At 38.4% G+C, this 72,089-nt stretch overlaps 1 protein-coding gene across 3 annotated transcripts in view; it reads left to right on the top strand.

Annotated features, from left to right (window-relative positions):
- Positions 1-276, top strand: part of GRIA2 (glutamate ionotropic receptor AMPA type subunit 2) — a 117,260-nt gene extending 116,984 nt beyond the window's left edge. For all 3 annotated transcript variants that reach the window (XM_050946310.1, XM_050946305.1, XM_050946304.1), the window contains one exon: positions 1-276. This exon is cut by the window's left edge and continues 565 nt beyond it. The gene's annotated coding sequence lies outside the window, so the exon portion shown is untranslated.
- Positions 277-72,089: the final 71,813 nt, after the last annotated feature.

Here is a 72,089-nt window from a genome sequence, read left to right on the forward strand (position 1 = left end):
ATAAATTTGCTTCCATAATGGTTGAATAAGACAAAAAAATTAAACTGTGGGGAAGTGGAAAAATCAAAAAAAGGCTTTAGGGCATCAGTTCCATATTTTTGAAAGCCAAATATGTAAATGAAGAGGTGAGGAAAATAAATAAATAAAAGGTTCAAATCTTGTAATTTTAATTGTTATTAAAACTTTACTGTATAGCCTATTCTTTAACATTTGGTATTAATATCCAATTACTTGGTAATGCTTGACATTTGAAATAAACTTTTTTCTATGGTTTTATTTGCAACTGGTCCAATTAATTTTGCAAGCTACAGTTGGGTTATAAGAATCTAAAATGTAAAAGGACATTGTCTAGGTTGGGCCAAAGTTTTATGTCCTCCCAATCTCCTTACCCTCAGCTCATTTTGAGCTGTTTAATTCCACATTTTATTTAGAGATGGGCCCGAGCCATAACATTCAGATCTGCATTTCGGATCCCCAGAGGAGTTCAAGGGTGCCCTATACTGGAGTTTCTCTAGAGATAGGAACCTGATGCCAAATTTGGATACAGGTTTGGATTCTAGTCCCCCTTACCTCTGAAGTGCAGGGACACTAAGATCTGAGGTTTTGGTTCATACCCATCTATGGTTTTACAGAGTGTGTGCATGTGTGTGTGTGTCTGTGTATTTTATATAAAGCATATCAACAGAAGGCAAGCATTCAAAATAATCCTACAATAATAAAGCAATTTATAGAATAAACCCAGATCTCAAAATAAATTCCCTTAAGGAAGCAGATTTCAAGTGTCCAGGAAGTGGTTCTACAGCATGTAATGTTTTTCCTGAGAAAAATACCTTGACAATGTCTTTTTAATCTAATATCCATAATATTGCAATCCCTGAAATTTGATTTGTTTGTATTTTTGAAAATATAAGAACTTTCATAAATCTTATACATTATGAGTGTTAGCAGAATTTTAAGTTATCCTAGGTTCTCCTCATAAGGACCCCACAGACGTAGACCCTGTTTACAACACAAAAATGAATCCTCAAAGGGGCACAGTAACATTCATTTAAATGCTAATGCAACCCAAACCAATGTAATACTTCCCTAGCCTTCACCTATGGATAAGATATCAGATGTTAGGTTAAAGAGCTTACGTTTCTCTGTGTTGTGAATACAAAAAGATACAATATCCCTCCTGCAGTACTACTAGTTCTCTATTTTATTTCTCACTGAAATAAAATTTGAAACATAATGTACAGTGTTAGCTGGAATTCTTTCCTTAATCTTCAATGACACTTTGTTTAACACTCAAGGATTGTAGCTTCATTGGAAACATTATATCCCTTTTCTTGGTACAAGCTATGGGCCTGATTCTGAAAGCACATGCATATAGTACTTTCATTACTGTCAGCCAGAGATATATATGCAGAGTGCTTGCAGTATTGGGCCCTCTGCTAGTAACCTGCCCATCACTAAAGCTTAACCATTCCTCAGCTGCATATGCTGAAGTAATCCAGGGGTGTTCTGTGCATTATGCCTCATCAGGAATATGGGGATGCAGTCTGAATTTTAATATTCAATGCTAGAATGACCAAACTGAAATCTAATAATATTCATATGGTTCTTAAAACATTTGTAAAAGTAACATTACAATACTGTATACAATGCAAAACTATTTATTGCACCTCTGGGCCAACTCTTCTAAAAACTGTAGTGTTTAAATCTTCCTTTGTCAAGCCTGAAATAATGTATATAATTGAAATAATGTAAAGTTATATTTTCATGTTTTTATACTTGCAACATGATTGGAATACATAATGTATGAGTATTTCAATTACAGATAATGTTGATTGGATAATACACATCTCGGTTAAAAAGCAGTAATCATAGTTTAATATCAGTGTTACGGTACATCAGTATATTGCTATATAAAGTATGTTTGTGTGCATTTAAGTGAAAAAATAGTCAAGAATGATGACAACTGTCTAAGAGTTTTCTATTCATTTTGTATGAAACCTGTTCTGGAACAACCAAAATGTTTATGAACTATTCTTGTGTAAAATTTCAAAATGTCCTTTACTGTAGGTTTTTGTTTACAGTACAGTATCTTACTTCTGCTTTGTTAAATGGGTATCAGTACAAAGCTGGACATACACTTTCTAAGACTTCTGAAGACATTAACGCTCCCAGTTTTTCAAGTGTACCTATATGGCAGAAGATGTTTTTGATTTTATTTTTAAATCTAACACATGATGGCTTTTCTGGAGTGTTGTACAAACTTCAATCATACATAAAACATATTCTTAAAAAAAGGCAAAAGACCCTTAATTTGTTTGTTTAGTATTATTGAAATCTGATTTCTTACTCATAAAAAGTATTTTAATAAACTTCTGCATAGAGCAGACCTATTGGTCCCTACAGAAGTGGAGTCCTTGAAGAGTTTCTGCAAGAGGATGCAAACCTTTCATGCATGAAAGAAATTATTTCACATAAGGGTAAATTTACTGTGGTTTGCCTTACCTCTGAACAAAATCATTTAATTTTCTTGTCAATAATACAGTTGTACTTTCTGTATATAGCCCTCTTGATGATGCCTGTAAGGAAGTGCTGTAAATTGGTGCAATCAAATATTTATTTGTGTCTGACTGTACCTAAAAACTCAAATATTTCCTGGATCAGTAATTTTTATTTCAACAGATCAGCCCTATTATTTGATTTCAACCCTATTATCAGCACAGGAAATGAGACTTGGCAAGTATTTAAATTAAATGTTAAAGGTCCTGCTATTATAAATCAATTCTAGAGCTGTAAAAACCAGTCTGTAATAGCATTGAATAAATATAAAGTCAAGGTTGAAGAGATTTGTCAGATAAAGGTTACAAGGTATAGATCATAGTGTGGAACACATCTTAACAGAGAGTTTGTCTTGTAGACCTTCTCCCATCCTACTGACATTACACATGGCATCTATATCAATGATATAGAAAAAGAATATATTACAAGCATTAGTATGTTTTTACCTGTCTTTTGATACAACTTATCACTTACAACAGCACTAGCCCTAGGTGACGGTCCACCACCAAGAGACCAGCAAGTGCTTTCTGGATCTGTGGTGTCTATAGGCTACCCAGCTTTGTTTTGCACTATCTCAGTAGTCATTTTACATTCTCTTTTTTTATCCAGGCAAGAGTGCCTAAAGCTTTCTGAGGGAGAGGGAGAGAGAGGTCAGGCCCTAATTAATATAAAGTTTGATACTGGAGTTAATACTCTGGCCACAATTTAGCAAAACGTTTAAGCATGTACTTAACTCTCAGCACTTGTGTAGTCTCATTGGAATCGCTATTTTATATATAACATTGAATATTAAATGTAATGTATATTATATGATATATGTAACATACTACAAATTCCTATGCAGTGGTGATATCCATGTGATTAATTGTGTTTATTATGCACCTTTGACTTCCTCTCTTGTACTCTGATCACTAGTTCATTTCTGCTCAGGCCACTTCTGATAGTCCAAACTTCTGAGCTTCTTCAGACAGCCTCATTTTTAAATACCACTGGACAGAAAACTGTTTCTCTTTTCCCCCTAGAGAGTTACCCTTCATCCAGAGCATAGGACAAACAATACTTATAGCTACAGCTAATGCACTTCTACTCTGATATAACACTGTCCTCAGGAGCCAAAAAATCTTATAGCGTTATTGGTGAAACTGCATTATATCGAACTTGCTTTGATCCACTGGAGTGCGCAGCCCCACCCCCTGGAGCGCTGCTTTACCGCGTTATATCCAAATTCGTGTTATATTGGGTCGCATTATATCGGGGTAGAGGTATACCTTGAGACCTATGAGAACTAGAAATAAGCACTTTGTAACACAGGAAAGCAAACATTCCCCACTTGATTCCAGTCCCGGAAGGTCCCAGTGCATCAGACCTTAAAACTGATGTATTACATACCGCAAAGCTACTTGAGATATCTAAAATGTATTAATGACAGCTGTATTCCTCCTCCAAGGCTTTGGCAGTTCAATTCATTATTAATAAATAGGTCAGAATGTAGAGCTTGCATTTGGCTGTATATGTGTAGGCCACTGGTTCCCAAACTTTAACAACCCGTGAACTCCTTTCACTAAAATGTCAAGTCTCACAATCTCCCTCCTAAAAATGAATATTTCCAGGGATTTTCTTCTTTACCTGAGTATAAATTATAAAAGCAGTGATCTTGGAAATATAAAATTTGTTTTGATGACATGCTTTTTACACACTATTTATTATTAATTATTCTTTATCATTACAGTATTTTTATTACGTTATGAAAATGGAAACACTCTTCCAAGATCTCACTTTCATAGCTTGTATCACTTTCAATAAGCCTGTTATAAGACAAGGCTCCTATGTTTCATCAAGGAGTATGAGATGTGAAACTGCATGAAGGTATTTAAGAACCCAACTCAAAGAGTTCCTCCTACAGAAGCATTCAGGTCTTGAGCAGTCCAGGCAAACAACACACGTTACAACAAAGCTTAAACTTGTTCTTCATAATCATTTTAAAAACAATAATAGATGCCTATTTAATATGAAAAACAGCAAAAAATATCCACCTCCCTTTCCATTTCTTATAAGGAGTCTTGAAGTTTAAATCTCCTCAGTGTGAGAGATATGCTTGCTTTGATCTGCTTAGCTCTTGAAAGTCCAGGGGCTCCGGACTGCAGGCCCCATGCTGCCCAGGTTTCCTAGGGACAGCTCTATCTACCATTAGGGAATTTTTTCCCAAGAACCCCCTGTAACATTCCAGTTTGGGAACCACTGGTGTAGGGGTGTGAAAATTAATTTTAATAATTAAAAAAAATCTTTAAAATAGTATTTTTGTAAAAATGTGGCAGAAACAAAATATATAATGGTACACTGCAGTCTGAAGGTTTCACTGACACTCACTGAGGGTGACCTATCTAGCTCCCTTGTGGCTTTGGCACTTGTGAGTAATGAGGCCTTCTCACCCTTCACTAGTACGTCATATCATTTTACACATCACAAGGTACAGTCTTTCTCTCCCTCTTGCACACCTCTCATAATCCTTCCTCACACACTTATTTGTACTATATACTTTCTATCTGGGTGTATGTTTAAAGTGTATAATTAGTTGACATAATGCTGAAATTAAAAAGAGAGAGATTAATCTGGCAATCATTTGCCTCATAGCATCTGGTTGTGGCATTAAAGTGACAGAATTAAATATGATAGATTTGGGAAAGGTTCTTGGGTCATCTAGATTCTAGGCCAGACTCTCAATTCAAGTTGCATCATCTTCTAGAACAATCTCATTAGGACTTTATCTAATCTGTTTTGAACATCTCTAATTAATAATGAGAGTGACTTAGCTACCTCACTAGACAGGTCATTTCAATGCGTAATTTACTTAATTGTTAAGAAAATATTGTTATTTATATTTAATGGAATGGTGTCCATATTTAGCTTTAGACAATTACTCCTCATTGTATTCCTCTTCACTACAGGAATAAGATTCTTCTCAGTCTTATTAATAACAATAAAACATTTGTACAGGTCACCCATTTCTGCACTCACTATTCCATCACAATTCCCCCCTGATTAACATGGGAACCTCCCAAGTATATCTTGGAGTAGAACTGGGTCACTGACTAAACTTGCACTCCCTTTATATTGTAGGTTAACATCATCTCTTTTTATAAGCCGCCTCCTAATGCCCAGTGACCTCAATGGGGGTCTTTCTATTGACCTCAGTAAATTTTGAATCCTGTTATTCTAGTTACATTTTCAAACGTTTTCTGAATTTAGGCCACATGTCTGCAATATGATATGCAGCAGATATGTAACTAGATACTCTTATTATCACATAATAACAGTCATAATACAACTATCACCATTAAAAGTTAGGATTAAAATTACCATGCGACAATATCTGAAGTACTACATTTGGGTCCAGTCCTGCTCAGAGTGACATCAATGGCAAAACTCCCACTGACTTCACTGATACAGACTTAAGCTCTTATTGTTGCCTATTCCAAGCATAGAGAAATAAGTGCGGTATCTCACATGTGGGACACATGTGGTAACTGTTAGCAAATGCTGACTTTTCAATACCGACCACTGTATAGTACAAGCACCAGAGCTGCTCTTTGTGAAGGCTATATTTTAAATATCAAAAATATTAAAATAACATTAAATTAAATTTAAAACCCCAAGATAAAAACAAAAACCTTAAGGTGTGATCATAAAAATGTATCTCATATAGAGGGCAAAGAGCTGAGAATAATTAAAACAGAAAACATCTCTGAAAATTGTGCCTTCCATCCTTTCTTATGTGGGGAGAGATCTGATGTAGATGTTCTGGATGAATTAGTTTCAAACTTTAGGGACCAAGAAGGAATATGAGTTCAGAAGTTATGTCTCATATTGTAAACATCTTATGGCTTGGTCATCCACCCTGCTGCCGCTAGCAAAGGTAATGCAGATCTGGGACAGGTGTGGGAATCCCAGTTCGATGGCATGCTCCCTTCTTCTCAAAGGGGGAGGAGCATCGAAATGAGACAGTGAAGGAGCAGGTTTATAGGAAATAAAAGACTTGGAGAGCACTGTGTCTGAGGTCAAAGGAAGAGAAAGTGGTCTATCATATCAAAGGTGGTAGATGGGTTGGATGAAAGCATGAGGATGAAAAAGATGTCTTACAGCTTGGCCAGAAAGATCATAGAAGAATGCAGTCAGGAGGCGCTTTAATGGAGCAGAGAGTGCAGACATGACTGCAGGTCAACGATGAGCAAGCTAGTAGGGTGGAAGTTGAGGCAGTGGATAGAGACAGGTGTACTTTTCAGCACTGTAGAGATTACACTTAGAATTCAGTTATTTTCAATAATAAGAGTGCATTGCCTATGCATTTTTGAAATGTTTGTGCTTTTTTTTATGTTAAATATGCCAAGAAAATGTGAAAATGAAATTTGTTTTCATAGTCTAATTTTGTACCCATTGTACATAAGCATATTGGTTTCTTATAGTAGGATTGCTCATGAGGGACCTTCTGGCATTAACTTCATTGAAGAAAGTGGAGAATATTGTTTAAAATAGATTTGAAGGACTATGCATCCCAGAGTTTTCTATCTAACTTCCAAGTTTTATACTCCACTAATCACCATGTTAGCTAAGTGACAAAAATAGGTATAAAAATAGGTCAAATTTTGGACCTGGCAGTCCTGACAATTTTCTTTACAAATAAGATAATTTTCAATATTTTTCAATATTTTAGTGATTTATTTACTCATTTCAGTTCAATTCACAGCTGTCAAAGTACATTTTGGGCTACTTTAGTGTCTTCAAATGGTGGAGGAAAAGTCCATCAAATTTCATTTTTCCATTTCCAAAAAAGTAGACTCTTGTCACATTGTCACACTTACTAAACAATATAAAATACCTTTGAGTTTTACTTGAATTTTTTTGCACATGTTGCTGATTTTTGAGTTTGTTTGAAAACACACAACCAAGTAATTAATTTTGTTCAAAAGTATTAGAAGATAAATCTAGATTTTTTTTGCCATCTCCTACACATTTCTTATATTGGTCATTTATCATTCTGTTCACTTTACTTATTTAACCTCTTCATCAATTAATCAGCAGAATCTTTGCTGCACTAAAATGTGGTATATGAAGAATTTGGAAGCCACTTAATAAAAACAGTAAGAAATGACAAGAAAATGTGAGGATCTGTGGTAAAATCCAGGCCCACTGAAGTCGCTGGGAAAACTTCTGTTAACTCAGATAGTCCAGAATTTCACCCTAGATGTTTACTAAATAATAAGCTAAATAATCTTCCTCAAAAGGGACAATTCAAGCTAAGGCAATAATTGATATTGCCAGATGCAAAAGATGGTTTCTTGGGTCTAATCATTCACCACTCATTTGGGTAAAGATAGCACCTTACTTTCCACTAGGGAAGTCTTACAATCTCAGCCAACAATGAATCCAACTAACCTGCCAGTTTAATTTAACTAGATATAACAAGGTCCTACAGAATCTCTGTGGCTGAAACTGGCCAAGATATGACATACACATGTTCTTAGCTGTGATAAGGGCTATTCCGCACCTCTTGCTGGCATGGTATGATACAAGTTAAGAGTTTAACTGACCTACATGGACAACAGTGAGGCAAACATATCTCTTTGTTCATTAATTGATTGTTGAAATCAAAATCTTCAATGGAAATTCATATATAAACAAAATTTCCCCACAGTGCACGTATGACAGTAGCATCACTCCCAAATAATTGCTAGTCACGAATTAATTTTGTGATGTTAAATTTGTTCAGCTCCCTTCCAGAATGTAGAAAATAAAGCAGATGATGCTCTTTTCAGAAGAAGTGGGAGAAATCCTGGCCTCACTGAAGTCAATGGAAGAACTCCCATTGATTTCAATTAGAATGATTTAACTTAAAAATTTTTATTCATCATGGTGGCTGTACTTAATGGATATACTTGTTTGACTCAGAACTGATTGGTCTCAAAAACACTTGTGATTCAGTTTTGCCCTTTGTTGTTCTCCTCTCTTATTCTAGAAGACTTGATGATGTGTGATTATTTTATTTTTCTATAATATTATTAAATAAGATATAGATCCCAAATTAGATCTGTCCCAGGCCATTCTCATAGATGCTCACGTCATAAATTGGAAAGTAAACTACTTTCTACCCAAGCCCTTTGCAGATTCTTGCTGGCTGCAAATGAGGTACTAAACTTCTAGTTCATCTATCACTCAAGAGATTTTAGCCTATCAAGAAAAAAAAACAGCTTTTCCATAAAATGATCAATGGTTTGAGATGTTTCCCGAGTCATAAACAGTATCTTAGCTGCTCATGCATGTCCTCTGATTAATGCATTTTAAAAAATGTTTCTCAAACAATGACAATGGTGGTGGGCCAAGGCAGACACTTCGGAGACTAGTAAATAGCATTCACTGGTAATCTGTTGCCCCTGAATGTTGCACCACTGAAGTCAAGGTGAGTTATTAATGGTAGCAAGAGCAAGTTCTATCTTCTCAGTGGCAGGCATGCACTTTTACACTCCATGGACAAAATTCACAACTGGAATATGTAGACATAGCTCTGCTGCAGGGCTGGCTCCAGGCCACAGCGCGCCAAGCGCATGCTTGGGGCGGCATGCCGCCGGAGCGCTCTGCCGGTTGCCGGGAGGGTGGCAGGTGGCTCTGGTGGACTTCCCTGCGGGAGGTCCACCGAAGCCGCAGGACCAGCGAGCGGCAGAGCGCCCCCCACGGCGTGCCGCTGTGCTTGGAGCGGCGAAATTGCTAGAGCCGGCCCTGCTCTGCTGAATTCAAGAGAATTGTGCCTGCTAATTCTAGCAATGAATTTGCTCCCATGTTTTGGTGGCCAAAATAGAAAAAAATCTACTCTTCATCTTTACCATAAGGACAATAATGGGGAAAAAATAAAATAAAAAATATTAATGACAATCTATTTACACATGAAAACAAAAAGTGCTTACAGGCACTGAGGACCAGAAAATCCCATTGGCTTCAGTGCAGCTCTTCACAGGTTCTGGGATCTGCCTGCAAGAAGCAAATTGCAAGAGTGGGGGTCTTACACACCAAGGATGTGATTTTGCAAAAGTACATTAATAGGAGTCAGTTGTACCTCCCATGACATAGTAAGAGAATAAGCCCTATGTTTCTTGCTACTATGGGAAACAAAGCAGAACATCTGGATTATACAAATTTATATTTTTCCCCAGAAAAAATAATTACAATTATTTTATGAACATGCATTATGTAATCACATATATTTATTGTAAGAAATTTCATTTTAAACTTCCCATAGAAGGAATCTTTCTAATTTGTACTTTTAAGCATTGTATAAGCAAGATAATGCTGTTTGTGGAGAGAGCTCTATTCCTGAGATATTTTGAGGACTGTCTTTTTTTTTTTTTTTTAATATGGTGGTTTTCTATATAACTGGAAGGTTATGTTTTGCTAAATTTTTTTCTGTAGTATTGCTTTGGTATTTTATGCAGTGTATACACAAATAACATCTTGTTATTTATCAATTTTTTTAAACTTACTTTTGTCTCATTTACACCAATGTAAATCAGAAGTAATGATGAACAGGAAAGTTATATTAGTGTACAACTGATGTAAGTGAAGGAAGAATCTGGCCTACAATAATTTATTTTCTCTTTTTTCTTTATAATAACTTATATTTAAATGATTTCTTGTTCGAAATAATAGGGTAACCAAAATAGGTGAATGAATGCAAAACTAACATAATTGTGAATCCACATAGGTTTGGAGTGAATTATTATAAATGATGGCATCAATTACAGAATAACACTGGATCTTGAGTACTTGCAATATATTAGAAACCATGAGGTGAGCCAATAGATTTTCAGGATACACATTACAGTGAACATACTTTGAGCTATAGAAGTGTTGTAGTGGACTTATAGACTAGTTCTTGTGTCATTTAACATTTAGGAGACTGGCTAAATTCCAGGAGTTAACTACTGCAGTCTGTTTTGTAGAACTTTTATAGGTGAGGCATAGGGCACAAGTGCATTAGCTAAATGTAGGTTTCCTTCAACACATCTGGTTGTAACTCATGCTTCCGGGCTGCCTGAATCAATATAATTACAAATTGGAAGTAGAAAAGCCTTGGTAGCTCTTAACACCATCTCCTTGCCAATTTTCTCCTGAAAATTTCAACTTTTCATCAAAAAAAAAGAGGAAGATTTTAGTTTTCAGCTGAAAACAAATAAAAACATGTATTTGGAAATGCCATCAAGAGGGACTTGTAGTTTAGCTGACTCATGCCCCTAGTCTCTATGAGCAAGGTCCTCCAACCACCCAGGCTCCCCATGATGTATCACAGTGGCTCAGTTTGATGAGAGACCATGTTGCATCATGGGTGTGTTAGTCTGGCAAGGGATCCCACGCCATCAAAGAGAATGAGGACCTTCGGCACCATGGCACCCTTTCTAAACTGAAATTTTTGCTTTTCAGCTACAAGTTTTTGGTTTTGGAATTTTTACAGTTCTTTTTGTTTGTTTTCATTGAAATTTTCTGTGTCTGGGCATGTGTGGGCTAAGGTGAGGGGACATTTTCCAGCTAGCTCTAACCCACAGGTTTTATTGCATACTTTGTTTGCATAGTAATATTCTTTTTTGTGTGGTTGCCTTTGCATGTGTTTCTGTGTGTGTGTGCTTGTTTATTTATTTATTGATGTGGGGGTAAGATTGGAGATGGAAGAGTCTGTGCTTCTTTTACTTTATGTGATGATTGTTTTCTGACTGTAGTAAGCCTATTACCTATATTTGGATGTGATTCTTCACTTGTTTTGCACAATTCTATATCCATTGCTGGTGTTAAAAGGACTCTGCTGACTAATTGACTAATTTTAAAAGGTTCAGTGTCTGACAGTATACCTTTATGATAGTTTGTCTGGAAATTTCTTTGAAAAATGCTTTTAAAAAGTGAAGTTTATTTTTTATTCCCTTGTTGCTGCTTATAAGCATCCTTTCAGCAAGGGAGAAACTGACTACAGGCTCTGATCCTGTCTTTGGATTTTGAACCCCTGTACCAGAGCTCCACATAGGGGAAAGGGTCTGCACATGTCGACTCATTTACAGAATCAAGACCTGACTGACTGTGCAGAGAAATAAATGTTGATATAAATGTGCTGTCAAATTCACAAAATAATCAAACTTCAAAAATAGAAGAAAATATTTTTTCTTTCCTGCACTGAGTTTAGCAATCTCAGTTGTTACTTCTATAGTTAATATAAAATGTTCAGATGTAAATATGAAAATCACATTCTTAATGTCCTTTTAATGTGGGTTCTCTAAGCAAATTCCTTTGACTGCCCAGTCTTCAGTTATTAACTGATCATGGATTAGCCCTGTGCATAAAGCACTGTACTCATGTGTGCCTCAGATTGTGGAGCTTGACCGTATATTGGTTTATTGTTACTCCAGGTTCCTGTCTCCATCACAGACAGTCATGTTGCAGCCAGTATTCCATTTTTTCCTTTTGATCTAATCCTGGTATAATTTCAGAAAACTCTCAAGAATGTTGATTTGTGACAACATCTACAAGCTCATCCGTTCAAGGTCTAAAATCTAGCTGCTTGTTCTAAATTATTATTTTAATATGTGCATTTTTGTTCATTGTATTGTTTTTGTGTTTGCAACATCTCACCTATTTTTTTCCTTATTAAGAACTGAAAGAGAGTTGGAGCATGGAAACTCCACATATATATTCCTGAAACTCTGTGTGAAACTGCTATCAGGTGTGCATAGATTTGATTAGCAATTTACTCTTTGAATTCCTCTAAAGTCCCTAAAGCTGACACAGTGCAAGTCTCTCATGGTTTGCTATATCTCTCCCTGGTGCTTGGGAAGTTGTTTTGTAACACACATGCCTAGTTAACCATTAATTAAACATGAATAATGATGCCGTTCAGATATAATGTTTAATTTACGCATCACCATAGGAATGCATAGTATTTTACAGGCATTTTATAGATCCCTAAGCTGATGACTAAGCTAGATGTAACACTGGAGATTACAAACACATGGAAGGTATGCAAGGATGAAAATCATTACAAGGAAATATTGTGAGTTGTTTGCATTGTTGTGAACACATTTTTAGTTCCTCTGTTGTCATTTACATTTTTTTCATTTTGTTTTTGTTTTGTTCAGTAATTTTTCTTTATTAAGATGCTTAACCACAGAGTACACAGCTAGAAAATAATGATGTATAATCACTGCTCCCGTCCACTCATGTTAATTGTTTAAAATAATTAAAACTATTTATCCTATCATGGCACTACCCAACACAGAAACAACCATATCCTCCAGAGCGCTTTAGCAATAGTGACTTTACTCAGTGTAGAATTTCCACTTATTGAATCTTTTTCCCAGCATGCCTTTTTGGGAGCTTGCACTTTAAATTTGGCAGAGACATGCAACTACAACCCTAAAATTGCAACTGCCTGTAGCTTACAAAATCAGCCTCCCTTTTGTCTGATAAGTATCTATAACTCCTGTGCCCCTTAGTTTTCTTGTTCTCAATCTTGAGGGGATAACACATTTTCATCCAAATTAAGATCCTAAATCAGCATCAGAATCAAATGGCCAGCTTTAAAAATTAAAATTAGATAAGTTTGAAATCACATATGTTAAGATGAAGTCCTTCATTAATAACCTTTCAAGATCTGAGTTCAGGAACCTATTTCCTCAACAACGCATGATGCACTTGGCTCTGCTTGAGATGCTACATTATGAATGACTATAGGGGAAATACAAAATTAGATCTCTCCAGGTTAAAAAGGACCTTTTAAATTCACTTATAGAATCTTTTGTGTGTGTTCGTACTAGCTCAGCCATATCAAAGTGTCTGTTTCAACGTGCATTACAATATAATCAGGCCTGTGACTTCAGTGCTTTCTTCGAGACTGCATTAAATAAATCATTTAGTGAAATACACTAAACTAAATCTTTCTGTTGGTGTCGCTTCGTGAAACTCTTTGGGCCTGAATAGCTGGTTTAATTATGATTCTCTTTAGAGGAAGGCTGCTAGAAGAATAGAGACTGTTTTGCTGCCTGGTCTCTGTGTTGATGCTACCTTTGCACAAACCATTTTTTTTAACATATACCCAACTTTGGGGGTAAATCAGTTGAAATCATAAGAAAAAAGTTTACAAATTTGAACTGTTATATTTTTGTGAACCCAAATAAATCTTATGTTTCACGAAGTTGATAGAACTTCATACTGTTCTCCTCCAAGTTCATCTATCCCTATTTGTAAGGGTTAAAATTAATCTAAGGTAGTACTGCAAATGATGAGACTAATTATTTCTGGTGTAGAATTTTTAGAGCAATCCTGAAAGGGTTGACACTTTTGATTGAAGTTCTCTTAAAAGATGCTCATATTTGATGATGAAAAATATATATCAGCTGTAATAAAAACACAAATCTGCAAAGTAGGGGTGGATGACTAGTATTATTTTTTATTCTGGGGTTCTAAGTTCTACTATGATACAGACAGGTCAGGACCCCTTTGTAATGTAGCAAGAAACAAACTCTGCCCAAAAAAAGCTTTCAGTCTTATAGACAAGACCTAATATGTGAGTGAACAAAATAAAAACTAGTGTAAGCAGGGAGGAAGGGATGATCAGGACTAGCCCATTACTTGGAATCTGGTGATATTTGTATTCAGGACAGGGACTATTCGGAAGATATTTGAACACTGAGGCTCTCCTTTGTCAATCAATCTATCCTTCACTCCATGCTTCATGGGAAGGAATGGAAGAGGGAACTCACCCATTCCGATAATGGAAAAACTCCCTTCCGCTGTCTCACTTTGAGAGATGGAAGAAAGGGAACCCAGGCCTACCAGGCATAGTGAGTAGAAGCAGAGAGGGCAGGTAAGTGGCATCTGCATAACTGTTATTGTGAACTGTTTATCTAAATAGATTTCAGAAATTCACTGTTTCTGGTATCTAAATTGAATGGTACAAATCTCCTTTAAGCCATTTATCAGTTTCCTTCTCTAGACTCCCTTAGTCAAGTCATATTTCCTAAGAGATTTGTGAGTCCGTTGTCAGAGCATTTTTCTAAGAGGAAGAAAGATTGCCCCAAGGTGTTTAAGACTTCCTGCTCAGAGAAACCACTGTAACCGCATTGACTGACACTTTCCTGTTGCTGGATTCACGCTGAAATGGATGGTCCTTTGTGACTGCCTTCGAAGTTCATATCCAGCAAAATCATAATGAAAATATGAATTCAAGAGAAGGGAGGGAAAGGAGGTTTTTACCTGACCAAATCCACTGACATCAATGACCACAATTCCAGTGGTTTAAGAATGAGTACAAGTTCCCCTTCCTTTATAATGGCCTAAAGTTGGAATACCCTGGGTAGGGATTCACAGTGTAAAAAATCCAAAGTACTCAGTGTGTCCAGGAAAGGAAATATGTTCAAGAGGAACTATTTCACATAGAAAATTCCATGCCAAAGCATGGAGTCTGGCACTTGTAGGGAAATGACATATCTGAGATCTCTGACCTGCTTCATCTGATTTGTGTTTTGATTTTATGCTGCATTTTCTCACTTTTCCTAAGCTTCTCATTTCTGACTACCAGTGTTTTGTTCTTAGTAAGACTGTGCCCTGCCAAGAACATTAAGTTGGCAAAGAGCAGCTTGCATGTCTCATTATGCTGCTGCCAAAGATGTGATTTTCAAGGCCCCTTGTGCGGGGCCCGGAGGCTGTTATTGCCAATTTGCCCTAGTATTCAACATTGCAAGAATAAGCAGAATCAGGATTTCTCTTTTAAAAACTGCTTCAAGCTTCTCTAGAAGTGTACTGAGTAGATTTTTAACAACAATTTGTACATATAAAATGTCTCTCATTTGAGGATCACTTTTTGCCTTTTAGGACCATGGCTGTGCTAGATCCTATACTAAACAGACAGAATTCATAATGTGTGTTTGTCTTAAAAAGAATATGTAAAGTTATGCCTTTTAAAAGCTGAGTGAATAATGCAATAGGGGCTGAAATCCTACAGCACTTTAATATATAGACATATGTACAAACTTCTCATGGATCTCCTAAATGTATGAACAGGGAAATATAAACTACATTCATTCTCTAGAGCAGGGGTCGGCAACCTTTCAGAACTGATGTGCCAAGTCTTCATTTATTCACTTTAATTTAAGGTTTTGCGTACCAGTAATATGTTTTAATGTTTTTAGAAGGTGTCTTTCTAAAAGTCTATAACATATAACTAAACTGTTGTTGTTTGTAAAGTAAATAAGGATTTTTAAATGTTTAAGAAGCTTCATTAAAAATTAAATTAAAATGCAGAGCCTCCCGGACCGGTGACCAGGAGCTAGGCAGTGTGAGTGCCATTGAAAATCAGCTTGCATACTGCCCTTGGCATGCGTGCCATGGGTTGCCTACCCCTGTCCTAGAGAGATGAGGAGTTATTTTAGCCTCCTTACTCATTCTGTCCTGAGGACATTTTCAATGAACAACATAAAATTGTACTGAATGATTGGCAAAATTATACCTAATGCATGTGGTTTATTTAAGTCTGTGCATCTAATTGAGGTCTGAGCAGAATAGAAATAGGCATCAAAATTCTGTTGACCTCTGATTTTTGGGAAATGAAAATCAGTTACAATTGATTTCCATGGAGGAATATGAATCAGATAAGAATATGAGCCCCGCAAAAGGTAAGCCTCTGACCTAAAATGTACTCAACTTGTCCAGCTAAATAAAGGAATGTGAGAAGTCCAAGCCTGGACTGAGAAAATATAAAAATAATTGCAACATTTATGGGATAATAACAGATTCCCAACACAGTTTCTAGAGTGGCTCACAAAAATACATTGAAATACAAAATTTATTTGGCAATGGACTTGGGATATGATGGAATATGAAGCTAGCTGCCCTGTGCACATATCAGAGAACTGGAAGAAAGGTGTATGTCTGACTACCACATAATTCCTAGGCATTCCTAGAAATTCACAGATTTTAATGGAAGAAGGGAGCATTGTGATCATTTAATTTGACCTGCATAATAGATGCCATGGAATTCTACTCCTGAGTCCTGTATTGAGCCCAATAACTCTTTTCATCATTTAGAAAGACATCTGGTCTTGACCAAAAGCCTCCAAGTGATAAAGAATTTGCCAAATCCCTAGGTAATCTGTTCCAATGACTAATTATCTTCACCTTTAAAAATTTGCATCTTAATTCCCATTTGAACATTGTTAACTTCAACTTCCAGCCACTAGATTGTATTATGCCTGTCTCTGTGAGATTAAAGACCCAGCTGTGATGGGTTCTCCCCGGGGTGCCGCTTTGAACGGGTCCACTGAGCTCACCTGACCCACCAGCCTGCGTTCCCTTTGCACTGTACTGCTGTAACTCCATCCCAGCAAACAGGAAGGAACACAGCTATTTGCAATTTCACACAGCTGCTGAGATCAGCTTTGCATGGGAAAGCCCAGCTAAGGAACTGTTCAGATACTCAAGTGCACACCCCCCTCTGGAGTGCAAACCCAAAATCACACTATCCTGAGCTGCACAGAGAATGGTACAGCATAAGCTCATGAAATTTGCTCCCTCCTTCAACGTGGAAAGTGATATGCAACAGCTTTTTGCTCCCCAATTATGAATTCCACATACTGGTTAAGACAAAACAAAACAAGTTTATTAACTACAAAAGGTGGATTTTAAGTGATAAGGGATAGCAAAAAGATCAAAGCAGATTAGTAAATGAAGCAAACATGCAAGCTAAGCTTAATATACTAAAGAAAGTGGTTATAACTAGCAAATTCTCACCCTAAATGTTTTGGGCAGATTGCAGAGGTTCTTGAAGGCAAGCTACTCTTGCTTTCAGTTTAAATCTCCAGGTATTTCTTTCACAGGCCAAACACCCTCTAGCCTGAGTTCAGTCTTTTCTTCTCCAGTTCAGTCTTAGGTGTTTATAGCAGCCATCTTGGGTGGGGAGACAGTGAAGAACAAACCACAATTATGTCACTTCCCTGCCTTAAATAGGTTTTACAAATAGCGAGAATCCTTTGTCTTCTAGTGTGATTCTCCCCATCCCCCCCGCCAGAGGAAAAGTGCTTGTTTTTATCATGCAGTCCAGCATCAGGTGACATGATCACATGCCCCTGCATCAAAGTCAAACTTTTCAGGAAGGGGGGAGATTAGTATCTTCAAAGACCTATTGTTCTACCTAATGGCCCATTGACTTGTTCCCAGCTAGCCCACTAGACTGATTGCATTCTATCTAGTGGCCGTTCCCCATGTATAAACACAATTTGTAGTACACATACATAGCCAATATTTCTAACTTCAGATACAGAAATGATACATGCATAGAAATAGGATAATCATATTCAATAAAACATAACCTTTCCATTGATATATCGCATGATCCATCTCGCATAAAATACTTAATTATGCCATAATTACATTATAACAATATCTCTATGAAGAATATGGGAGCGTAGTGTCACACCAACTACTATAAGATTTCTTTTCCCTGTGTATATACTTTTAGGTTATGTTTAAATTGCCTCTTAGCCTTCTCTAAGATAACCTAAACAAACTGGGCATCTTTACTCTTTCACTAACATGTATTCTAGACCACAAATGATTTTTGCAGGTCTTATCAACCCTCTCCAGTTTTTCAGCATTCTTTTTAAAAGGTGGACATTAGAACTGGACATAGGTAATATCCACCTCCTTCTCCATATTCTCCAGTTAATATATTCAAGTATTGTGTTAGCTTTTTTTTGCCAGTACATCTCCGTAGGGATTCATGTTCAATTGGTTATTTACAATAACCGTACAGATGTTAGGATATCCATGGGAGCGATGACCTTCCCCTCTGAATGATTTGGGGGGAGATCTGCAACCTCAAGGCAACTGATTTTGCTTCCTTACTTTGGTCCTTTGGTGGCTTCTTATTCTTGAGGGCATGGTTTCAAAGAGCACTAGATACAGAAAACATGGAAAGTCCCTGATGACTGTTTCTTGGAGTGTTAATATTTGCCACCTCATTACCTCCCTAGAATTGAGATATTATAATAACCTTCATTTGTAACAGCAGCCCTGTTGGAAAAGGGAGTTACAGTCCCCCAAAATAAGTCACAGCCCCATCCAATTAACAAAAGGGGATATGAAACAGAAACCTTTTAAAATATCTTAATTTGGTGAGAAGAACAGATTTTGACTCTGCCCTTATTAAAAAACATAATCCAATTAGACTGTAAAAATTCTTATAACACAAAATACATCTTTCAAAAATTTGGATACTGTCTAGAGAAGGGAAACTTAAAGTTCTCTTTAATATTTATTTCATAGAATCATAGAATCATAGTATATTAGGGTTGGAAGGGACATCAGGTCATCTAGTCCAACTCCCTGCTCAAAGCAGGACCAATTCCCAACTAAATCATCCCAGCCAGGGCTTTGTCAAGCCTGACCTTAAAAACCTCTAAGGAAGGAGATTCCACCTCCTCCCTAGGTAATGCTTTACCACCCTCCTAGTGAAAAAGTTTTCCCTAATATCCAACCTAAACCTCCCCCACTGCAACTTGAGACCATATCTCCTTCTTCTGTCATCTGGTATCACTGAGAACAGTCTAGATCCACCCTTCTTGGAACCCCCTTTCAGTAGTTGAAAATAGCTATCAAATTCTCCCTCATTCTTCTCTTCTGCAGACTAAACAATCCCAGTTCCCTCAGCCTCTCCTCATAAGTTATGTGCTCCAGCTCCCTAATCATTCCCTCCGCTGGACTCTTTCCGATTTTCCCACATCCTTCTTATAGTGTGGGGCCCAAAACTGGACACAGTACTCCAAATGAGGCCTCACTAATGTCGAATAGAGGGGAATGATCATGTCCCTCGATCTATTGACAATGCCCGTACTTATGCAGCCCAAAATGCCATTATCCTTCTTGGCAACAAGGGCACACTGTCAACTCATATCCAGCTTCTCGTCCACTATAACCATTCGGTCCTTTTTTGCAGCACTGCTGCCTAGTCATTCAGTCCCTAGTCTGTAGTAGTGCATAGGATTCTTCTGTCCTAAGTGCAGGACTCTGCACTTGTCCTTGTTGACCCTCATCAGTTTTCTTTTGGCCCAATCCTTGAATTTGTCTAGATCCTTCTGTATCCTATCCTTACCCTCCAGCATATCTACCACTCCTCCCAGTTTAGTGTCATCTGCAAACTTGTTGAGAGTGCAGTCCACACCATCCTCCAGATCATTAATGAAGATATTGAACTAAACCCGCCGCAGGACCAACACTTGGGGTATTCCACTTGATACTGGCTGCCAACTAGACATGGAGCCATTGATCACTACCCATTGAGCCCGATAATCTAGCCAGCTTTCTATCCACCTTATTGTCCTTTCATCCAGCACATACTTCTTTAACTTGACAGCAAGAATACTGTGGGAGACCATACCAAAAGCTTTGCTAAAGTCAAGGAATAACACATCCACTGCTTTCCCCTCATCCACAGAGCCAGTTAGCTCCTCATAGAAGGAAATTAGGTTAGTCAGGCATGACTTGCCCTTGGTGAATCCATGCTGGTTGTTCCTGATCACTTTCCTCTCCTCTAAGTGCTTCAGAATTGATTCCTTGAGGACCTGCTCCATGATTTTTCCAGGGACTGAGGTGAGGCTGACTGGCCTGTAGTTCCCCAGATCCTCCTCCTTCCCTTTTTTAAAGATGGGCACTACAGTAGGCTTTTTCCAGTCATTTGGGACCTCCCACGATGATTTTTCAAAGATAATGGCCAATGGCTCTGCAATCACATCCGCCAACTCCTTTAGCACTCTCAGATGCAGCCCCATGGATCCAGCCCCATGGATTTGTGCTCATTCAGCTTTTCTAAGTAGTCCCAAACCATTTCTTTCTCCACAGAGGGCTGGCCACCTCCTCCCCATGCTGTGCTGCCCCGTGCAGCAATTTGGGATCTGACCTTGTTCATGAAGACAGCGGCAAAAAAATAATTGAGTACATTAGCTTTTTCATCATCCTCTGCCACTAGGTTGCCTCCCTCATTCAGTAAGGGACCCACACTTACCTTGACTTTCTTGACTTTCTTCTTGTTCTAATATAACTGAAGAAACCCTTCTTGTTACTCTTAATATCTCTTGCTAGCTTTAACTCCAAGTATGATTTGGCCTTCCTGATTTCACTCCTGCATGCCTGAGGAATATTTTGAGACTCGTCCCTGGTCATTTGTCTAATCTTCCACTTCTTGTAAACTTCTTCTTTGCATTTAAGATCAGCAAGGATTTCACTGTTAAGTCAACCTGGTCGCCTGCCATATTTACTATTCTTTCTACATATCGGGATGGTTTTTTCCTGCAACCTCAATAAGGATTCCTTAAAATATAGCCAGCTCTCCTGGACTCCTTTCCCCCTCATGTTATTCTCCCGGGGATCCTGCCCATCAGTTCCCTGAGGGAGTCAAAGTTTGCTTTTCTGAAGTACAGGATCTGTATTCTGCTGCTCTCGTTTCTTCTTTGTGTCAGTATCCTGAACTCAACCATCTCATGGTCACTGCCTCCCAGGGTTCCCATCCACTTTTGCTTCCCGTACTAATTCTTCCTGGTTTGTGAGCAGCAGGTCTAGAAGAGCTCTGCCCCTAGCTGGTTCCCTCAGCACTTGCACCAGGAAATTGTCCCCTACACTTTCCAAAAACTTCCTGGATTGTCTGTGCACCGCTGTATTGCTCTCCCAGCAGATATTAGGGTGATTAAAGTCTCCCATGAGAACCAGGGCCTGTGATCTAGTAACTTCTGTTAGTTGCAGGAAGAAAGCCTCGTCCATCTCATCCCCTGGTCTGGGGGTCTATAGCAGACTCCCACCATGACATCCCCCTTGTTGCTCACACTTCTAAACTTAATCCAAAGACTCTCAGGTTTTTCTGCAGTTTCATACTGGAGCTCTGAGCAGTCATACTGCTCTCTTACATACAATGCAACTCCCCCACCTTTTCTGCCCTGCCTGTCCTTTCTGTATAGTTTATATCCATGCGTGACAGTACTCCAGTCATGTGAGTTATCCCACCAAGTCACTGTTATTCCAATCATTCCCATTCTGAATGCTTAGTATTTTACATCAATTTAGCACATATGTAAATTATCACACAAGGTGAAAGTCTGCTTCTAGTGCTCTGTATTTGTGTCAAACTAGCCTGGGCTAGGAATCTTTGTCAGTTTTAATATAAGTAAAATCTATTAATTAGCCAAGTGAGCGTCTGTTTATTAGAGCTCTAATTCATGTAGTATAATTAGTTTGAATACAAAATATTGATTTAGTAGTAATTGCAGCTGTGTGAATGTTAAGATTATGTTTCAGAAACCTGCCTAGATTTTGGTTCCAGATAATGAGGCTGTTACTTAACTGCTGTTTAGAAAAGGATATATATATATAATAGATAATGGAAAAGCATAAACCAACCTCCCCAACATTTTATGCTACCTGATGTAAATGAAATATGTTAGAAATAACCTAATAATGAATAATAATAAATCATAATTTATATTCAGCTATTTAGTTAGTGATATAATAGACCTCATTAAATATACTCTTCCTAGGAGGTAAGTGTGTAACTCTCCTGTTAGCGTTAAAGTATTAGTTAACTACATGCACATTGAGAGAGGAAGATGACCCATGAGATCAACATTGCAAATTAGCTTCAATATTTTGTGGCTACTGTAATGTAATTTTGAGAAATTTTCAACTCAGTGTGCACAAATAATGTACAATCATTATACTACAAGTCAAAATTGTAGCACTGAAGAGTAATATTACTCTGGTAATGATAGAGCTTTCAGTAAATTGTTTAGTCTGTTTTTAATCAAATTGTGTTGGTGGGAAACTTGATTTCAAATATTTACAGGCATAAACAGAGAATACCCATTTAGATAATTCCCTTTCCAGAACAGTCGCCTAGTTTGCAATTAGCACGGCAATCAAGTCACCAGTTTTATATTAATTGAAATAGTAAATCATCATGTTAAATCATCATGAAAAGCAAATTAGGAATGTGAATACTTGTAGCAATAATCATGGCAAATAGTTCACAAGCAAACACAGACTGAAAGATGTCCATATAAACTAGTGGTGACCAACCTGTAGCCTCAAACTGTGCCTTTCAGAGAAACTGGGCTAAAAAGAAAACACATATTTGATTATGCATTTAAAATGCATCAGCTGAGCCACACCTTATGCGTTTCAACCTCACATCTGAACCATCCCCATCTCTATGGAGAGGCAATAGGGGGCCCTGATTCCCATTCATTTCCCTGTAGCTGTAAGTCAGGAGTTACTGTACTGTAAGCCAGGAACCCTTTTAATAGATGCTGTCCTCTGCAGCAGTTGCTCAGCAGGTCCACTGTAGACTGCTTGCTGCATTTCAGGGGAAAGAGAAGAATGCTTTGGGTCCTCCATTGCCTGTTTCCCTTCCAAGCCATGGTGAACCCGGGAAGAGCAGAACAGAAGTTTGACTGGCTCTGCCTGACTCTGAGGAAACATCTATGAAAAGATGGCTCCCTCTGTCCCAAATATCCAACCAGTGTAGCCCAGGAGAAAGGTAAAACAGAAGAAGCTGGGACCCAACAACCAGTTATGAATTAGGATTTATATAAAGACATTATCATATTTTCTGTATTATTCATGATCCTATTCCTTAGGCAACCTAACATCTCATTTACCTTTTTGACTGCAGCTGCACATTGAACAGAGTGTTCGCTGTTTACAATGGCATCAGATCCCTTTCTTAAGTTGATACTAGTAATTTAGAACTGTGTAAGGTTTGGCTCCAATGTGCAGGCAATACTTTTCATTTATTGATATTGAATTTCATATGCCATACATTTATCCATTTACCTAGCTTGATCATTTTTTTCTGAGATTCCTCACTGTCCTCTAAGATCCTGACTAACCTAAATAACTATGTGTCATCTGCAAATTTTCCCAACTCTCTGCTAAGGATAATATTTTGCCTCTTGCCCAGGACTTCTTTAGTAGCCAACAGACTCAAAACTTTAATTTTTATAAAAAGGTTCCTATCTAGCCAACCTGGTCTCAAAGAAAAATGTGAAAACATGCCTCGAGTGTAAGTAATGCAGTGATATCTACTTGAGTCTGCCGACAGCCTGAAATAATTACTCTGTAAGAGATGAACTGCCCCCTGCATCTTATATAGAATGTTCACTCCAAGAAGCACTGCACTGGAAGTCCCCACCAACATCATCCCAGTGGAGGACTCTGTGTGTAGCAGGAGATGCATGTAGTGGGGCTGACCCTCTTACCCAAGCAGATGCACTCCAGTTACTGTTCCTGTGGTGAAGAAATGCCACTGCAGGTGAAGGGTGGGTCCTAGGTTGCACAGGTGTGACAATGCTTATATACATTATTAGTTGAATCATGCTGAATAACAAACAAATTCATAAAAATTGTAGGTCCACTCTGGAGCTGCTAAACGGGCTTACAGCTGGCAAGCTGGCACTTGGAGCTTTCCAGCAGCTCTAAGCCCTGCTGAAGGGCATGTCCAGGGAAAAGGGGTATGGCTGGGGGAAAATAAGTAACGAGAGGCCCTTACTTTGCATTAGCTTGCACCAAGGGCCTGGCCAGTGCAACTAATCCCAAGATCTAGGGGCTGTAAAGCCACTTTTGCCACTTCACCCAGAGTTGCACCACACACAGTTTAGTTGGCCTAAAGTTTGTATAAATAGCAGTATGCACCAACATACTGTATTGTATCTCCCTCATGTGGATGCTGTGGCCATGAGCTGAAAGGTTCCGAAGAGCCCAAACTGCAGGGAAGTGTAGTCATGCCTTAAGAATGTCAGTATCAGTGTAATCAGAGTTGGATTAGAACAGTCTGGGACCTTTAGCACACCCATATCTGGCACCAGAGACACCACCCTCATTATGGAATTATGCCTGCTGGGATGTGGAAGGTAGGGGCCAGCAAGCTGATCCATTTGCTGAGTTGATGAAGAACTTACAACTCCTCTTAGAGTAGGTTGGGGCCTCACTGCTCCCTGGCCCACAACTTCCTGTCATGAGGTAGGCTGGAATCTGTCTCAGGGGAAGGAATTTCTCCACACATTTCCCTCCCTGAAGTGGGAGCTAAACCTGCAGGCAGTCTACTCCATGTGCACTTCTCTGGTTAGATGTAGTGACATGACTGACACCAACATGTCACCTCCGAAGCTGGGAGTGATATGTACAAACTTATAGTGCACAGTGGTCAATCTAGCCATATGTGGAATTTGCTATATACAAAGACAACAGACAACAGGGCTGGGACCATTCGTTTTGCTGCTTTGTACTGCTTCCGATTGCAAAACAGCTTTAAATGCAGTTTAACTAGTTATATTGGGTTTACAGCTGCTTTGCACCAGTGGCATGCAAAATGTCAGAGCATACCAGTAAATCTGATCTGTAATTTGATTTTACTCCGTTAAAAAAAAAATCCTCTAAAACAAAGGATTTTCAAAGACTTCCATAGCAAATATGCTCATTTGATAAGAAAAAACATGATGCCAATTCTGCTATCTCAACCTCATAGTCAAGCTCAGTCCTTTCCTTTAAACATATCTTTCATAACAGAGATTCCGCAAGCCAAATCAGGCCCTCAGTGACACCTGTGCAACCCCAGTGGCTTCAAATTAGTATATTTGCAGCAGCTGTGCTACCTCTATTCCTTTCATATGGGAGTTGCACAGCAATTTAGTAAATAAGATGTAAGAGAAAGACAAGAACCTAGTTCACTCTCACTTAGCTACAGTGCTAAAAAGACTGAAAAGCAGTAAAAGCTTGTTTTAGTTGCTAAGGTCAGCAGCTATTTCTCTGAATAACCGGGGGCAGGGGAAAATCCTCCTGTCTGGCCATGCTATTTGGTGCAAGATGAGGGGAAGAAAGAAAAGTTCAGTTTCAAATTACCTTTGCCTCCCACAGGTCCTGCAGCTGATCTGCACCTGTCTGAGTCCCAGTACAGTTTAGAGCAGCCTGAGACCTGCTGTATCTTATACCATCTGTCCATGGCAACTGAAGTTCACTAGAGTGTAGGAATGTCTTGGCAATGCTGCCTTTTCCAGTCCCTGCACCTGCCACCATAGGTATAGTCTACGTGAAGAAGCCCTTAACCTTAAAGGGCTGGTTAAATCACAGCAGTACAAAGTAGCCAGTTGAGGTCCAGGATCAGGGAGTACAGAACATATGTTTTGAGAAAGAAGGGTCCATTTTTACATATTCACTTTTCAGACTACCACTGCACTTACTATGTCTGAAAAAGATATAAGGATGTGTTTTCATTCACTCTCAGAGTAATAAGGATAGCTAATGTGATGCCAATTTTTAAAAAGAGCTCCCGAGGTGATCCCAGCAACTATAAGCTGGTAAGCCTAACTTTAGTACCGGGCAAACTGATTGAAACTATAGTAAAGAACAAAATTGTAAGAAAAATAGATTAACATAATTTGTTAAGGAAGAGTCAACATGGTTTTTCTCAAGGGAAGTCATGCCTTACCAATCTATTAGAATTCTTTCAGGGGAGTCAACAAGGATGTGGACAAAGGGGATCCAGTGGGTATAGTGTACTTAGATTTTCAGAAAGCTTTTGACAAAGTCCTTCACCAAAGACTCTTAAGCAAAGTAAGCTGTCATGGGATACGAGGGAAGGTCCTTTCATGGATTGCTAACTGGTTAAAAGATAGGAAACCAAGGGTAGGAATAAATGGTCAGTGTTCAGAATGGAGAGAAGTAAATAGTGGTGTCCCCCAGGGATCTGTACTGGGACCAGGCCTATTCAACTTATTCATAAATTATCTGGGAAAAGGAGTAAACAGTGAGGTGGCAAAATTTGTAGATGATACAAAACTACTCAAGAGAGTTAAATCCCAGGCAGACTGCGAAGAGCTACAAAAGGCTCTCTCAAAACTGGGTGACTGGGCAACAAAATGACAGATGAAATTCAATGTTGATAAATGCAAAGTAATGCACATTGGAAAACATAATCCAAGTATAAAATGATGGGGTCTAAATTACCACTCAAAAAAGAAATCTTGGAGTCCTTGTGGATAGTTCTCTGAAAACATCCACTCAATGTGTAGCGGCAGACAAAAAAGCTAACAAAATGTTGGGCATCATTAAGAAAGGGATAGATAATAAGACAGAAAATATCAAATTGCCTCTATATAAATCCATGGTATGCCCACATCTTGAATATTGCATGCAGATGTCATCACCCCATCTCAAAAAAGATATATTGGAATTGGAAAAGGTTGAGAAAAGGGCAACAAAAATGATTAGGGATATGGAAGGCTTCCATATGAGAAAAGATTATTAAGACTGGAACTTTTCAACTTGGAAAAGAGCTGACTAAGGAGGATATGACTGGTGTGGAGAAAATAAATAAGGAAGTGTTATTTACTCCTTCTCATAACACAAGAACTGGGGGTCACCAAATGAAATTAATAGGAAGCAGGTTTAAAATAAACAAAAGGAAGTATTTCTTTACACAACACACAATCAGTCTGTGGAACTCTTTGCCAGAGGATGTTGTGAAGGCCAAGCCTACAGCAGGGTTCAAAAAAGAACCAGATAAATTCATGGAGGATAGGTCCATCAATAGCTATCGGCCAGGATGGGCAGGGATGGTGTCCCTAGCCTCTGTTTGCCAGAGTCTGGGATTGGGTGACAAGGGCTGGATCACTTGATGATTACCTGTTCTATCATTCCCTCTGGGGCACCTGGCACTGGCCACTGTCGGAAAACAGGATACTGGGCTAGATGACCTAAATGGTCTGACCTAGTATGGGCATTCTTATGTTCTTATGTTTTAATGGCTACCAACCAATGAGAATCAATCTTTGATTATGAAAATAACTAAAAAACAAGATTAAATTGGATAATTTAAATCAAGGTTTCTGCTTATTGATTTAAATCAGGATTAAAATCAGTAATTTAAATTGCTTCACTTTAAATTGCTTACATCTCTTTAACTGTCAGTAAATCCCAGTTCTTTTAATCAACCTTTTTTTTCTTTATGAGATTTAGATCCAAATTGCATTAATTCACTTTTTCTCTGTAAAAATCTATCAGCCATTTGGTAGATCACACCCGTAACGGATATAGAAGTTACCATGTTAGGTCAGATCATGGTCTATCTTGCTCAGTATCCTATCTCTGGCAGTGGCCCATTCCATAGCTTCAGGGGGAGTGTATAAAACAAGGCAGTTATGGAGGGATCACTCCAGTCTTCCACTCTTGTCTTCTGGTAGTCAAAGGTTTAGGGTTGCCTCAAGCATGGGCTTGCATTCCTTAGCTAATAGTCATTGATGGGCCTATCCTCCCGGATCTTAGCCAGTTCTTTTTGGAACTGGGTTCAAAATTGTAATGATTTCCACAGGTTAGTTGGGCATAGCATGAAAAGTACTTCCTCTTGTTTGTATTAAACCTGCTGCCTATTAATATCATTGGGTAACCCCTGTTTTTTGTATTGTGTGAAGGTATAAATAACACTTCTCTGTTCACTTTTTCCACCCCATTCATGCTTTTATCGATCTCTGTCATTTCCCCCTGTAATTGTCTCTTTTCTAGGATGAACAGCCCTAATCTTTTTAGTATCTTCTCATATGAAAGTCATTCCATACCCTTGATCACTTTTGTTGCCCTTCTCTGAACCTTTTCCAGTTCCACTATGTCCTTTTGAGATGGGGTGACCAAAACCAGTATTCAAGGTTTTGGTGAACCATCAGTTTCTGTAGTGGCATTATATTTTCTGTCTTATTTCCTATCCCTTTCCTAATAGTTCATAACATACTATTAGCCTTTTTTGACCACTGCTGCGCATTGAGCTGAAGTTTTTAGCAGACTATCCATAGTAACTCCAGGATCTCTTTCTTGAGTGGTAACACATAATTAGAAACTATTTAGAATGCATAAGTGTGTTAATAAATTCTCCTGAAGGTGACTTAAGTCACTTAAGATATTAAATACATTCCCAGATTAGTGTTGCCAGCTAAGTTTTCCTTTCTACAGGCACAGACCTGCTCTAAGTAATTATTAAGACAAACTGGAACTGAAAGGCCACAACTCTAACATTCCGAGCTACTGTAGTTGTTTTTCTTACTATGTTTTCAGCTATGAGGCTCCTCTCTCGCATTATGTTGTGGACACTGTTCTCATTCTAGCACTACATAACTCCTTGAACAGTTGGCCTAATTTTGTCTGCACTTAAATGGGGGCAACTCCCCTTTAAGTAAGTGGGAGCTGAGCCTGTGTAAGCAAGGAAGAAGGTTAGGACTTAATTTCTTCACCCCTATCATATCAAGGATTTATACAGAATGGAATTATTTTCTTTTTTTAATCTCTATTTTAAGGATTTAGCTTGGACTATCATTCACACCAGCCTGTAATATCAGGAGAAGCACAACTAGGAATTTGTGGGCAGCTATTTAGAAAAGGAGTCTGAGGCATGATCTATATACAGTATAAATATTTTGGATCAGGGATAATATATTTATTTATTTTTAATACCAAAATAGTTATACCAAGGGAGTCCCTACTGTGGACACACACATACTGATACACAAATGCTTTATGCCAGATTAGCTTGTTCTTGGGTATAGTTAGAGTGGCACAGCTTTTTTGTGTACATAAGTCTTGAGAAAGATGTAAAGTTAAAATGTAAAACAATCTATCTGTTGGCAGTGTATCTCTATAAATTCCTCCAAGCCATGGAATAAATTGAATTTATCTGCATACTTTTCCACTACTCTATCCCTCTTGGAATTCTGTTGCATTATATAAAATACATCAGATAAACTTAAACTACAGCATTTCATATTATATATCCTCTAAAAATAGGTAGATAGCAATTAGACAATAGAATAGTCTAACAGTGGAGCTGGTCAAGCATCATCAGACATTGCCTTTGGTTATTCAAGAAATGGTTAGATTAGGACTCGAGTCCTGCCGGAATGCTCTGGAATGCCATTCTGGCACTTTTCTGGGGGAGCCAGAACAGCATTTTCATACTTCTAATTACCTAGTCACCAAGTCTACTTCCGGAGTGTGGCTTTGGGTCTGAACTCGACATCCCTCAACCCATCCTCAAGCCAGAAGAGAGATGGTGGCTTAGTAATCTTGGGCGGCCATCTCTCCTTCCAGAGCACGTGCAGAAGAGATGGAGGAGGCAGCATGAGGAGATGGTTCCCCTGCTTTGAGATATACTTGGCCAGTGCCTCCATGAGAGCATTGCTCAATGATTGGACAACAGCCTGTCAGGTTGATTGAATTCAAGCCCCTCTCTGCAGCAAATCATCATTTTCCTCTCTCACCTTCGACACCCTTCTCTCTAGAGTCAGCTTCTCTCACCAAGCCATCCAAGTCCCTTTAACATTCTCTGGGAGACTCACAACAAACACAAGTACGCCTGTGATGATCAACTCCACAGCTGGCATAGAAATTCATCGCCAACATCCTAGTATCTCAAGAAGATATTACCAACAGCTAATAAAGTTAGACATCCAGTATGTCTGGATAACATATAACCAAAGAGTTTAAAAAAGAGCTGGCTGAGGAGCTTGCTGGACCACTAATGTTGATTTTCAAAAAGCCTTGGAACACTGGAGGAAGTTCCAGAAGTCTGGAGAAAAGCTAATGTTGTGCCAATATTTAAAAAGGGTAAATGGGATAATCCAGGTAGTTATAGGCCTGTCAGTCTGACATCAGTCCTGGGCAAGATAATGGAGTGGTTGATATGGAACTTGATTAATAATTTTTTTAAAAAGTATAACAAAATTAATGCCAATCAGCATGGGTTTATGTAAAATAAATCCAGTCAAAGTAACTTGATATATATAGTTTTATGAGATCATATGTTTGGTTAATAACAGTACTAGTGTTGATGTAATATAATTAGACTTCTAGAAGGTGTTTGATTTGGTATCATACAATGTTTTAATTAAAAATCTAAATCAACATAAAATTAACATGGCATGCATTAAATTGATTAAAAGTTGGCTAACTGGTTGGTCTCAAAATGTAATTGTAAATGGGGAATTATCATTGAGCAGCTGTGTTTCTGCTGGGGTCCCACAGGGATGGTTCTTGGCCCTGTGCTTTTTAACATTTTTAGCAATGACCTGGAAGAAAACATAAAATCATCATTGATAATGTTTGCAGATGACAACAAAATTGGGTGAGTGATAAGTAATGAAGAAGACAGGTCACTAATACAGTATTATCTGGATCAGTTGGTAAACTGGGTGCAAAGAAACAATATGCATTTTAATTCATAGATTCTAGGGCTGGAAGGGATCTCGAGAGGTCATTGAGTCCAGTCCCCTGACCTCATGGCAGGACCAAATACTGTCTAGACTATCCCTGATAGACATTTATCTAACCTACTCTTAAATATCTCCAGAGATGGAGATTCCACAACCTCCCTAGGCAGTTTATTCTAGTGTTTAACCACCTTGACAGTTAGGAACTTTTTCCTAATGTCCAACCTAAATCTCCCTTGCTGCAGTTTAAGCCCATTGCTTCTTGTTCTATCCTTAGAGACTAAGGTGAACAAGTTTTCTCCCTCCTCTTTATGACACCCTTTTAGATACCTGAAAACTGCTATCATGTCCCCTCTCAGTCTTCTCTTTTCCAAACTAAATAAACCCAATTGCACCGTTGACTCATATTTAGCTTGTGGTCCACTAGAACCCCTAGATCCCTTTCTGCTGTACTCTTTCCTAGACAGTCTCTTCCCACTGTGGGGACTTGCTGATGTTTGCTAGTCTGTGACACCGCCCAGGCCTCTGTCTGTCTTACACACTAACAGGGATGTTTAAATGTTAAAGTGAGGAAATGGGGGATTATCATTCAAAAAGAACAGCAACAAATGAAGAAGCTGAAAGTCATCCACAAAAGGGTATGTCTACACAGGTGATGTGCCATTTTAACATGGCTGGGTAGTAGCAGTTCCAGCACTGGGAGAGCTGTAATAAAACCACCTCCATGAGGGGAATAGCTACCAGCTGTAGCACTGTCTACACTGCCACTTTACAGTGCTGAAAGTTGCATTGCTTGGGAGTGTGGAGGGGGAGAGTGCTACTACCAATACTCTAGAATAAAACTAGTAGACAGCTACTGTATCAAAGTCATGAAAAGGGATCCATGAAGTTAAATGGGTAGGAGTGGAGTTGGAAAGGGAGGTTGCAATACAACTGTATCGATAAGAAATTTCAGTTACTTTCACCCCTGGGTGAGAGGATGATGGGGCAGTCACTGCCAGAGCAGGAGGCAACGCCTGACCAGAGCTAATTCCCAGGATGGCCATGAGGAGGCGCCACTACTAGTGAGTGCATCCTGTGACAGAGGAAAAAAATACCATTTTTGAATCTCACCAGGGACATTTGTCTATATGGGGGGAAAGCCCACAGTAGTTACTGGGCACTAGGTATTCCACACTCTGTGGACACTCTTACAGTGCACTAAGTGTTTTGTGTGCATTAGGGTGCCCTTAGAGCACCATGAAAGTGTCCACACAGGAAGCTAAGATGAAGTAGTTTGTGCACTTTAAATTCACACCCTAGCTCACTGCTCACTAACTTTCCCACCTACACAAGTTTTGTCCTAGAGAGAAAGAAAGTACATAACAAAGACCAGTCCCAAGGGGAAAACATACAAAATGTGACTCCTAATACATTTTTCAGAGAATAGCCCAAATGACTAAGGCAACAAGCAGCCAATAGGTGGTACCTGTGTATTAAAATACTTGTACTCTAAGTAGATGGATAGTTCTCATTAAAATTTTCAAAGACTGGTTCAGAACATGTGTCACTCTGTCTCTCACTTTACAAACATGGTATGAAAGCAAAAGAGAAAAAACATCTCTTTCAAGGAGTGGGATCATTGCTGCACATACAAAAGAAACAACCACCCACACACTGGAGCCCTTCAAGCAGAAAGCACCTGACAGGAATTTCAAAGTGGTTTTTCATTGGGAAAGTCTACATAAATCTACATAAAAGCCCTTCTCCAAGGAAGGGTATTATGAGATATGAATAGGAAGAACATGTTGCATTCTGATAATTATTTTTATGCTGCTAGCTGTAGAGGCTAACATTTTTATCATGATTAAAAACTGTTCACAAAGCAGTTCATAATTGGATCGGGATATGGGATGATTAAATGGAAAAGAGAACACAGTGCAAATAATAAATATTTTTCAGTGCAGGAATACCTTCCAGCATTCAAAATGTTGACTTTCAATCATTAATTACCAATGTGGTAGTAGCTATTTACTATTCTCTCTTTTTTTTAAGCATTTATTAAGTGATTAGTAAATATTTTATAAATCTTTATTATTTGTCAGAAGAAACAATAAGCAAATATATATATATATATAATATATAAAGAGAATATCTTTAACTTTCTTTGTCAGCTTGCATTCTAAGGAGATGGCACACATTACTATAATAAAAATGTCAAACAAAAATGTTGTTCTGATAAGAATTTTATTGGTTCTTCCAACAAGTTTTCAGGGTCTTCATATGAAGGTCTGTGGACTAGTGGAATCCTAAATTCCTTGTCCTCCAAACTACATGGACACATTAAAAAGGCTTTAGTTTCTATGATGATCATCTTCTGAATCTGAGTTTAGAGAGGAACAGGATATAGACATCTTAAAATCTTACCATAATTTTGTGTCAGCATTGCATGTCATAGGCAATCTAAATTCAGGGGTATTATATATTTTTTCCTGCTGTTTGAAAATTGAAGCTGAGCAGTTACCCATGTGTCTATTTTTGTTACCTTTTCATCATAAACAACGAACTACTAAATGCCCTGCTGGCTTGTAATTTATTAGAGACTTAATCTGGTAAATGATCTCACCCAGGATTGAATCCTAAGCCTAATTCTGATCTCCCATACACCTATTCCACACTAGTGTGATTCCAATGACTGCAGTGCAGTCACTCCTGATTTACACTGGTTCAAAAAGAAGAAAAAGAAAGGGCTTCTTAATCTGCTGTATCAATTACTAAACCTTACTTCAAAGCTTTCAGTTTACTGTAGCATTGTGTGCAATGTCAGAACAGCCGAGATTTCTCTTCCTGCCATGTCCAGTATAAATTAGCTCATAAGGAGCTGGTGTTTATTCTCTGATCTTTGAAACTCAGATCACTTGTACAGACCTCTTCAGCCCAGCCTCTCCTTTGAGTATGTGCAACTGGCTATTCACAAGTACTGGGCTACACAGGATATAAATAGCCACTCATTAATAAGGCAAAGATGGATCACTCAACCATGTTAAACCTAGGATTAAATAATAGTCTTTCAAACTTCAGACATTCTTAACAAACTGCAAGTGCCATATTCCATCTTTATTTGCTTATTTATATTTCATAGATGTGGAGTATTGTAAAAAGTATCACATATCTCAGTGTATTTTACCTCTAGTGGTTACATATTTCTTGATAGAACAAAATAAAATATGCCTGTCTTAGCTGGGTAAATAACTGGTTTTTTGTTTATTCGTTTCTTTTTCGCTTGATTGCAATTCTGGAAAAAAAAAGATCAAGTTTAGGTTGAACCAAACTCTGAACTTTTTTCTAATTTTCTGTTAATTAAAAAAAATGTCTGATGTGAGTCAAATGAAGCAATTTGTTCAATTCGAAACATTTTGTTTCTTGGCATTTGTAAAGCACTATATGCTGATGACCATTCTTTCTCACCGAAATGAATTTGCATTTCTTTTATTTTTCTTCTACATGATATATTTTAAAGCATGTTGCTTATAGTGACACCATTAGTTTATTCCGCACATTCTTGAACATATTCGCCCAGATCCTTTGCCCTGCCAAAGTCAAATTCTGTTTCACTGAGATGAAGGTGAGGTGAAAGTGATGTTAAGGCATAGTTTATAGTCTAAAAAATTCTTGCATCAACTGAGGGGCTGATCTCAAGGATCATCATAGTACATTACATACTAGGCGCTCCTGCTCCTGCCCCCTATGCTGTAGAGGCTAAAACAGAGAAATGTAGAACTTGCCTAGCAACTCTGTGTCACCTAGGAATTGTTTTAAGGCTGCTTTGCATCAGTATGATCAGAGCCCAGAATCTGGCCCATTGTAACAAGTTGCAGTCTCAACTCATGTTTTATTTACATCTCATACAGCCCCTTAACATGGTACATTTATTATTAAGTATTGAAATGGAAATGGGTTGAAAGCTATGAATTTGTAGGACAGAATTTTCATTAAATTCACCTAGATAAATGAAATCGGCCTTTGCTCTTGATTTTCTGTGTTAATACTGTCTTGCTTTCAGTGCTACTGTGCTTCCAGAATAATCATACATTCGTCATTTTGTCTATTTTTATAGATGAAACCTTAGCCAGGCTTTATATTGTAGTCTACTTTCATATGCTCCCAAGGATTTTGTTTATTATCGAATGGAAGTAGCCATTCCATATTTAACCTACAATCTAACATCCTATTTTAAGCCTTATTTTCAAACCATGCCTAGCTATGCCAAGCTATGCCTAGCTTCCCAAAAAGAAACCATTCCCTTGTGCCTCATAGAATCATAGAACTGAAAGATACCTTGAGAGGTCATCTAGACCAGTCCCCTGCACTCAAGGCAGGACTAAATATTATCTAGACCATCCCTGTCCAACCTGCTCTTAAAAAACCCCAATGATGGAGATTCCACAACCTCCCTAGGCAATTTATTCCAGTGCTTAACCACCCTGACAGTTAGGAAGTTTTTCCTAATGTCCAACCTAAACTGCCCTTGATGCAATTTAAGTCCATTGTGTCTTGTCCTATCCTCAGAGGTTAAGAAGAACAATTTTTCTCTCTCCTCGTAACAACCTTTTATATACTTGAAAACTGTTATCATGTCCCCTCTCATTCTTCTCTTCTCCAGACTAAACAAACCCATTTTTTTCAATCTTCCCTTATAGATCATGTTTTCTAGACCTTTAATAATTTTCTTCTCTGGACTTTCTCCAATTTGTCAACATCTTTCCTGAAATGTGGCACCTAGAACTGGACACAATACTCCAGTACATGCATACAGGACACAATACATACATCCGACGAAGTGGGTATTCACCCATGAAAGCTCAAGCTCCAATACATTTGTTAGTCTACAAGGTGCCACAGAACTCTTTGTCACTTTTACAGATCCAGACTAACAAGGCTACCCCTCTGACACAATACTCCAGTTGAGGCCTAATCAGCATGGAGTAGAGCTGAAGAATTACTTCTCATGTCTTCCTTATAATACTCCTGCTAATACATCCCAGAATGATGTTTGCTTTTTTTGCAACAGCGTTACACTGTTGATTCATATTTAGCTTGTGATACACTATGACACCCAGATCCCTTTCCACAGTACTGAGTCCTTTAGGTTCCCTTTTTAAAAGATAGGCACAATGTTTGCGTTTCTCCAGTCCTTTGAGACTTCACCCATCCTCCTGTGTGCATGTGTGTGTGTGTATTGGTGTTTTGGTGTTTTTTAATATTTTTAATGTTTTTTAAAGAACATTCACTAAAAATAGAAGAATTGAAAGACTAGAAATGTAGTGAGGTTGCTAACACTGATTACTTTCTTGAGAAAGGATCTAACCACGCTCCTTACAAGATAGCCAGCATCTTGCCCTTAACAGCATCCTGCAATGCTATAGTGACAGTTCCTAGATTCCAGATGCTTTCCCTTTAACTTAAATCTGTGAACTGCCATTGTTACGGGTGACATCAGGAAGTACTTGGCAATGACAACTGTAGCCCATAGGGTTAGCTTTCCTGCTTTTCTTTGTTATATTCAGTTGTAATGCAAGGTACCTACAGGCTGTACCCTGTAAGATATTTAGCTAAAGTAAGTTACCATAAGTATAGTCAAGTATAGTAGGCCTATAACTTTTTGGCATAGATAAATGGTATGATAATTACCCCCATAGATTTTTGGAGAACTTTGGGTTTGCACATGGCAAAAATTGGAATATAATGGTGAACAGCCACTACAACGAACAAGATGTGATGGGTAGTATAATGAGCTGAAAGTTCATTAACATATATCAACCAATACGTTAACCCTATAGAATAAGTACATCTCAACATTATGTGGATAAGGAAGTAATATTTGGGCATGCTGGGTTGGACATTGGCTTCGGCCCTATAATAAAGCAGACCACCATGGTGAGGTAGACTTTTGCTGTGCACTTTCTACTATCTGACCCGTCAATTCATGGAGGAACCGGGACCATCCGAATCTTTGGCATGCCAGAGAAAGAAAGCTTGTCCTTTACTCTTACCACCAGGTCCTCAAGGAAGTGTGTGAGTATGCAGATCTAAGGTTTATGCAAAGACTAAAACCACAGCTAGTCCCAATGCTGTATTACTCATACATTTTGATGTGGCTTGGAGCTTTTCTGTTCATTATTCTAATAAAGATATCTAAGGCTTTCCTTTGCCCTCATTGTTAGTGTCCTTGTCATAGACCCTGATGCTCCCGATAACATATTGAACTAATTAGTTTTAACTCTATGTACTCTGATTCTGGGATAGAACCTTATCACAGTTAGACCAATTGCTCATCAATACAAATATTATTAACCTTTAAAAAGGATCAGGCAACACAACACACTTTATCCTCTATATTATGGTACAGTTACTGCTGCACCATAATTATGATTTTATTACGCAGTTCAATTTTAACAAGCTCTTTAAACCTTTAAATTGTAAAAAAATCTCATTGAAATGTGAAATACCAAAACATAGACTATAACTTTGCATACTATTTGAAATTTTCATGTATTGAGACAAAAAGACAAAACTCACCCCTTTTGATGATTTTCCCTCTTTTCCCCACTGGTAAGAAATCTAAAGCACTGTGGGACTTTTCTTTTGGGCATTTTATAACTTTTTTGCCATAACAGAAAATATGTGCATGAAGACAAACCTGCTAAATTTTAATTTGAAGATGAATCCACTGCAGTGCAAATGCCATAACTTCTGGTAGAGACTAAAATGCAAGAGAAGGGCTCAGGGCTGTTTCATTTGCAAAGAGTGAACCTGAACGCAAATTGAGTTAAACAAGTGGAATTTTATTAAATCCTGTTCACTGCTGTCCATGTGATTGAGTTGCTTTTAGCCTAACTTGCATTACATCAATATCAGTCCCTTCAGGGAACAGGGGACCTCCAACTTCAGTTCTACTGATCCTTGGTGCAAGGATTTATCTACACACTGAGGTAGAGTACGGCTAGCAAGGGTGTGAATTTATATATAACTCACTAGCCTGCTGGGTACTAACTAGCCATGTAGACCCTGCTGCTGTGCACTACAAATTCCATCATGTATTGTGACATGCTTGCATTTGAAATAATATAGAATTGAAACAGCAATATATCAAATCACACTATGGAACTTTTAGTACATACCCTGGCTTGCTGCACACTAATTTGCTGTGTAGACAAGCTCTAACACTTCCTATCACCCTCCTTCATCCCAGCCCAATAGCTGGAGCTTGGTAGTCCAGTCTCTGAGCTAGAGGGGAAAAGATCAGGAGTTCAGATCTCACCTCTTCCAACTGCTGTTTTAAATTCCTATGTCATTCATTACCCTCATGAGCGAGTAAGCTCATGAACCCCCAACCTAGAAGACAGTTAAGGCAGAACCTTCCCCCATTTTTTAGTTAAATTAGCAGATCTTATGCAAAGTCACTGCAGCCCCAAAACCCATAGCAAGAAGAAACCCAGTCTTAGCCACTGCGTTACACTGAACTCAAAACTGTTAAGCCTTTGAGTTAAGTCGGGTTTGTGTTGCTTTTTGACATCCATTAGCAATGGAAGTGAAAACATTAAGAGCACTAGAGTGTGTCATCAACAGCACTGTAGGCAATATGAACACGGAAAGTAATGTACAAGTCTGTCCTTTTAATTTTCCTTACTTTTAAGATTTATGGTGGATGAGGTGTGTCATCATACAACTTGAACTGGCACTAAATACAGTTCTTACTTGCTAATTTATGATGAGATGGCTGGCAGAGATCTGTTGTTTATGCTGCTATTGTAATAAACTGTTATACAAAATTAATTAGTGCTGAGATGAGTTAATAGCAGCTCTTTATTGGCATAGTCATGAATGTGTTTTGCCACTGCAGTATGCGAAGTAAGAGATAATTATTGTTGCCCCTTTCTCAAAAGAACAGGAATACTTGTGGCGCCTTAGAGACTAACAAATTTATTAGAGCATAAGCTTTTGTGGGCTACAGCCCACTTCATCAGATGCATAGAATAAAACATATAGTAAGAAGATATATATACTGTGACAGACCCAGGCCAGTGGGGTACAGGAGTCTGATAGAGGGCAAATATACTGGTCACTGGATGAATAATTTTCTGTTCCCTGAGTGACCAGCCCAGGGGCTGCACTAAAGTAATCAGGAACCTGCTAGAACCAATTAAGGCAGACAGGCTGATTAGAACACCTGCAGCCAATCAAGGCAGGCTAATCAGGGCATCTGGGTTTAAAAAGGAGCTCACTCCAGTCAGCTGAGGGGGAGCCAGAGGAGAGGAAGTGTGTGTGAGGAGCTGGGAGCAAGAGGCACAAGGGGCTGGGGGATTAATGAGTACAAGTGTTATCAGATGCCAGGAGAAAGGTCCTGTGGTGAGGATAAAGAAAGTGTTTGGAGGAGGCTATGGGGAAGTAGCCCAGGGAGTTGTAGCTGTCATGCAGCTGTTACAGGAGGCACTATAGACAGCTGCAATCCACCGGGCCCTGGGCTGGAACCCAGAGTAGAGGGTGGGCCTGGGTTCCCCCCAAACCTCCCAACTCCTGATCAAACACAGGAGGAGTTGACCCAGACTGTGGGGAAGATCACTGAGGTGAGCATATCTGCCAATCAGAGCAGGACCCACCAAGGTAGAGGAGGAACTTTGTCACAATACACGTACAGAGGACATGAAAAGGTGGGAGTTGCTTTTGTAGTGATAATCAAGATAGCAAAAGGTATCAGAATTCAGGACTTTCCAGGTCAGTTTCATATCTGCAGCAGAAGCTGGTGACCAAGATAAAAGTATCTTCTTAATATAAATTGCTTACAAAATGTTACAAGTCTTGGTTACTGGAACTTGGGTGGTCATAGACTGCACACAGTCAACTTCCTGTTGCAGAAACCTTGGGTCAAGCATCACTTTCTTATCCTCATAAATAGCTACAATATGCCTCAGTCTGGAACTCACTGCTTAACACACAGTGCCATCTTCTGTCCTTAGTCCTTGTATGTTATGTGTGGGAAACCCCTCTATTAAGGCTGCCCACTTAGACCATCCTGGAAAGATGAACTGGCCATCTAGTCTCCCTTTTTTGCAGCTGCTCTGCAACACAGAGGAACCTCAGAGCTTTAACAGCGAGACAGGAAAGAGTGCATAAACCCAGGCAGTAGCCTTAATGCATTTCTGGGTGCTGTTACTGCATGGCATCTTCAACTGTTTCTAGGAGAAGTTTCATCCTGGGTGCTTATAGATTAGTAGTCCCTAATGTTCGAACCATATTATTATTTCTCCCCCAAATGTTTGCAAACAAACACATAAGTAAAGTGGTTGCAGCACTAGATGAAAGTTGTTCATCAATTCATTGGTGGAATGGGTAGTTAAAAATTTATTTTTAAAATTCTTTTGTTTTTTTTTAAAACATGTTTGGGGTATCTTGTAAGAAGTTAAAAGAAAAATGAGTTATCCTTCTTCAGAAAATAATCCTTTGTGATGTTTAATATTTCACAGATTATATGGGAGCAATAACAAAGCTGATTCTAAGTAAGGTCAGCAAAATCAAAGAAGAAAACCACTTCAGTCTGGCAATATTGCTGAGCACTTTAACTTCTGTATAATTAAAGCCTTAATACAATATACTGCAAGTAAGCCAAGGCTTATAAATAGGCTTGACTATTGTATAACTAATGGATGAATGTGCCTCTGTTCTGAGAAAGCTGAAGACTGCATACTACACAACACAAGCATCAACTCAGTTTCTGTAGGAGTATGTAACCTTTTGTAAGCTTTATGTTAATAGTCCCAATTAATATTATATTGTTCAAGATAAGGGTGCAATAAAATCCAACTTAGTTTATAGGTTTGAGCCTCTAGGTTTGTTATAGATAATTTATTTAATAGAGGGCCACTAGGCAACACTTTGTCTGGTACCACCAAACTTTGTTAAAAGAAAAATATTAGTTAAACAAACAAACATGCAATTACTGTTGACACAAATGTTACTGTTATACTCATCCTCAAAGATGAATGGTGTAGTAATGGGCGATCAGCCCACTGACAACAGGGAAGTACAGCCTTACAATCCTAGGAACTAACGGTGCTCTTTGGATGTTAATTGGAGCTCTTCACCTTTTATAGTCCATTATAATACTAATTAACATTAAACTGACCTTTACTGTAATGTTATTTCTGCCACCTTCTTATTGGCTTTTTACATTATGTATCATTTAAATTAACATCTGCACCAATGTCCGGCCCATATAATCAACACAGATAGTATTTTAATAAAACATTCACAATTTTTAAAAACACTTATTAAAAACTTTGCTTAAACCAGTTATAACCAAAACATAATGGTAACATAATGCTGGGTCATGTCCTTGCTAACTCTTACTGTCTCCAACTTATATGTAAGTTTTTTCACACTAGCAACTTCAATTTCCCATACTCCGCTACACTCAGGTTTTTGACCTAAGTTGCTTAACATCTACTTATTTCTTAACCTAAACTATCCTATAGGCTACAACTGTGAACTTAGGGTTCCTTTGGTACTCAAACTCTAGTAGATTACATATTAATAAAAGGGAGAGTAATCAACAAAAGTAGACAAGCTGGCTTAGAAGAGCTAAGTCAGATGCTGCAGTTCTGAAGCCTTCAAATTGTTCCAGTCCTCCAAGGTGAATTTCATGGAAAAAAACTGAGTTCCAGGCAAAAGGCCAGTACCTGTCTTTTTACAGCTTCCAGATTATAATACCTTGCTGACATACCTAATTCATGTCATCAGCACTGCAGCCAGTAATAAGATTGTTTGCTAGAGTCTGCAACGCTAGCAGATTCATACAGTAGATGAATCTAGGAGAGCCATCTGGATTCCTAAACCATGGGCCTTGTTATGGGCCTTGTTCATTACACACACACACAGAGAACCTAAGGATCTGGGCTTTACGTGTGCAGAGGCGAGGGAGGTGAAATTCTCCCTTCCATCCAGGACAAGGGTGCTGGGGTACCACACAGTCCTCAGAAGGCCACAATTCCAGCCTACACAATCCCCTGTACTGCACAGCTTCTGACTGCTGATTGTGTGGTTTGCCAGTGCCACAGGCCTGATGTATAATGGACACCACTTAAGGGACGCAGAGTATCTCATCCAAGCTGCCTATATTGGGGTGGATTTTGCTCTATATAAAAACCAAAGAGAGACATGCAACATAGAGACCACAAGGCTTACCCTACCTTGATAAATCATTTTTTTCTTTATTCAATTTAAGTCAAGGTGTTCAAACACATTAGTCAATATGGCTGACAGAATAATGCCATCAAACATCTATGTAAAACTTGGAATATTTTGCCTCAAAGTGGTCCATGTGAACTTTTTGCTGCTGTTTTTAAAACCATAAGGACTTGCATCTCTTGATTATCACTTTGGGTTTCAGGTGTGAATAAAACTTCACTGAAACCACTCAGTCTTTGCGCTGAATGTTTACATCACTACACAGAGACAATATAGCTGGAAAACAAGAAGAGGTACACCTTCAAAAAGCAGAAGTTGAGATCCATACATAAAATAAGTTCTTGATACTTTTCCAATTCTGTTTGTAAATTAGAAGTAACTCCACAGAGGTTCATGGAACTACACTGGTGTAAAAACAGTGAGGAAGAAAAATCAGGCCCTCTGCAGAATTGATTTATGTGTTCAAATTCAGGTGTAGCTCTTAGCCTCTCTACATTTTTGAGTTTATCCCATAGTACCAATGCCTCCATTCTGCTTCATATAAGTACCTAGAATCACATCCGTATTCATGCAGAATGAAATTGTCTTTTTTAAATCTGTGCATTCTATAAAGAAGGCCTGAAGTGTACAGCTTTAATATTGTGTTTTTTAAAAAAGCAAGGTTTTTTGATAGTCAATCACAATTCTGCTTCAGACATTGGAGACTTTCCCCATTGCTCATTGTAGTTTTATATAAAAAGAAGCCAACAATTTGCAGTCATAGGTGAGCTCCATTTGTTTTTAAATTAGCTCCAGTCAATAATACAATTCCTTAAGGGTCTATTCTATCCTCTTTGTAACATATATTAATGATCTCCTTTTTGTCTGTTACTGATCTTCTCTTTACATTCATACTATGATGACAACCAGCCTTTAGGATTTGGTTAGCTTGCTTTTTAATTAACATTGCCAAATAATGAATACTAAGTTAGCAAAATATGCTATCAAAGTGGTGATAAAACTGCCTACAGTAATACACATTGATAAAATGTGCAAGACAGTAATAGAGCTTATGCATAGATACAGACAAGATAAAACAGACTAATAATAAAGTATCAAATATCTCAGGCTAATCTTAGCCTGTTGTTTATTATTAAACTGCAGATCTATAAAGAGGCTGGTATTCTATTGTGTATGTAGTTATAGCTTTTCCTTCATATTTCATTAACTTAGAAATTGACACAATAGTTAGTCTCATTCTTGCTTATTTTTATTTAGTTGTATTGTTTTGCTGTATTCTAACCGTTAAATTTATCCAGAAAGCCAATGGAATTTTCCCTTGCAGTATCATACCAGCCTTCAAGTCTGTCCCAGATTTCCCCTCAAACTTCTTTCTATCAGCTTGCTAGTTAGCAAAATGTCCCCATTGTGGTCTTAACTTCCACCTGGAAGGGAATATTTCAATTTTTTAAATCTGAAAAATCCGCATATCTGTGGATTAGCCACTACTTGTCAAAGAATGGTGTGGCAGGTATCCTCCCTCAATTCTATGCACGTAACCTTCAAGATGTTCCTAACCACCCAATAGCCCAAGTGAAGATGCAAATGTTGCTACTTACCATGCATCAAGATGGCAGTGTGAGAATGTGTGATGTGATATAAGAATACCACCTTGGGCTAGCCTCTTGTCCGGTCTCAGAAGCCAAGTAGTTTAACTTTCAAAGAAAACCAAGGTTACATAGTTGTGTTGGGCTAATCAATGGCTCCATGATATCTAGACACATTTATCTTATATCATTTTTTAACTATATATTGTGGCAGGCATGTTTATACTGGTTACTCAGTACTGAACTAAGCATGATGCTAGTGATGCTGAACTACTTTCTTTTGGTTGAGAAATAAAACACAAGCCATTGAGGTGTTTTAAACATTACACAATATATATATATTTGGAGGCGTAGGGATGGTTTCATTCCATTTACTCCTGTTTTGCCAGCTGGATGGAGTAAGCTTCCTGGACTCCTGAAACACAGTTTACATAATAGAATTGGATACCATGTTTCACCCCAAAGTTGCTGTATTTCTGTGCTGGATGAAGTGATAACTGTGCATACTGTCTGTACAACATTTTGGATCCTTGTGAATTAAGATCCTATATATGTGATAGGACACTATACTGCCACGAAGCCATTGGTGTGATCATGCCCACATTTATATTTATTTTAATCATAATCTATGTATTGCTTGCTAAAGGTGAAGTTTAATACTCTTAAAAATGCCAAAATGTGTTACCAACAAAGTTATGAATGTCACGACATATACAACTCCTACATATATACATGCACCAGTTATAACTACGGACTTACTCCCATCCTCTTAGATAACAGTAGGGTCTAATGGCGCTCTCATGGATTGATCATCAGTAAAGAGATGGTTCCTGCTGGAGTTCTTCCATAGGAAGCCCGATTTTTCCATTCTGGGCACCCCCTTTTTATAATGTGATTCTGCCTATAACTACATTCTGCGCATGTATATGAAAGTGTCAACCCTCTTTTCCTTATTGGGCTGATGTCCCCTAGAAACACAAGGGACTCCAATTTCTAAAGGTTGTGTAGGTTCTCTTTATTTTCATTGGTATTGATGCCCAAACTGTAGTATGTGGTTAAAGAAACATGTTGGAAACAGATGTACATCTACAGCATTTTTATGATTTAAAATTAATCTTCTAGCTATTTTTTCACAATATTTCCACTTGGTACCTCTTTTCCCATAATCTTAGGGCATCGGGTTATTCTTTGTTTTTTAATTTATGTCAGCATTCCTTATCTTCAATGCCTAAAATACCTAAGCTAAAATCCTGAAGGCCTCAGTCTACAGGTCCTGCATTTCAGCCTTTCTTACTCAGATATCTAATACATGATTCCCTTTAAATGCTGATCAGTCTTATACTTCTTTAATCCTACAACTTAACTTTATTTAACATACAGTGCTTATTTATGATATATGTTACTTAATCATAACATCACAGAATAAATTGATAATAAACTAAACTAATTGGCTGTAAGGTATCTTGTTTTCAATTAAACAAGCTTTTGATATAAATATCAGGCTGTCTGGACTGGCTCATGAGAGAAAATACCAATCTCAGGGTAGACTTTCTCCTGCTCCCTGTTGCTGTGGGGAGATGTACTCACTGACTTGGGAAAGTCCTTGTGCTCCTCCAGTACTTTGAGCTGAAAAGTGTGATCTTTCCCCTGCTTCTAGTTGTTACATGAGTCTTTGGTGGGCATTCTCCTCAGTTTCAGAATTGGCATTGACTGCTGCTCAATGTCCCATGCATCTTTGGTGGGATCTCTCTTCAGCCTCCGCATTGACTTTGATGGCTGCTTGGGTTGCTTCAGTCTCCTTATGCACAAGTCCTTATTGTGTTCTTCCTCTGTTGCCTGGTACTGCCGTAAGGCCAGTTCCCCTGCAGTGTCTGGGGCAGAAAGGTTCTTGATCTAAACTTATGAGCAAAGGTCTCAGTTCCTGATCTGGGGCTTTATTTTTTTTATGAGATATTCCCCTCTCCTTATATAACTTTTCAAGGTCCTTTGTCTCAAAACCATCATAGGACTGTGATCTACTCATTGTATTTATTCTTTAACTTTAAAAACTCTCAATATCAAGTTTAAACTTTTAACAGTTCTGGGTTATTATTTATAAATCCAACTGACCTGTGGCATGTGAATCCTGCCAAGACTACACCCAATGTCACGCTATCTGGAGTGGCTCATGAGTGAGAATATCTACCTCAAGGCAGACTGTTAAGAAGCTGGGCACAAACCCCAAACTGGTTGTGAGTTCTATATTTAGATTTCACCAACCAAGTACAAGGAGCTATAAAAGCTTTAAGAGGGAGTCACAGAGGGCATTCTGATCTATCTTGCCACCCAAGCAGGCTTGACTGTGTGATAGATGGTCCCTTATACCAAAAATCAAAAAATATTCAGATTACTCCCAGTTCCATAGGAAAAGTCACATACCCTAGGTCAATTGTGCCTAGCTCTGTTACCAAGGGCAACATTTGCAGCCAATCATGTAACAAATTAACTAATGGTTTATTAACTAGGAAAAAGAAATAAGAATGTTATTTACAAGGTTCAAGCAGGTAACATACAAACACAAATGAGTTATAATCTTAAATTCCAGATTATAATAGAAATTCCTATAATAAGCAAACTTTATACGTCTTTTAGTGCTAACTCAAGCTAAACAGTTGAGAACTTCTTGTTCAGAAATCCTTGCTCCTCAGGGTATGTCTACACAGCAAAGAAAAACCCGTGGCTGGTCCATATCAGCTGATTCAGGCATGGGACTTAGGCTGCAGGGCTGTTTCATTGCGGTGTAGATTTCCAGGCTTGGACTGAAGCCTGCACTCTTGACCCTCCCACCCTGCATGTCCTAAGCCGAGGCTCCAGCTCGAGCCTGGAAGTCTACACTGCAATGAAGTAGCCCCACAGCCCAAGCCCTGTGAGCCCGAGTCGACTGGCATGGGCCAGCCTCAGATTTTTCTTTACTGTGTAGACATTTCCTCAGAGTCCAACCAGCAAAGGAGTAATAAATTCTCCACAGCAGGCATTTTTATTCCTTTCTCCCACATTCAAGCTGTGATGGGGTGAAGGCTTAGGCACATACCTCCTTCAGGGCTGTGGGGGGAGAAATCAGCAAAGTCTTTATTCCAGAAGGGCCCATTTGGATTCAGTAGTTCTTCCTGGTGGGCAAGAGATGACACCTCTTGTGGTGAATAAGTGTTTGACACTTGGTTATGCTACCCTGACTGTGAGAGATTTACAGACTTAGCAAAAATTTTTATAATTACAGAGCAAACATATAAATATCACCTTGAAAAATGGGATACAGATATTATAAGTAGGATTAATACATGCAGCATCCTACAAGCATTTCATAAAGTCTAAATGCTAAAACAGTGTTACAAGTCTAATACCTATTTTAACTATACTAACACACAGGTAAGCCAGATCCAGCTATGCATTTATCAGTGTTCAGGGAGACCTGGGGCCTTGGCATGAGCTGGCATCTCATCTGCCAGCCTCACAATAAGACATTCTGTATATTGGTTTATGTGTTCATATTTATCTGTGAGTATGTGGGAGAAAATGTTATCTGTGATGGATGTTTAATGATTACAAATCCTAACTTTCAGATACGGAAACTGGAGAGAGACAGAGAGGTGCTCAGAAAGATAAATGGATGTTTGAGACTTCTTGGTGAAATGCTGTTAGTGGTGGAAGCTGGAAGTAGGAAAAGATAGAGTGAGAATTTATTAAAGTTCCTGTGGAATAAGAAGAAAAGAAAGGTAGTAGTAGGAATATCTTAGATTAAAACTTTCTCGCCGTATTTTGGTACCAGAAATCCTTTCACTTACTGTAAATTCAACTTCAGAAGGAGCAATTTACAAAAATAAGGTTACAGAAATCTCCACTTAAACACATGACAGAATTGTTGGTGAACTTATTTTCCCTTAAATGGTTAATATCCCATAAGTATGTGATATGTCCATAGATATGTGTCCACAAGAAGAGATAATTGAATGCAAAGCAATAGGCAGAAGCTGCTTATGTCAAGTAATCTTGCTTTTAAATAGCACTTGAGAAATGGAACTTAGTTTCTGATAGTAATGCTCCAATATTTTCATATGAAATAAAAGAAGTAATGACATAGTTGTAATTTCCAGTTTGTTTCTCAAAGCAAGTGTTTCAGCAACGCAGGATTATGGTGAGAGTAAATGAGTTGTAGCATAGCTGATGGAGAGCCAAATACGAAGACAAGTTACATATGACCTCAAAGAGAATTGCAAATTCTATTTGCTAACACTGAATGTTTTATAATCTACATTAGAGACTGAGGGCTAAGGAGGACCATGGAGAAAATCTATTCAGAGGTGACATTTCTGACATGCTAGAGTTGCACATAAACATTTTCCCTCGCTTGTGTACAAGCCCCTCTTATATGTACAGATTAGCTGCCATTTGTTTGGTATGTTCCTTGTTTGAGTCCATTGGGCTCATGATGAAGAGTAAGCATGGAAATAAATAGATTCCAAAAAACTAAGCTTTGCAGCCAATATCAACACAATCTTATTGTGCTTTTGCTTTGATGTTTGTGTGATGAACTTTTGGCTGGACTGGTTGACAAATTTGTTCAAATGGATTTCTGTCTCGGGGCTCTGCTAATGTGAGGCAAGGGACACAAAGTCAGGATAAACCAACAGACTGTATTTTTAAATATACCTACTTCTAACATACCCAGTGCAAACAGATTTGATAAATCCCTACTGTGAATGGCAACAGAGTGGCCATGTCTACACTTACCTCTGGAGGAATAGATCCAGCAGAGATTGATTTATCATGTCTAGTGAAGACGCGATAAATTGAACGCTGCAACTCCGGTACTCCACCAGATCGAGAAGCATATGTGGAGTCAACAGGGGAGCATTAGTAGTCGACCTACCACAGTGAAGACATCACAGTAAGTATATCTAAGTACATCGACTTCAGCTACATTATTCATGTAGCTGAAGTTGCATAACTTAGATTGATCCCCTCTCCCCTTCTCCCAGTATAGACCAGCCCAGAGACTCATAGCAATCAACTGACGGCAGCATTTTTGCACACAGTCTACCAAGATTAATGTCTCTACTCTTCTCAGAATTTGCATTGTGTCTCTGTAGGAAGTGGTCAGGCATACAATTCTGCCACCCTAATTTCCATTTGTGCAATCAAATTGTGTTTGCTGCTCAACCTTTGGCAGCTATTTAATTTTTATTTATCTTGGACTAAATATTTGAAATTCTTATTAAGTAATCACAGGCAAAACTGCCATGATTTTTGATGTAAAGACTTCAGGATTTGGTTTGTTCATTTACACTGCACTCAGAAAAAGGAAAATGGCCTTGATTATTGCAATCCATAGTCAAACATGCTTCAATTCTTGGACTGTAACATGATTTACATTTTTAAAATAAAAAATAGGAAAGTTCCACAACGGTACTGCTGTTCCTGCTACGGCTACGTATAATGATCTATGGATTAATTCTGCCTTAAAATGTGAACACACTACTGGCTTCATCTGGAAGTTCTGCATGCTTACATGAGGGAAAAACCTGGGTGACTTCTAATGAGTGGTGTGCAATGTCATTTAAAGATAACATTTAAAAGCTCGAATGGAATCAACTGAACATGAATAGTAACTAGTGTTGGAAAAAACAGCATGCACAATTATCTCAAAGGGACAATAGGTGATGAGGAAATTCTATTAACAAGCACATTTGAAGGCCTACTGGTGAATGAATCTTCATCAATAACATGCCCTGACAAGTAAAATTACAATACAGATTTAAGATTTTATAGATGTTGTAGCTTATAGAAAGTGTTCCGTCCTGCTGGTGAATTGTCACATCTTGCTGCACAGCTGCAGGCTTGACAATCCAAGAAAGAGAAAATTATTCCAGAGCCCCACCTAATTGTAGCAGGCACCCAAATTATACAACGTAAACTCATGTAGGTAGGTTTAGTTTAACTACCAACTTAAATAATGACTCTGAAGTAACTAATTTTCAGCATCTGATGTGATGATTGTTCCTTCACAGAGCTGATTTTTTTCTGCTGTCTGGAAATTACAATACAAGAGTAATGGCTGAAGAGCTCCATTAGGCTTTCCTATTTTTCTTGCCCATTTGGAAAACAGGCTTACTAATTTTCTATTATTTTCCTCCTTTAGTTATGGCTGAATTGTAATACAAAACAACATTTATGGATGAGTTGGGAGGCGTGAAACGTGTGAGTATCTGTATATGGGTTGGTAAGAGGGGAATGGAGGAGGAGCTGTATTTTCACAGTCCCTTGGGAAAAGACTAAATAAAGCTTACATTACAGTATGTCTATCACTATGATATTTGTTCTTCTGTTTATAGGACTGATGGCTCCCTGCTTTTCTAAATGTCTAGTTTCACTTCCCACACAACATTCCCAGTGCTTAAATATATCTAGGGTGACTAGATAGCAAGTCTGAAAAATTGGGACAGGAGGTGTGGGGTGTAATGGGAGCCTATAGAAGACAAAGCCCCAAATATTGGGACTGTCCCTTTAATTTGTGAACATCTGGTCACCTAAATATATCTCATTCTTCTAATGAGTCCCCATAATTTCTTCTGAAATTGTTTTGAACAGACAATGATGTTTAAGGCCTTTGTGGCTTCTGTTTTATAGACAAATTATTTCTGTATTTTAATTTCTCTGCTTGTTAGGTTGTAATGAACAGGCAACTGAGTGTCTTATTAAACTTGGAAAGGGAGCATTATTAAAGATATTCTCTCTCACTTTCATTATTTTGCCCATGAACTTTCTCCTAGCAATGATCATAATTTATTGTGAGGGAAAATAGAACAGTGTCACAATGTGGTTTCAAAACCAAGCATCAATTTTGTCTGTGTTTGTAACCATGCAGGTGTGTTATGTGTCTCTCCTCCAGTGGCTGGTCAGCATAAGAAGCTAAGAGTTAACTCCATTAGTTGGTAGCAGTGGTAATTTTTTTAGCTCAAGCGGCAGAGACCTATGTTTTAACACTGATGGTTCCAGCTTCAATTCCGGCTGATGATCAGAAGGGGCCGTAACCCATGCACAAACTTTTGTGCTAATATCTTCAAAGTAGAAGTTTTCAATTGCACGTGCAGATTTCATTGCATCATACAGGTAAGTACACATGTACAAAGTGGAATAGAGTTTGAGGTACAAAGCCTTTTATTGTGCAAATGAAACCTCTCAACAATCTACATGCTAGTTGGTGTCATTGCATGAATACAACAGTTAATTGTATACATTAGCACACTGGAATTGAAGATGGGAATATTGCTAAACAAGAGGATTTAAAACCTTTAATTTTGACCCAGCCTTGATTATTTGATCAATGTGATGTGAGGCAACAGCGAAATGTAAAGATTTGAGCAGAAGGCTGGATGGATCATATTTTTTTCCCTTTTAGATTTTGGGGAGTGGGAGAGGAGAGGAGAGAGTAAGAAATCAGATTTAGGGATTCAGTTACAAGATCTTTTGCTCATGTTAATGATATTTCCAGAGGTAACCCACAACCAAGTATTGTATCAGCTAACTAATCCTTTATTGATAAATTGGGAGGGCTCCAGGCACTTTGACTAAGCTCTTTCATCCGAAGACATTGGGACATGAGGTCTTGTACTAGGCATTCGTTTGACTTGCTGTGATGCTTTATGATTGAAAATGACTATTTGTATCATTGCTGCTACTGCTATTATATAATCACAACTCCTCTTATACCTAGTATATCATGTAAGGTGTCAATGGAAGAATTACTATCTATCAAATATGATTATCCTAGTTAAATCCATGTATCATCTTTGCACTAAAGTAATGAATATTGGCTTTGTATTTATATCTCAAATGTGCTTGTTCCTGGGTGACACCTTACAAATAGATTTACAGCAAGGATGACAGCTATATGTCGATGTACCATTAAGGACACTTCACTCTAACAATGGGCCATAGAAGAAACTCATTCCACCCATATAGCTCTCCCTGAGAATGTCTCAGACACCTAGGGGCCAATGGCCATGCCCTGTGGATGAGCAAACCATGTAAGGACATGTGATATGTTAATGAGACCCTGGACTCCATCTTGGGCCAGTAACTTTCCACAAATAGGGGCTGCGAGCTTTGTTTGGGACAGTAAAATTCCATGCACATAGCTTAGGATATAGAAGACCCCTGAAACATCTCCATTTTGTATTCATTCCTCTGAACAGAATTACTAACAAGTAAGTTCTAAACAAGGACTGATGACGTCCAATCTGCTTGGGTCATTCCAAAGAGACTTTTGCAGGCTATCAGTTTATTCCATTATAGCTTTCATGCTGATCTATGAAAGCTGAAAATCATGTGTATGTATATGATTATTTAACCATTCAATAACTCTGTTCTTTTCGTCCTTTTTTTAATATTATTAAACCTTTATATTTTAGTTATAAAAGATTGGCAACAGTGTGATTTTGGGTAAGATCTGAGTTATATATTGTCCTGGCTAAGCGGCAGATCCCTTGGGATTGGAAGGACCCTATATCTGATGAAATTGGTTTTCAGTAACCACTCATCATGAAGTCTAGTGGTTGGGTGGTGAACCAAGGGCTGGAATGCCTATGGGGACTGCATTTTTGACCTCTTCTTAACAAGTGTGGTGATACAGAAGTTCACTTTTGTTACTGGATTGGTATAATCTAATGATAGAATAAGCACCAGTTTGTGGTGAGTCTGTCCCATTTCTCAGCAGTCTGTCCTGAATTTGGCATCTTCAGCTGACCCACTGAGGTACAGTGACATTTGCCAAATGTTTTTCCTCCTTTGCTTCCCTGCTTTTCACACAGATTTCTTACTATAACTCTCTCCTATGCAGCAAAGTCTATTTTAAGATTCTATTCTCTCATCAATACACAGGGTGATTAATGGGTGTTCTGCTCAAGAATCCTTTGTGAATTAAAAGGAGAACAGAGAGAAAACTTAGATACTGAACTGCATGAAAGGGAATATTGTAGGTAATTAGGAATAATAGAGAAAACAGAAACTAATGAAAAATGAACATTAGCAGATTGACATTCTTAAGTGTCTGAGTGAAAGGCAGTTACATAGAACAAGTGCATGATTATAAAAACTTTAGTTTAGGCTTAAGAATGGATTGAAGAAAATTGCTTAGTATGAATTATCATCAAGATATGTTACAATGGAAAATTTCAAGAGCATTTGAGCAGTCACTTAATAGGGTAGAGTTTTTAAATTAAGATTCCCAATTGCCTAATTATCTTAGAGCACATTTGATGTGATGATAGTTATTGTATGTTACCATTAATGTAATAAAATATAGTTATCTAAGATTAATAGCCAAAACTAAACATGTCTAGTAATTGGTGCAAAACATCTTAACACTGGCTGCTTGAATCCACTAATCAGGCAGGCTACTGTCATGTTTTAGGATTGTTTGGATCTTACCTTTATGCACTAAAAGTCATCTCAAGGTTCTTTTCAAGTCCTGGTATTAACTTTTCAGGCCTAGTCCACACTCACATGTTTTATCTGCATAGATATGTTGGTTAGAGGTGTGGAAAAAAATCACACCTATAACAGACATAGCTGTGGCAGCAAAAGACCTTATGTAGATGCAGTTATACCATCAAAAAGTCCTTTTGTCAGTATACTTTATTTTGTTTGGTGAATTGGTACAAGCTATATTGGGAAAAGAATTTTCTTGCCAGTATAAGCTGCATACACTAGCAGATTTTACTGGTATAGCTATACTGGCAAACCCTGTCTAGTGTAGATTAGGCCTCTGTAATCACACATTAATCATTCTGCTTTGTTTACCAAGTCTTCAGCAAAAATAGAAACAAGGTTTGTTTTCCTTTTTCTAACAGCAAAATGTCACAATCAACACACTTAGCTGTGAGTTTTGTCAAGTCAGTTTCCCCAAACACACCAACCAAACAAACGAACACACACATAGGAAATGGAAGAAAAAGAACAGATGTTCCATTTGTTGTCTGGTGGGAGCTGGAGAATGATAGCTGGCAGGGTGGAATTTTGGGTTTTTCCTTAGGCAAGCAGAGCCTGGTTCATCCAAAGTCAGGTTAGAAATGCTGGTTTGGAGGTGCAGACATGTTGCTGGCTGCAGTGTCTCTCTCTCTCTCAGGAGTAGGAGTCAGTAAAATCCATCAAATGAACAGGTAGAACCAAACCTCAGACGACCCATGGTAGATCGGTAAAATCTGTAAATGCCATGATTGAGGTGCAGTAGGCTGAGTGCTCACTGGACACATAATTTGGAGTGGAAAATATAGACTTGTTTAGGAGTACATGAAAATATAATTACAGAAACTGATATTTGTTTTACCAGGAGAAATGCATGTTCCTTTAAAAACTTCTACTGTGTGAAAGGCATTACAATTAAATCCTTTTTACTTTTTTCTATTAATACTGATGCAATCAAAATGTGAAATGGCTCTCCCTGTGTAAACAACAATAGCAACAAAATTGTGTGTGTTTATTTTCAGATGGAAAAAGCTGCTGCCTATGTAGCTGGTAAACTGCCAATTTCGCCTGTTTGATTTATTGCACACAATAGGCTACAGCTTTCCAAACAATCTATATTAATTCCAATTGATGATAGTGTCAAAAACAGCAATAAAAGTGAACTTGATTTTGCACTGTTTCACAAATAAAAGATGTCCTGGGTTCAGGGGCAGCTTTGGAGACTGCTGGGGCATCCTGAAAGAAATGCTGGTAGTGAATGACCCTCCTAGTTGTTTGCACGATTGCAAATAATATAATGAAACACATTAGGCTGTATTCTGAATAGACATACACCTTGTGCAACCCTGCTAGCTTCAGTGGGATTGTGCAATGTTTGAGTTAGCACATAATTTATCCCACTGCTTCCAGGGATGCTGAAAGAATTTATCCCTGCAGACTGACTCATCCATTCACATCAGGAAAATATAATTATTTCTCAGCTTTAGTTTACACAGCCCAATGGGGCTAAAGGAGTAAGCTATAGAAACATGAAGAGTGAAGAACAAAGAGAAAATTAAGTGTTATAACCCTGTGCTGATGTCTTTACTTTCCAAAGTGGAATAGTAGCTGTCTCCCAAAAGTAATAATAACAGCCAGTGACTTGCCACTAGGTCAGAGTCTAAGTAACAGAAGAATCATAATTCTCTTTAATACTTTTTGCTTAATTGGAATTCCAGCAATGATAAAGGATCTGATTTGGCAGGTTTGGGCCCTTGGTCTCTTGTATATTCCTAGTGCCATCTGGAAAAGAGGTGTTCTGCCAAGTGGATGGAGCAGCTGCAGACGTATTTTGAGGAGAGAAATTCATAACGTGGACAAACAGTTTGCAACCAACAGACTTTCCGTAAGTATCAGGAAACTGCTTTCATTCCCTATTGGACAGAGGCTGCTCCATTCCCTATACAGACAGCTTTTTTATTCCAGATGGTGGGGGGCGTCACTGAATGTTTTGACTGTAGCCAGTATTGCTTGATGTAGGGGTCTCTATTGCTGCCTGGTCATAAGCCCTTAAAACTATTGGAAAGGAAATAGGAACTAGGACAAAATGGGAGGGGGTGGCAGAATTTAAATGAAGCCTTTTCATTTTTTGACAACTAAAATAATGTTATTTGGGGCTTTTTCTGTCAGAAAATTAAATATAACTGTGGACATTTAAAAAAAATAAGTGTTTATGTTGAAGTTCTTTATGAGGAATAACATTTCTCAACCATCTCTAATGTAAAGTCACCAGAAAAGGATTAACAAATTTGAATCAAAATTAGAATAGTATTTGAAAAACCCTTGAAGATAAAACTCTACCATTTTCTCATCTCTAATCATAACCTATGGTTACAGATATTTCTGTTGACATTTCACTTTATTTGAAATTCTTATATTACCTGTTCGTTACAGTTGGGTGACAGATTTGGGAAGCTAAGGTTAAAGGGGCATTGATATGTCCTCCTATTCTGGAATCACCTACAACTACTCTTGATTTTAATCTTTTCATGGTTTATTTAGAGAAAAACAGAAAGGAATCAAGATTCTATGGTCCTCTCTCTTTCATTAGCATTATTCTTTAATATATGCAGCTATAGTGCTGTATGTTACTTAGCATGTACTACTTATATCTGGTTTCTGAGTTTAGCTGTTCCAAGAGGAGTTCCAGGTTTACCACAGCCCCACTATTTGAGTTGGAGACTTAAAAGGAAACATCCCAAAACCCTCAGGCCTACTTTTCATATAGGCCTATCTCTTATAATACACTGGAAAGTTTCCATATGCTAAATGATGCCATTGACATTAGGGGTATTTGTTGACACCAGATGCAAGGTTATCAAAATTAAATTAGCTTCTGGTCATGGAACTGTTTGCAATATATTAATTGATTCTCAGATACTTCAGATGGTAAGCAAAGTTAAAGAATAACAAGAACCGATGGCTGGAAGTTAAAGACAGACAAATTCAGATTAGAAATAAGGCACCCAATTTTAACAGTGAGATGATTAAGAACTGGAACAAACTTCAAAGAGAATTGATGAATTCTCCATGTCTTGTCATCAGACCAAGCCTGAACATTTTTCTGAATGATGTACTTTAGTCAGACAAGTTATAGCGCTCAGTCAAGGGGTAACTTGTGAAATTCTATGGGCTGTATTATACAGGAGGCCAGACTATATGATTTAATGGTCCCTTCTGGCCTTAAAAATATAAATATATAAAACTAAGTTATTTATTGATCTGAAAATCCTCCAATTTGTCTAGGTCCCTCTGTATCCTATCCCTGCCCTCCAGCATATCTACAACTCCTCTCAGTTTAGTGTCATCTGCAAACTTGCTGAGGGTACAATCCACGCCATCCTCCAGATCATTAACGAAGATATTGAAAAAAAACTGCCCAGACCGACACTTGGGGCACTCCACTTGATACCGGCTGCCAACTAGACATGGAGCCATTGATCACTACCCGTTGAGCATGATGATCTAGCCAGCTTTCTATCCATCTTATAGTCCATTCATCCAGCCCATACTTCTTTAATTTGCTGCAAGAATACTATGGGAGACTTATCAAAAGCTTTGCTAAAGTTAAGGAATAACACGTCCATTGCTTTCCCTTCATCCACAGAGCCAGTTATCTCCTCACAGAAGGCAATTAGGTTAGTCAGGCATGACTTGCCCTTGGTGAATCCATGCTAACTGTTCGTGTTCACTTTCCTTGCCTCAAAGTGCTTCAAACTTGATTCCTTGAGGACCTGCTCCATGATTTTTCCAGAGACTGAGGTGAGGCTGACTGGCCTGTAGATCCCTGATCCTTCTTCCCTTTTTTAAAGATGGGCACTACATTAGCCTTTTTCCAGTCATCCAGGACCTCCCCTGATCGCCATGAATTTTCAAAGATAATGGAAAATGGCTCTGCAATCACATCCACCAACTTCTTTACCATCCTCAGATGCAATGCATCAGCCCCATGGACTTGTGCTTGTCCAGCTTTTCTAAATAGTCCTAAACCTGTTCTTTCTCCAGAGGACTGGTCACCTCCTCCCCATACTGTGCTGCCCAGTGCAGAAGTCTGGGAGCTGACCTTGTTTGTGAAAACAGAGGTAATAAAATCATTGAGTACATTAGCTTTTTCCACATCCTCTGTCATTACGTTGCCTCCCTCATTCAGTAAGGGACCCACACTTTCCCTGACCTTCTTCTTGTTGCTAACATGCATGTAGAAACCCTTCTTGTTACCCTTCACATCCCTTGCTAGCTGCAACTCCTAGTGTGATTTGACCTTCCTGATTTCACTCCTGCACGCCAGAGCAATATTTTGAGACTCGACCCTGGTCATTTGTCCAATCTTCCACTTCATGTAAGCTTCTCTTTTGTGTTTAAGATCAGCAAGGATTTCACTGTTAAGCCAACCTGGTTGCCTGCCATATTTACTATTCTTCCTATACATCGGGATGTTTTTTTCCTGCAACCTCAATAAGATTCTTTAAAATACAGCTTGCTCTCCTGGACTCCTTTCCCCCTCATGTAAATCTCCCAGAGGATCCTGCCCATCAGTTCCCTGAGGGAGTCAAAGTCTGCTTTTCTGAAGTCCAAGGTCTGTATTCTGCCACTCTCATTTCTTCTTTGTGTCAGTATCCTGAACTCGATCATCTCATGGGCACTACCACCCAGATTCCCATCCACTTTTGCTTCCCCTACTAAATCTTCCCGGTTTGTGAGCAGCAGGTCAAGAAGACTGCTGCCCCTGGTTGGTTCCTCCAGCACTTGCACCAAAAAATTGTCCCCTACACTTTCCAAAAACTTCCTGGATTGTCTGTGTACTGCTGTATTGCTCTCTCAGCAGATATTGGGGTGACTGAAATTCTACATGATAACCAGGGCCTGCGATCTAGTAACTTCTGCTAGTTGCCTGAAAAAAGCCTTTTCCACCTCATCCCCCTGGTCTGGTGGTCAATAGCAGACTCCCACCACGACATCACTCTTGTTGTTCACACTTCTAAACTTAATCCAGGTTTTTCTGCAGTTTCATACTGGAGCTCTGAGAGTCATACTGCTCTCTTACATACAATGCAACTGCCCCACCTTTTCTGCCCTGCCTGTCCTTCCTGAACAGCTTCTTCCACAACATCCTTCCTGCAGCACCACTACCAACATAATTAAAACCCTGACTTGGAGGGAGCAACTCGAGTGAGAAGAAAGTTCAGCCTTCATGGATCTTTATTTCTTGGTCTTTCCAGTGAGATTGCCAACAAGTGGCACCTGGACAAATATCCACTGATAACACAACTGAGACCAATCCATTTCACGCAAGCTAAACAGCCATCAGATGACAACAGCGTGTGATCACTAACATCTAGAGTTAGATATGAACCAAGAAACTGCTTCCTTGACCACAGCTACTGTATAATGCCACTTTTGCAACTCCTTGTCTACACTAATGCTGTAAATCTATCTAAGTTACACCAGTTAAGCTACATAACTTAAGTCAATATAATTTACATCGACTTAAAGCGATGTCTACATCATGCTGTGTTGACAGGAGAGTGCTTGCCCATCTACTTAACGTGTCTTCACCAGACCCTCTACATCGACACTGCTGCATCAATGGCAGCAATGCCTATTTAGCATGGTAGTGAAGACAAGCGCAGTTTCTACTCTAAAGTAATGCTGTTTTCTTGTTCATTGAGGTACCAATTCCAGCTCTGTAGTTAAAGTTTGGTTAAGTTTTGCACTTAAATCAGAGATTCAACCTCTGTTATGCACGAAGAATACAGCATATCTTCCCCACAATTACACAATTCACTCTGAGAACAGAATGGATTTTATAATTTACACATGAATTGGTTAATTGATTTAGGAGTTAAATTGAAAAATGGGTCCTTTAAGAAATAGAGCACTACGTCAGACTTTTTTTCCCTCCCAAATGACCGATAGAATATCACAGACTCATCAAACTTTCATAAAGTTAAAATGCACTGAAATCTTGTACAGAGACTACACATGAAGACTTTTTTAGGTTTAATGACCATTTTTGCCATTATTTTTCATAAGTGAAAATTTCTCCTTCAGCAGGGACCAAAGAATAGTTCTGTAGTTCAGAGAAGTCCATGTAGAATTGCCCTCTTTCAAAATGGCTTCCATCTCTTACTGTTCTCATATGGGACTGAGGCCACAGGATACACTTTGCAAAGATAACTGCACAGAGGGCTGTCATCTTCCTGGAAGGCAGCTTGGCTTCACTGCTACTGGGAGTGAATTAGTGACCTTTTTGAAAGCAGGTTTCGTTTGAAGATTTCAGGTGCTATCTCTGCTGACAGATATATGGTATCACCCTTAAATCATGTATCTTAGAAATATCACTTAGCAACAACATTTTCTGAATTTCTTTACTGTTCATGTATGAACTTTAATTAAACAAACCCAAGGAAACGCCCAGAGAAAAACAACAATAAGATGAAGATGGAAAGAACATATCAGCAATTTAGTGCAAAATACATGACAGGGTTGTTGTAATTATCCCAAAACCAAAAATGGTTAAACCAGAAAACAGAGAGCTACAGTTACATTTAAAAGAAGTCCAAACATGTTAAGGTAAGGTATAGAATGGTTACTTATCTTGCAGTAAGTACATTAATGATTCTTCCAGAGGTGTTGTCCACATGGATTCCACTTATGGTCCCATTTTTGATGCACATGCACCCCATGCAGGCAAGATCAGATTCTTTTGGCCAGCAAGTCTGTTGGGGCTATGACTGTGCCCTAGATATCCTTGCACCCTCAAACCTGATGGCATAAAGGGCAGAGTAGCCCAACTGTCCCTCAGTTCTGCCAATACAGAACCCCAAAGGAGTAGGATTCAGTAGTAGCAGGGAAGGAGGATGGGTTGTGGAATCCATTTAGACAACACATCCGAAAGATCCAGAGTTACTGTAGGATAAGAAATCATTCTTTCAGAGATTGTCCACACAGATTCCATTCTTGGTGTCTAACAAGCATTGACCAGCTTGGAAGTGGGCGGTAGGAGTCCTACTTAGGACACACCTACCAAAGTGAGTATCGAATCTAGATGCCTCTACCAAAGAGCATGGGTCTTGTAAAGATGGATTGATTTCCAGGTAAACCTTCTTCAAGGGATGAAGGAGGTTTGGAGATCTCTGGGAGATGAATAAACTGGTTCACATGGCATTCTGAAACAACTGTGAGCACGAACTTGGGATGAGGCCTGAGAAGGTGACCCTGTCCTTATGAAAAACTGTAAAATGGGGACCACTCACAATAAGGGCCTGACTCTCCTCTACCCTTTGAGCTGCTCATGTAATGATCATTAAAGAGATGGTCTTCATCAATAGGTGGTAAAGGGAACAGGTTGCTAAGGGCTCAAAGATTGGGCCCCATCAACTTTGCTAGTACTATACTGTGGCCCCAAGAGGGAGGGGTATGCTGAACGGAGGGCAGGAGGGGGACAAGAATAAGGAACCTTATCACTGCAGGGTGGGAACATACAGCATGGACCTGGATAGGAGGGTGACAAACAATTAGACATTTCAGTCTGGTCCAGTTTCTATCTCTGACAATGACCCCTTTGCACCACTCCTCACTTTTGTTACCATTAAAATGTTAACAGATTGCATCAAATTTTTAATTCCCTTCTTAGTTTAGCAAAATACCTTTTTTCTTTTGCAGACCACCAATCTCTTTCAAAGTAAGCTCTAGCGTAAACCTATACCTACTTGCAAAGACTTTAACATTATATTACAGTAGTGCCTAAGAGCCAACCAAGAATGGGACCCCTTTGTGCTAGGCACTGTATAGACAGAGTAATAGATGACTCCTGCCCTGAAGAATTTACAATCTAAATAGACAAGACAGACACAAGGTGGGTGAAGGGGTATAATACACAAGCAAAGTGAGGATGGGAAACATTATGTTAGTGTCACAATTTGGTGTAGGGAGGGAGGAGTGTAACTTTAGCCAGGAGGGGATCAATTAAACTGAAAGACAAAGGAAGAGAAGAGGGTGAGGGGCACAAAGCAAGGGAGAAGAGGTTAAGAGGTGTTGGTATGGAGTGAAGTGAGGTGAAGAGACTATAAGGAAGAGGGTGAGAGAGGGTTGGCACAACCAGCGAATCTGCACAAGAGAGAAAAAGTCTAGTCAAAACTCTAGGTAGTTGTCTGAGATGTCCAAAGATTCCTGTTTTGGTGCCTTGTGCAGCTGCCCCTATCTCTGTCTGATTCCTCTGTGCAGTTTTTCCCCAACCTCCTAAGCAACAAGGCATTAATTTTACCCTTGTCTGGTGCCTTTAGTGAGGTTGTACTTCAGCCATTGCACCTCATTTTATAATTTTTGTGTTGTCATATCCTTAGGATAGCTATTAAAAGTTCCATTAATTTTTGTAAAACTAATAATTTCTTGTATTTTCTTTGATTTCAGGTATATCTTATGCTGCTATTTGCCCAGAACTAGAGGTGTTCATCAGTATTTGATGTTTCCTGACTATGTACACAGTGCCCACTCTTTAAGTTATACTGTTTCAAATGCTTAACAGTTGCAGCAAAATTACCTATTTATATAATGGAGAATTCCTCTACAAACAATTTTTTCACCATGATATGAATTTTAATGTTATCTACTACATTTGCATTTTAAGCACAATTTTCACTGCAACCTATATTCATAATTCTGGTATTGTTTCCCTATTCTTATATGAAGTTTGATTAAAAAAGAGTCAGCATAATAGTGTTGTGAAGAAAGTCTAAACAGGAGGGTCTTCACTGCTCTGGAGTGCCATTGGGTAGACTGGGGCATTCATTGTTGATTTGTTGGTACTGGATATTTCATTTTAGCCTGAACAGGAACATTTAAAGGTAAGGTCATGAGAAGTTAAAAAAATTGAGCAGTTTTGGGGGGTTAATAAAGGGATAACACAATTTTTAATTTCTCCTCTAGGTTGCTGGTTTGAAACCAGCCTTTTGTTGGCATAGGCTGAAATGTGTTATCATCTGATGGCTGTTTGGTATCCACTGTGGAAAAACAGAGTTAGTGGTGTCAGTTCAATTCCTCCTGGAAATGTGTCTACATGACAAAACTCACAGCTGTAATTGGTACTAATTGGCATCCTTCCTAGTTAACCTAAGCAACATTTGTTAGTTTGTTTGAGCAGTGTAAACAAAAAGAGTGTGCAGCACTGAAGATGGACCAAAAAATTTTGTATCCAAGAAGAAAAAAAAATAGAGTATCACTTAATGAAGCATTATCTATCGAATGACTTAGTGCTTACATAATTTCAGATAGATAATGTTTCATTAAATCATACACAGTATTTTTTTTCTTCTTGGGTACAAGAATTTTTGGCTCATCTTCAGTGGAACATGCATATATCATGGCATTGAAAATGTACTTGCATTAATTTGAAAACACTGTAGATCCATTAAAATTAACCTTGCACCTAGAAATTGTTTAGCAATGATGGTTTCCCCCAAGTTAAATACATTGATATAAAACAAGGAATTCTAAGAACCTCTATGCTCACTTAAATGTGCCTATTATATGAATGGGGCAGCTTTTCTTTAATGTCTTGTTTATATTTGACTTTCTGTTATAAAGTACATCTTCTTCACAAAGGTAGACATTCTAAATTTCTGCCTTCATTTCTGCACATTTGTTTTGCTTAGAGTGTATAAGCAAATTAACAAATGCTGGTTGGGTTAAAATGGGAGATGTTACTTCTTATAGGACAGTAATGTGATGGATTTGAGTTTATTCTTGACAGTATGAGTGCAGGAACAAAAGAATTAATCCCATTAGCTAATGACATAAATTAGTGATAGCAACGGGGGAAATGTCAAGAGCTTTGATTCTGTTCCAAAAGTGCAGCACTTATCCATATCTTTTTATGTCCGTGCTGAACAGACAGTTCTTTAAAAATCTCATATGAATAACCTCCCTCCACACACAGTTAATTGCTTGAACCATCACTTCAGTATTATTTAGAGTATAATCCCTTCAAAAAAGCACTACGCTTCCTTATTTGTCAGTAGCATAACTTCAGTACTATATAAATAATTACTGGGAAGTTTTTAGCTAGGGATTTTGGAAATCAGGATGGGTATCTTATAAAATTAGGTTTTCACTTGCAATTTCAGTACTTTGCCTCCTGGCCATGCCAGAAATATCCAAAGAATCTCTGATTCCTAATAACAACACACAGCATTCCTCCTGATATTTCAGAATTGTCACTTCTAGACCTTGCCTGAGCAAGGAAGTATAGGAGTCCATGTGTTAGAAAGCTAAATAAAAATAGCTAAAACTTCAGCAAAAAAATAGTTTGGATCATTTTCAACTCTGGGTGAAACTCTGGACCTATTTTTGTTTTATTTTCTGATAAAATGCACCCAATTCTAGCTAATAATATAGCTGTGCTGCTAAGATGATAGGATGAAAAGGAAAAAATGAAAGCAAAGCCATACAGTAACGATGTACATCAAAAGCAGTCTTTATATACAGTCTGCTTCTTGTGACTGATGTTCAAATACCTAAGCAATTAAAAATCATAATTTATATCACATGTAAATGTTATAGCATTATGCATGAAAATTGTTCACTGGATTAGTCTGTAAACCTTTGCCCTCTGCCACCAACCTTATGCACTATTACATTTTTCCTTTGAATGTTAATCTGAAATTCCCAATCTGCCACAAAGCAGGTAAAGCAAGTTAAGCAGCAGTTCAAGCTTCCTTTGCACTCTTCCATCAATGTGCCTCAATATAAAGGCATCACCGGCAAAGCAAGAAGGTAGGTGAGTCAACATGTCCATTAAATCATAAACCTGTCTCATTAGACTGCCCACAAGATGCCAGGCAATATGTGTTATGTTGACAATAAGAACTGGATTGAAACCATCAGATTTATTTCACCTATGTAGCCAAACCACAGCCAGATGGCAACAACAGATGGCTACTCATCTGAGCTGGGTTCAAAAATAGTGCCTTGGAGGTACAAGAGTCTGTATGCTTCTATGGATGTCCTAAGTCATCCATTGCTATACATTTTATATACATTTGGAAACTGTTAATACCTGCTAGTAAATATTCATCCTTTATTCCTCTTTTTGTGTATATTGAATTCATTTGCATATTAACTATTCCGCCAGAATCTTTTACAATAATAGAAATGAGTGTGTCTGAATTCTAAGGCTCAGAGTGTTGGTTCTTAACCTGTGAGTGCTCAATACTCAGGAATGTCATGTGATCAAGTACTTCATTATTGCTGGTGCTGCCAAGTTTGTGGGAATATAGATGTCTAGGGAAAAGACCCCTCAAACTGATAAGTGTCTATAGAAGTGTATAAACAAGACTGGGAGACTAATAAGGGTTTCTATGTTTCATAAGAGATACTTATTATTGCATGTTTTCTGTAATGGATGGAATAAGGATCCACTGAAAGATGTTTATAACTCAATAAAACTGCTGGTTGTCACAACTATCAGTAATAATGACTGGATGAGAATTACCTTTAGTTTACAGTCATGTAACCTAAAGATATCATAAAAGAAATTCCATAAGTAATTAGGTAAAACAAAAATATCAAAACCAGAACATATTGTGAATTTAATCACAGGAAAGCAATTTTCTCTCCAAAAATGAATTTCTTTGTCTTATGCCCTATAAAAGACAGAGGGCTTGAAAGTTAGGGAATGCAAACTGCCAGCATCCCACCAGAAACAGAGCAGAGAGACACAGAGGCCAGCTCTTTACCTTACACTAAGGGTAGTAATGTATCTCTTCTTTCTGTATTCTGTATAGTGCTGTACTAATCTCAAATTGTCAAATAACAGGCTCATATGGAATTATTTAATCAAAGATTAACAATCTCATATCATTATTAACTTCAAGTATGCAATGAAAACAACCTTATGTTTTCTTCAGAACCATTTCAGATTTTAGGTAGGATTTTCAAAAGTGCTCAGCATTAGCCTAACTTTAACTCCTTTTGAAGTAAATGAGAGTTTTGTAAAATCATCTTTGTGTGGAAATTATGGTGTACATAGTGCACAACATACTGGGCTTTCTTTGGATTCACCATGCATATTAAAGTTACCCATGGTTAAGGATTCAGAAGGATAGTAATGTCCTTGCATTACTCGAGGAAGTAATCTTTTAAATAAGCGATGTCTCAGAGTGATGATTGGCACTAGCCAATCATCATTTGGTTAATGCTGTGAAGTAACTCCTGGATGACAGCAGCCAATTCTTTAGAGGTAATTCAAAAGGGTAAATAGTAAGATACTGTAAGGTACCCATTAGTCTTTGTCAGTACTTGAATGGAACTACAGATCAGAAGCTTTGTTTGGATTCTCATTACTTATAGGATAAAATTATATAAAAATTGAGGTCACTACATAAACAAGTTTTAAGATGGGAAAATATATCTAAGAAGGCAGTGTCTACATTTTTTTCATTTCTATTTTGCTATACACAATAGTCACTGTACTAATTGAAAGGAGCTTTTGATACTGGTACAATTTTTTGCAGGCAAAGTAGAGGTTAATATAGTGGGCAAATAAATATCTATTGAGCTATTGTGAACTAAAGAATTTACAAATAATATTCTCCAAACTACAGAAGTGTCTGAAATGTATCTGATTTGAATATGTTTGCTCTCTTTTAAAGTGTGCTTTTCATAGTGTTTATAATAGGAAAATAGAAAAATGCTGTCAGCTATAAAAATATTGTTTATTCACTCTATGGAATGCTGCTGGAAGAATAGGAAATGTAATAAGGCAGGTGATTTAGAGGTTACGTGAAAAGAATAAATGGATTTTAATGTACCCTTTAAATGATCATAACTGTCATACAATAGAGACGGATATACACATTTGGCAATGACAGAACATAGTCAATGACATGGCCATCAGCGACAAGATTTGAGACCACCCAAGGACCAATACTGCTGACTGAAATTTGTGGATGCTACTAGGGTAGGAAATCTTTCTTCAACCTTATGAACAGTCACATAGTAACATTTCAAAGAATTCTTTCTTCTATGATCAATCTGGCACAGAACAAGACTTCCATCACCATTGTTCTAGCCATCTTCCCATTTGTGTAGTGAGTATATGATTAGTTAAGGACATTGAGGTCAATGGTAACTGGGACAAAATACAACATCGTTTTACAAAAGGTAGATAGTGCCAAACCAACCTGATCTCCTTCTTTGAGAAGGTAACAGATTTTTTAGATACAGGAAATGCAGTGGTTCTAATTTACCTCGATTTCAGAAAGGCATTTGACACGGTTCCACATGGGGAATTATTAGTTAAATTGGAAAAGATGGGGATCAATATGAAAATTGAAAGGTGGATAAGGAACTGGTTAAAGGGGAGACAACAACGGATTGTACTGAAAGGTGAACTGTCAGGCTGGAAGGAGGTTACTAGTGGAGTTCCTCAGGGATCAGTTTGGGGACCAATCTTACTTAACTTGTTTATTACTGACCTTGGCACAAAAAGCGGGAATGTGCTAATAAAGTTTGCAGATGACACAAAGCTGGGAGGTATTGCTAACACAGAGAAGGACCGGGATATCATACAGGAAGATCTGGATGACCTTGTAAACTGGAGTAATAGTAATAGGATGACATTTAATAGTGAAAAGTGCAAGGTCATGCATTTAGGGATTAATAACAAGAATTTTAGTTATAAATTGGGGACACATCAGTTGGAAGTAACAGAGGAGGAGAAGGATCTCGGAGTACTGGTTGATCACAGGATGATTATGAGCCGCCAATGTGATATGGCTGTTAAAAAAGCTAATGCAGTTTTAGGCTGCATCAGGCAAGGTATTTCCAGCAAAGATAAGGAGGTGTTAGTACCATTATATAAGGCACTGGTGAGACCTCATCTGGAATACTGTGTGCAGTTCTGGTCTCCTATGTTTAAGGATGAATTCAAACTGGAACAGGTTCAGAGACGGGCTACTAGGATGATCCGAGGAATGGAAAACCTGTCTTATAAAAGGAGACTGAAAGAGCTTGGCTTGTTTAGCCTACCCAAAATAAGGTTGAGGGGGGATGTGATGGCTCTTTATAAATATATCAGAGGGATTAATATTAAGGAGGGAGAGGAATTTTTTAAGCTTAGTACCAATGTGGACACAAGAACAAATGGATATAAACTGGACACTAGGAAGTTTAGACTTGAAATTAGATGAAGGTTTCTAATCATTAGAGGAGTGAAGTTCTGGAACAGCCTTCCAAGGAGGAAGTAGGGGCAAAAGACATATCTGGCTCTAAGACTAAGCTTGATAAGATTATGGAGGGGATGGTATGATGGGGTAGTCTAATGTTGGCAATTAATTTAGCAATTGATCTTTGATTATCAGCAGGTAAGTATGCCCAGTGGTCTGGGATGGAATGTTAGATGGGTTGGGATCTGAGTTACTGTACAGAATTCTTTCCTGGGTGCTGGCTGGTGAGTCTTGCCCACATGCTCAGGGTTTAACTGATTGCCATATTTGGGGTTTGGAAGGAATTTTCCTCCAGGGCAGATTGGGAGAGGCCCTAGAGGTTTTTTGCCTTCCTCTGCAGCATGGGCATGGGTCACTTGCTGGAGGATTCTCTGCAGCTTGAGGTCTTCAAACCACAATTTGAGGACTTCAATAACTCAGACATAGGTTAGGGGTTTGTTATAGAAGTGGATGAGTGAGATTCTGTGGCCTGGATTGTGCAGGAGGTCAGACTAGATGATCATAATGGTCCCTTCTGACCTTAAAGTCTATGAGTCTGAGTCTAAGAGTCTATGAACTGTGTGGATAAAGCCAAGCAGGGAGAACATATAGATAGAGGAGAACAACAGATCACTATGATGTCCCTAAACACCATTGGTAGTTCAGTAAGAGAATATTCAGCCACAAAACCCTCTGAAACTCAATAGTATCCATTCACTTCTGAGGATGGATCACCAAAATAGGACATTTGTCCAGACATACAGGAACTATATCTATAGAGATATTGAGCCAAATTCTGCTCTCCGTTATGTGGTGCTACCCCACTAGAATTCAACTAAACTGAAGTAAATAGAAGAGAAATATTCAGTTCATTACTTTTAAATCATCTGTCTCATATAAGTCTGGTACTTTAATGCTGTTGCATCTTGCAAAGCAAGATATTGGATATTTATGTATTATTTAAACTTTAACACAGACATTTGATCTTCCCAAATGTGATTGACTCTAGTACATCATATTACTTTCTGTTGAATTTGAAAAATATAGGATAGTGGTAGATTTTATAGAATTCATTATTCATGAAATCACTGAATATCCTTTTTTTCATTCACTACTGTCTTTTGTACTTCTCATTTTAGACTCTTTTAAGAAGGATGCTAAATAATATTTTTAATGTAATTCTTAATCCAAATAAAAGTGGACTATGCATTCTGAAAAGCATTCTTTTGTAATTATATACAGTACATATTTATTTCTTAATTTGTAACTAAGTAGCTAAAGTGTTACTGGATGATCTGTCTTTTATATAGATACTACTGAAATTAGTCTTCGCAGTAATTTCATTTGATTATTCTAAAACACGTACACATATTCACAAAGGTTGGTGCTGCAGTATTAGAATCTATCATCCTTTCTCAAACACGTCTAACTGAGGGTTGTAGTATTAGTGTTATGGCAAATCAATACAAATAGAGTGACAGCAGTGGTGCTTGGAAGTGGTAGTAGCAGTATTCTGGTCTGGGCATATAGAGAGCATAAAAGAAATGTGAAGAGGAAACCAAGAGCAAAAACTTGAACTGAAATAAAGGAAACTGCATAATAAAAGTTTGAATTCTATATTTAACCTATAAAAACTCTTCAGCCAAAGACCGTAAAGTGGTTACATATAATTTTCTCCGTAACAGAAAAGGGGAAACTGAAGCACATAGCCATTAAATGACTTCCTCATAGGCATATAGTTAGCCGGTCAAGATGTAGAATACAGTCCTGATGTCCAGACACTTGTGCTAACTACTGAGCCATAATGCTCTTTTGCTGTATATATACAGAACAATCTACCTATGCAATGAATCAGTAGATGTGTGCAGTTAGGCATCTCAGTGTGCATTTCACTATGTTTTCCTGGTGACATTTCTTAGGCATTTATTCTCAGTGATCTTTGCCTTGATGAAGTAGTATGCAACAGCTGCCAGATTTTCCTAGAATACACTGGTTCAAGCATGCTTAGGTAGCAGATTGATGTGGATATGAAATTACTGTTCACACCTGGTTGTAATGGTGAAAAAAAGTTACTCTGGGGACCTGACTCAATCATGTTTGTTTTATATCCAATCCGTTGAGATTGTCATGACTTGATTTAAAAATTCCACTTGTACTTGCAGTCCAGCCTTGCCTACTCCATATTAGTTCACATTCTATTCTTCAGATGCAGGAAGAAAGAATATTTTTATAATCATCAAAATAATATGAGTAAGGAAACTCAATTCAGGAAAGTAGATCTAGGGCCAAGGCACAGGAGGACCGAGGGAGAAAAACCGGGAAAAAGAACCTGGGGTAACAATGTACATCTTGGGGAGAAATAAGAAGTGAAAAAAATTAATGGAGAGAGAAAGAGACCTCCTAAAAGGAATTAAGTTGGAATGGAAAAATGGTTGGCAAAGTGAGGAAAAAAGGAGAAATGAATGGAGCAGGAGACTATAGGTTTGGCAGAGAACGGAGTAGTATTAACCATCATGAAAAAAATTATTAATGTGTCTAGACTGGAAAAGAACAGTACTTGGTGTTCAGAGGAAATTTTTGGAGGCTGACAGGCTCTTTAAGAGAAGATGGATCCAGCCCCATCTGTGACATATTTAGCTCACCTCCTCAGAGGGAGAAAGTGACCAACAGAAATTGATGGAGAACCAAGGAAGAATCCAGATAGGAAGCCCTAGGATACTTTGCTCTAAGGAGTGTCAAAGGAGTCTAGGTGGGCCTGAGGAAAGAAGACAGACTCGCAGAAAGGAGGGCCTGGCTCAGCTGGAGACTGGACAATTATGTGTTTGTTTTGGACTTTGATATCCCAACAGAGGTGAACATTTTATTTTAAATGACTTAGCTGGAAGGCCAAGTTACTGCAGTGACCAAACTAGGCTAGAGGGTCTGGAGATCTAACTTGAATGAGGAGAAACTGAGGCAATGGCTAGCCCAAAGCCAGAATGGGTAGGCACCACTGCAACAGAAGACTAGCATAACTCTTCATTACTGAACAAGTAGCACCTTTATTTTTCTCACAAGTTTTTACAGGTGGCTGTAGAAGTAAGTTTCATACTTTTAATGCAAATAGAAATATTAGCTTACAAACTAAATTCAAATATATGGTTGCACTGGATATTCATTTTATGATTCAGACACTACAGTGTAGGTGTATTGGTATAACATACTCAGTTTGTTGATGTCACTATGGGGAAAAAAGTTTCTTTCAGGAGGGATTTAAATAAGGAGATGGAAGCAGTTTTGTGGACTAGCTCAGGAATAATATTTGTGTAGGAAGCAGCCTGGAAGAATGCATGGGAAAAAAGGTAATTAAAACTCCTAGACATATAACTTCACACTAATTATTTCTTGTAACAAGAGCCTATTCAAATATTTAAGTTGTTTCAGTGCATAATTACTGCTACCAAAGACTGAAAGTAAGAGGAGAATTTACAAGAACAGGGATTTAAAAAATATATATATCCAAAAAACAAGGTTTTAGCAGAAACTAATCCATACAAGCTAACAAATACCTAGGGAGAGTTTAAAAACAACGAAAAATCGAACAAGGATTTTATAATACATTTTGAATATTTCTGTAAAATTATAGAACGAAACATGAATTTGTAATACAGACCATCTTATCAGAGTTTAGAAGAGAGTCAAAGATAAATACGTGTATGTTAATGAGGATTTGAATGCTCAGAAGTTATTGAGTTTCTCTCACTATATAATGTGCTGGAAGATGCTTTGAGAGTTCTCTCTCTATCTGAAAGAAGTCTTGACTATCTGTGTCATTCTTGGATTATTACTAAGAAAACACTGTTTTTCTGGGTCCCTGCTCTGTATGAACCAGTGTCAGACCTGCCTGGATCTTGTCACTAGAGACAAGAAAATAAAATGAAAAGGAATAAAACAAAATAAATTAAGGGGAAACTCTTCTGCAGTGCTGGGGGGGGGCATTTTTGTTTACTTCAGCCCAAGAATCACCACCTTGCACCTTTAAGCAAAGGGGGGTGGAGCTATTTGGCTGTTTGGCCGAATGAAGGGAACTGTGCTTCATGGTTTAGGGGAGGGGGAGGGAGATGAAAACTGCTGCAAAAGGGTCAGTGTGGTTACTGATTCATCCCCTGGGAATGAGGGGTTTTAAAGGGGCTCCCTATGCCTTGACCCTCCATTTTGCACAGAGGAGGCTGAGGCAGCACCACCCTCCCTCCTGGCTAGGTGGTAAAATACCAGTTTGGTCTAGACCTGCTGCAGGCATTATGCTAGCTGCCCCTTTGTGGAGTGGGGCTGGGAAGGACTTTTTCCCTTGCCATCATATGGCTTAGGTGGAGTTGGGATTTTTTGGCCTTCCCTACTGTGGGTTCAGGTGGGCTCTGTTCATGCATGGCATGAAGGGTTGCAGGCCATATGTGGCAACTTATTATATAAGTGTGTGGCAGATGTCCAGTGAAGGTACTCCTTAGGAAACATCTAGAGCGACGAGATAAATGGCTTGCAAAAGAAGGACTTAAAAAGGTGTAGGAGCGAACGGGGGGTGATTGGGGACTCCTATGATTGGTATGACAGGGAGCCAACCCCCCATTCTTCTAGCCCAACTTAACCCTCCTATGGGGGGAGTGGATAGTAAGGTCCCAGCAGTGGATTTGCTGGAGGGA

Source organism: Gopherus flavomarginatus, chromosome 3 (genome assembly GCF_025201925.1).
Source record: "Gopherus flavomarginatus isolate rGopFla2 chromosome 3, rGopFla2.mat.asm, whole genome shotgun sequence".
Lineage (NCBI taxonomy): Eukaryota > Metazoa > Chordata > Testudines > Testudinidae > Gopherus > Gopherus flavomarginatus.